Consider the following 67814-nt stretch of genomic DNA (forward strand, 5'->3'; position numbering starts at 1 on the left):
GTAAACACACAGTTTATGTGAATCAAAGAGCATGAAAATCTGACTAAATCTTCTATGATAAATTGCAGTGTTATCATTCGAGGCTGAGGAAAAGAACGCAATGTTGCAGACAACAGGTAAATGCCATTTTCGCTGTCATGTATGTTAGAGAAAACCACGACAGCTAGATAATCCCCAGAGACATTGTCAGCCATTGGCACAAATCCTAAGCTAAGACTATGAGAATCAGTCCTTCTGTGGAGCCTTGTGTTGCAGCCTGGAATTAAACCACACCATGTTGTTTCTTTTTTTTAAAGTTATATATATGGGCTTTTTATATTGCCTTTATTTCCTGAGAGGACAGTGGAGAGCTGACAGGAAAGCATTGGGTGGAGAGAAAGGAACAGGATCGGCAAAAGACCTCAAGGTGGGATTCAATACTTGGGCCGCTGTGAGCACAGATGACTATATGTCAACACACTAACCACAAAGCTATGGGTGCTGACCACACCATATTGTTTTATCTGGCCAGAGGAAAACTGTCCCCCAACTGAGCCTGGTTTCTTCCAGGGTTTTTGTTACCCATTTCTGTCACCAGTGGAGTTTGGGTTCCTTGCCAATTGAATTTTGTTTGCGTAACTGACACACTGTTTTCCTGTTCAACACAGCAAAGCTGCTTTGACACATTCTGTATTGTTTAAAGTACTACAATTGTGGTCAGAATTTTTGGTACTCTTGGTAAATATGATCAAAAAGGATGTGAAGGTTACGAAGAGGGCATGACAACAGAGTTGGGGATCCAAATGCAGGCTTTATTCAATTTGTAGTCAGGACAGGTGTGGTCAAAAACAGGCAAACAACGATAGAAAGAGTAGATAGAATAGCATAGAAAGAGTGCAAAGAGCACTCCCTTTATAATCATTTTAGAGAGGTCACTCATCTTAGTTCATCTCACAAAGTTCTGTAATAAACAATTAATCTCTTATTTTTATTGTGTCTCTAAAACTTTGCTATAATGAGAGTATTCATGTACATGTAGAATTCATTAAAGTCCGAACATGTACAGAAATCACACGGCTGCTGTATCTCCTGTAAATTAAGCAATCCAGGACCAAACACAATTTTTCGATGATCTGAGCAGATTAAATTTCATTTGTTGTAATGCGATGGCAGCAGCAGAAATCTTTTGTTGTAATGACCAAATACAGAACCTCAGCAAACAAAATCTGAATGAGTAGAAAAAGTAAGTTTTAAAATCTGTTTTTGTTGTGGGTGGAATGAGCCCTCAAGTCCAAGGTGGTGTTGCAGCTTCTTAAAACTCACATCGTCATAACACAATGTGGACAGACCATGTGGATAGGGTGTGGTGATTAGAGTACAGTGCATCTAATGTGACTGTAATTTGTATTGTCTGTGACTGATTTATGTATTGTAACTCAGTTTGAGTGGAAGAACTTGGATTAGGTGAGACATTAGGGGAGAATGGGGGACCGTTGCAAACGTGTGGCAGTTGCAACATTGCTGATTTATCCAATCAGGAATGAGCTGGAGTTATGACACTTCTATGCACAATGCTCAGTATGCCCATCCTTCTTTCTGGAAGTTAACAGCCACATGTGAAACTACCTTATGGGAGAACTGAAATTCAAGGTAAAAAAATAACTTTTTTTACAACCTAGATTTTTTTGTATAATGTTCTAAAAACTGTTTAAGCATTGATCTATATAATTTTTTTAGTTTGAATGTGCAGTTTCTTAGCTCTTAACAGACTTAGGTACAATGTGTTCAAGCTAATTTGTTAGGCTCGCATCACTAGTTTTTAAGAGGCTGCCAGGGGGTGGGACAGTTGCAAACGCATTGTTTGCAACTGTCCCCACATGGGTCGCAACTCGTCCCTCATGACAAATAATAATGGACAATTGAGATATTTTTTTTATAAAGGCAAATCAGTGGTTTGATAAAGAACATATTTCAATAGCCAGGATGTCTTTTTGTGAAAAGTCAAACTAGGCTGCCAGCAGCGATGTATCATACATTTTCTGTTTCCGTTTTTTCAGTATGCACGAAACAGGAAAAGGATAACAGATAAGGGGGTCCCCTCTACCTATTCTGTGCCTTAGCGGCTGCTGTAGGGAGCAATGACAGCAGGACAGTGAATGGTCTGTGGCAAAAGAGTATTCAATTGCAACCAACCCCTCTATGCTTATTAAAAAGAGAGAGAGGTGAGAAGTCCAGGAGAGGAGATGAGGCAGATGATATGGGACCCCGAGGCAGGGTTTCTTCTCAGGTCCGACAGGGAGATAGCTGGCAGAATACCTAAAAAGAGCAGCGGATCTTTATCTATGGTACTCAGCACTAAAGCAGAGGTAAGCATGAGGAAGGTATTAACGCAGAGTGTAGGCTTAAAGGGGAGGGCTGGTAGGGAGAATTATATTAGAATATTGAGACTGTGAAATAATAAGGATAAGGAGAAATACCCCATTCCACCCTCCATTTTCATTTACCATCCATTTCGCATGTTGGTTGATTGGCCTTCCAACTGGCTGGTCTATTACAAGTGCTCCTACCTAAAACACTGGAATGAGTGCTCCCTGGCTGGTGTTAGGGGGGGGGGTTTTGGTTTTTGTTTTTGTATGGGGTTCATGAAAAGACAGCCCAAGTATGTCTATATGGTGCCCCTCAAGCTACCAGTCTCAACACGGAACACAAGCTTCAACGTCACAATGTATCCTTGTTTTACGGAACAATCTTGCAAATGTGCTGACAAAAACAAATTTGAAGGAGGAGGACATCTGGAATATGGATGGGACTGGGGTCACAAACTGTCCAAGAACCAGAAAATGTTGTTGTGCACGGGAGCGGCGTCAGACAGGTGGTGGCGTAGTAACCTCGGGAGAGAGAGCAAACACTGGTAACCAGTTGCCTGTTCAGGCAATGCATTAGGGAACATGATTCCACCCATGTTTTCATATTCTCTCCCCCCAGCGGGTTATCTTCAAGGACCATTTCATCTGCGATGGCCCGCCTGGATGCATTGGAGCCACCAAATAATCAGGGTGGATGATGGAGGACAATTTCCTTCAGTTCCTTTAAACATTTCCACCACCACAAGAGGGCCTCATTGGATGCCAAAGTCCTCTTGATCCCTGATAATCCTTCCTCCATCTTCTGTAAGATGAATAGATTCGGCAGAAGAAAAATGGCATTGTCATGCTATCGTTTCCACCCCAACTGCCTCCCACAAATTACAGCCACTCGATCGTACCATTTATGGCCCCCTAAAACGGTCCTGTCAACACATTTCGCGAGACCTGGATGAGAGTCACCCAGGCTGACGATGTCCATCTACGACATTCCTGGAATTGTTAGGGGGCCTCCCATTGGCTGGAACACCAGGCAATGTGCTGAATGGCTTTAGCCGCACTGGAATTGGCCTTATAACTGAGATAAATTCAAAGACAGTGACTTGCAACATCTTTGATGACAGATTCCGGCCGCCACCACCAGTTCTTGCCAGAGCAAGCTGTGACATCTGCTTCTTTGGACGTTTCTCCAGTGCACGCAGGGACTTCTGCCTCTTCTGCAGTTCCTCCAGTGCCCGAGCTGGGAGTCCTACTTCTTCTGCAGTTCCCTCCAGTGCAAGCTGGGAGTTCTGCTTCTTTTGCAGTTCCTCCAGTGCATGCTGGGACTTCTGCTTCTACAGTTCCTGCAGTGCAAAGCTGAGTCTCACCTGAGACTGTTAGACCTCACCCCAGAGCAGGACCATGGAAGATAGGCTACCGAAAGCAAACGGTATGAAAAAAATGCAAATCAGCCATCTGACAGACAACCCCGAAAAAAGAGGCTTTGGAGAGGGAGAAAAGCAAAAAGTTATGAGAAAGCCACAAAACAAGTTAAGAGAAAACTGACAAAAAATAAAACATGGAAAACAAGCCAACAAACCAAAAACAACCGAGAAGAAACAAATCATACAGAGAAGAACAGTGACTCTGAGAAAGAAGAAAGATCTTGCATTGTCTGTTTGGGAGAGCTACTCCAGACCGAGCGAGCGAGGTGTGGCTTCAATGTTGGCAGTGAAACGGCATGGGCTCATGAAGCCTGCACTGATGGTGGTTCCATTTACGTTTGCCACAAATGTGAGTCAGATGGGGAATTGTGAATATTGATGCTATGAAATAATCAGTTTGTGTTATTTTGGTGGTGTTATTGAAATTGTTAGGGCCTACATAAATCTGTTTGGCACATTGACAATGGTGTGTACATGGTTGTGTACTTGTTTTTTTTTTCTACTTTAACAAGTTAACTCAGTGAACTCTGGTCTCAAATAAACTAAAAAAAGGTTTGAAAAATGATGTGCCGAAGAGTATGAGTTTATTTTACATCCATATATGGGGACAGTTTTGCATACATTTTCAAGGTCCATTTAAGTACAAATTACTTTCATATCTATCACATGTTACACATGTTGCAACAGTATGGGCAGGTAGGTGATATAAATTGGTTAATATATATATATATTATATATTTGTCTTTCTAATACAAACATATATATATATATATATATATATTTGTCTTTCTAATACAAACAGTCGCTGAGAAACTGAAGGAAATGTAAAAAGTGTTCCAACCGCCCCACTCTCCCATACTCAATAAGATATGTACAACATACACACAGTTTCCAGTTTATTGGGAATAACCTAAACTAACACATAGTGTGAGTGTAGCCGGTGATCAAATTGAAGATGTAGTTTGTGCTGCTACAATATTGATGACTACTACTCTGCTTATATCAAGTGGCGGGGCTGGTAGGCCATTTTAAGTGTTAGAGAGGTAGGATTTTTTACAATAATATATATTTATTATATGCGATCAGTGTGCAGATGGCAGAGTTGTTTAAAGCCCATGTTGCAGGTTGACTTTACCACTGTCGACTTGAATGGGTACATAAATCACTCAACGCTATGTATCTCATTTTTAAAAGTTCAAAAAAATGGTCTTAAAGGACCAGTTTTTTACGGTTTTTTTATTAACGGGTTTGTTTTACGCAATTCGGTGCTGACGTTTCCACATTTGTAGGAGAAGTGGAGGAAAGGTAGCAATTAAAAGCACACCAAAGACAAAACACACCGCATGAAGGGGAAAACCACCCAGCCAGAGTATGAAACAGACACGGAAGGAATAAAAATAATACAACACTAAAAACAACAAAAAATAAATACTTACAACTACATGATTTGCGAGCCTGCTCTGGGAAGGAAAAAAAAAAAATGTTAATTAGATTTGTTTGTAGCGTTGACTGCTGGGCTAGATAGAGGCGGACGGCTTCATCCTTAGGCATTGGTTCGAAAGGGAGTTTGCGAGGGTGGGCGCGTGCAAAGGCTGACCGGGAATGGCAGCTAACCTCTTGGAAGAGGCATTTTCTGGTGATTGTGTTGTAGCTCTCCCGAACGGGGCCTCGAATTAATGATGTTGCATAACCTGCACGACTAACTAAAAATATAAATAAAATACTGTATAAAGGGACTGGGCCCTGGCACTGATCAGCATGTCTCCATTTGCCATATCAAAATATGATACAACCTGCCTGATATGGCTTCCCGTATGCGGACCTTCTCTTTGATGGGCCGGCACTCAATAGGCACCTTTTCTAAACCGGGGGTATCGCAACGCAACAACGTCTCCATGTCATCGAGTTTTCTCGTGCTGTCTCTCTGTTTGCCTTGACGTTATATAATGTAGGCGCCTAAGGAGAAGCCTACAGGGAATAAACGACATTTGAAAACACCTTTGAAAACAAAAAATCTTGTGGTGTGTATGATAAATACTAACATGTACATTATCTATTCCACTGCACAGCACTGCACCTGCTATACATGCCCAGGTATGAAAATCCAGTGGTTGCGCGGGGAATGTCGCCCCTTTTTAGGGGATGGAGGGGAGTGGAGGGCTTTCAAGGGAGAATGAACGTTGGTGCTGTGGAGACAGCTGTCTCACATCCGTCAGTACATGACGTGTTGGTGGACGCTGCTTTCCCGTTTTATTGTCTCCCATGGAGGCTGCCAAGACCAAAGGATATGTAGGGCAGACAGAAACACAGACAGAAAGACAGACAAATAGACAGATAGAGAGACAGACATATTTTGGTGTTCAATGGAAACCACACATGTAGCTTATCTGCCCCATAGGAAGTTATAGGAGCATGCAACTTACTGCATACTGTGTACGGTACCCTGGTTCCAGCCACTATTTATCACGTTGATCACCCTCCAGAGGGGGGATGATGCGCAACTGGAAAAGCAGGAGGGTGTCATGGTCGTGGATGGTCCTGGATATGATTGACCAAGACCTTCTCCAATTTGGCCTCATCACAGGCTGGGTTGCCATCTGGGGTTGAGGCTGCGATCCAGTAAAGGATGGTTTTACTAGAGCTGGGCCTCCACAATAGCAGCTGGTGCACATGCCCTATCTTTTGAGGCTTTTGTATCCAAGGCCTTCTCCCAGACTGGCGCTTTAGACAAATGGTATTAATTGAAATGCAATAACTAAAAACTGCTTCAAGGTTCCAACAAATGGAGACAGACTGTTTCCCAACGTGCCACACAATTCAAAATAATGCTGTGTGTTCCCTTCAGGGCACACAGCTCTTTCTTCTCACCCATTGGCAAACCTAAAGAGTAGAAAGCAAACCTTTGTGGCTGCTTGCACTGTCTGGCGATCAGTTTGCATCAGCAAAAGTACCATAAACATCAACCTCAGTGCCAAATAAAAAAAATCTACATTCTACAATGCTAAATGTATTCCCTGGCGGTGATGTGCTGCTGTGGATAAGGGGTTGACAAATGCAGGTCCTGCCTCGGGTTTCAGTAAGCTTGATGATGTGCTTTGAGCCCCCTCAAGTCCACACCAAGAGCTGTTGGCGGACCCTCTGAGCTCTGCAACATGCCTAATAACACTGTGACTAAGTGTAGCATGTTTGTTTTTTTTTTGGGTGAAGGAGGCGTGAAGTAAACCAGAGGGTTGCTGGTCACAAGGCATTATAATGATAAAAAGAAATTGATAATAGCCCAATGCATGGGGGGAGTAGTGGAAAAGTGCTATATAAGGTGCAGTCCCGAGTAATTCTTTGTGTCTTGTTGTTATAACCATCAGGCTTACCTGAAACAAAGTGAACATCCACCACCTTGTTCACTCTCTCTCTATTATACAACGCGTTAGAGCCGTAATTTGCAGGAGGTGCCCTGGAGGAATCTGACCGGGGGATAATTACAAATGGAGCTTATGTTTTCACGTTTTTATTAAACCAGTGTCCTGTAAAGGACAATCCACCATGCCCCCTGCAATTATAGGAATCCAGGTTGTATGTAACAATTTAAGGTAGTAATGACATAAGAATAAAACCAATTCTGCTTTACATGCAGGTAGTCACCAGCAACCACTAGGCCTAAATCCATTGCTCCTGAGGTCACTCAGATTCTTGGCGCTGATCATTCTGCCAGGCCTGAATGATGACAGGGAATCGTTGTAATTGGCGCTGATGACGAAAGTAGGTGCTCCGATGATGCACTGCACGGCCAAACCGGGTCATTCATTCGCAATGTTCTGGGAGGCCACACATCCAGGAAATGAATGGCCCCACTTAAAAGGAGGTTGCAGATGGCCAGATTCCTGTGTAGGATTGGCTGGTTTTGCCAGAAAACCTGTTCGGGTAAACACCGTTGATGCACATGGACCCTATGATATGTCACAAAAATAAAAAATAAAAAAAATAAATCAAACCCGTACATCAGGCTTCAAATTGAGGCGTAATTACTGTACACTAGGGAGTCAAACGTTTCTTGTTGTGTCACTGGAAACACAAAATGAGATTACCTTCATAGGAACTATAGCAAGCCGGACATGATGGCCATGGTCAGAGTAAGAAATACTGATTTTTAATCTAAATTGTGAAAACAAAACCTTTACCTGCTCTATTTTAATTGAGGTTTCATCCCCGTATTGCACTATGTTGGTTGTTTAAATTAGCTCACTTTTGGTGGGGGGTGACAAGGTTTGAGGATGGCTCCTCCTCACACAATTTCTCCTCCTCCTCGTCAGGACCATCCTGGTCTTTCTGGCCACCCATGATGAATCACGGGAGGATGACAGAGGGATCCTCGTCTTCATCAGTTTGTTCAGGACGATTGCGGGGGTGTGGAAATTTGATCCTGAAAGTCGTTGGAGTCCCAAAACTGACCATCCTTGGGCTTTAGGTTCACCTGCCACATGCTGTGGCAGAGGCCGTAAACCATACCACACCTATGCCATCATGGCAAATCTAAGAGGTTTTTGTTTGGTTGTTAGGGCTATATGTTTCCAATTTCATCAACATTGTATGGAAAGTCTCCCTGCCATGCATAGAATTTCGGCAAGTCTGTTTTTAGACAGCCATAGCAAACAACTCAAACATCTAAATCATCCCAGAAATCACCCAAAGATTTACAGGGAAGGACATTACAGGGGGCTTCAAATACCATTGCGTCATGTTTCACAAAGTGGGGAGCGAGGCGCAAGGGGTCATCCATCGTAGCACCGACACTGTTCCGCAGTCTCCTGCGTCGAGGTACTTCACTTCAGTTTGCTGTTGGCATCTGTCAACTCCTTGCGCAAAGACATCCAAAATGGTCGAGCAAACACGATCACGTTTAAAGACCTATGAAAGAAAAACCGGTAATAGTCAATTTTTCATCCACTTTTAAAGCAAGCATCTAACTCCAAAACACCCCACTGTTTGGGAAAGTCGCTTGATTATCAACAGTGATCCAAACACTAACCTTTAGGCCAAGGCGTATCTAGCTAAAATATGACGAGCTTCTGGACATTGCACTTTTATGATGGTTCATAGTCATTGAATCACGAAATGTTGCCTTTTTTGCTGTCAGGACTTTGGTGCCTTTTCCAAAACCATAGTTGCTACCCTGTAGGGCAACTTAGTTGGTGTCAATGGGAACTTGCATTGAACCCACAAAAGTTGCTCACTTAGTTAGAAAACTATGGTTTTGAGGGGGAATGCACCCCTGATCATGACTGGTAGTGGCGGAGAAACAAGGTATGTTAGGTATACACAGGGATATGCTAATGTACACTTAGCATGAGGATGACCGTAGCCAGCATGTCGCGGTTGCGGCGGCTGTAGGCAACCGATGTTGGTGCTTCTCGCTCTTGGGGCCGGGCCAGCCATAGAGGTGCATGTGCAAAGACGGCCACCGCCGGTCGGGATAAGCGTGTACCGGCCCAGCCATCTTCAGCCCAAGAGAAACCACCATCCTGATATACACTGGGCCTCGTAAATCTCTCCCCGAAATGCGCGCTGCGAGATCTTTGGCGTTTGTGGTGACGGAGGTCATTTGAAAAATTTTGCCAGCCTAACACGGACAAATTGTACCCACGTCTGAGGGTTGCCTTGTCACTTCATAGGGAAGACATGGACCCTATGTCCTGTTTGGGTGGCGTTTTTACACCCAGCACAAAACCCAGGAGTTCTCCATTTGTCAATCTAACGTTCCCTACTATACTATTTATATCTATCTAGCTGCTAGCTATCTCTGCTAACGTTGTGCTAATCTGGCTGTCTGCCTCTCTCTCTCTCTACTAGGCCTATAGATCTATCTATTCTATCTCTCTGTCTGTCGTTCTATCTATCTATCTATCTCTTCTATATCTATGTGTTTTATCTAGTTCTCTATAATCTGCGCTATCTGAATGCTCTCTGAATAATCTCGTTCTATACTACCGTCTCTCTAGTTTTTTTTTTTTTCACTCTCAATATCTAAGGCGGGCCTTTGGGAATTTTCTCACCAATGTGACGTAATGAATGCACTCGCAGTTGCTCGGTAGAGGGAGCAAAGCAGAAAATGCTAACGCGTTCCCTCTTGCAAAACCGCTGTAAGCCTAGTACCTACATGGTTTTTGAGTATTCTGATATTTCCGCGTAATGAGTAGATACCGCAAACAACACATAAAATAGCATGGATAACACACGTTTAAAATGTTTATTATCAAACAGCAAATTGCACAAATCGTTGAAAAATTAACCGCATGCAAACACAGGCCTCTTAAATAACCAAATGTGCGTGGTGGACTGCAGTGGTTCTATTGGTGCATGTCAGTTCAGAAAATGCTGAGTTGGTTTTTTTTTTATAGACTTACAATGAATTACGCTTATTGTGTTATTATTAACTTTTTTGTGGCTAACAGTTTAATTTACTGTGAATTCAGCTATTTTGTTAAACAGTGAACATTGCTGTACTAACCTGTATCACCAATATAAAACGTCACGTCAAGTGTTTAATTTCCAAATCCAGTGCAGTGAAAATACAAAGGACAAAAATAATACCACCGCATTGTAGGTTTTAACTGCGTGTGTAGTTTGTGTGGGTTCTTGGGACGTATCCAAGTTTCTATAGGCATTCCAGAAACTTTGTTTTAATACTGTTTTATACAGTATTTTAAAATGTGACTTAACCTGCCTTTCATTACTTTTGTACATTAACTTCCTGTTGCTTGTTGTCTTATTAAATTTATTTCTGAAAAACATGATTTGAATTGAATAACGTTGGAAATGTATTTGTCAGGATTTCTGTTAGTTTCGGACTTTCTATTTGCAAAACCCTTGTCACAGTTTTGTTCTTGTCATGGTTAGTCATTTGATTTCGTCATTCGGTTCATGTGTTTGTCTGTCGTGTCCCTCATTGGCTTGTGTATTTAAGTTGCTCTCTTTCGGTTTCTGATTGTGTTGTGTTCTTGTCTGTTCTTTATCCATCCCTAGACATCTGCCCACCGCCAACGGACAAGCCATCACAATTGGAGTGCGAGTACTGAGTATCGCCCGGACCAGAGCCTCATGCGATGTCCTGCCCAGTATGTGTTGAGCGGCAATGAGCCTGCTAGGCGAAGGACACAGTGGAATGTAGGGCCTGGAGGTAAAGCTCGCCACTGAACCCCACTGAGATGAGCTGAGATTGAGCTTAGTGGAATTAATATGCAGACATGCCCAGTCTCTCCTCCTGCCAGAAAACACCATCCCCATCCCAGTCTTGAACTCCAACCTCCACTCCCCTGTCACCATTTGGCTCCTCAATCCCACCTGTGCTGACTCCTGTCAGTCCCTCAGCTCATCCTCAGCTTTCCATTTGTGGGCAGATTCGCTTCTGGTCTGTCAGTCTCCCGATCTCCGTCTCTAACTGCGAGATAACGGACTCCACACCAGCTCTGCCGGGCAACGGCTCGTCCCTCTGGCTCTGCCTTAGTCAGTCGTTGACCTGCTCTCCACCTCGGACTGCTCTCCAGGCCTCCGGCTTCACCTCATACTTCCGTATATCTGGCTCAGTTGGGCTTACCTTCCTTCCACTACTCTACCCTTGGTCCCCGAGTCGGCCTCCAGCGTATAACATTCCCAGATCCCTGCCTGACCAGGCATACGGGGATTGCCTGAGCCATCTGCTCCGCCTTGGCCCTCCCGGATACTCTGTATCGCCCTGGACTCTACAACTTCGTCTCCCACCATGGGGGCTCCCTTACCACCAGCTCCGCAATCCATCAGGTGACCCACTGGAGTCATTTCAGCCCTTCCTTCCCCAGGGCGCATCCCTCCATCCTCCACAAGGGGCCCCTTCCTTGGCCTGTGGTATGGGTCCCGCCTGGTTCCTCTGCTGCTCCTGGCTACTCTTACTCCATCTGTCTGCAACATATCCCTGTCTGGTTGTTTTTTTGTGCTGCTCCGGCTCTAGCCGCCTACACTGCCAACCTCCTCCTTCAGCTCTCCACGGGCAGTTGTGCATCCACCTTAACCATCTCACACATTCACGGATGGTGGCCCAGTCGTGCGGATGGGGCGTTCTGTTCATGGTTTTCTGTTAGTTTTGGACTTTCTGTTGCACCCAGTTGCACAGTCTTCCTTATTTGTCATGGTGATTGATTTTGATTTTGTACTTCTACTCATGTTGTTTTGTTTGGTAATTGTCCCTATCTTGTGCTTGTGTATTTAACGTTTGCTTCTCTTTCTGTCTTTATTGTCCGGTCCAGTGTTGTGGATGTGTTACTTGTTCTCTCTCCCTTTGTGGATTAAATTGACACTTTGAACTTATATTAAAGATTCCGTCTACGTTCATGCTTCTTGTGCTCTTTGTGTTTCCATAGCAGCCAGCCATTATCAGTAAATTTTTCACACATTTACATTGGTAATTAAGAATTTGTGGTGTTGTAAATTAAGCATTGCGTTTGCCTAGCAAGTTACTTTAAACAGTTTTTTGGCAAATGAGTTACGGTAACAACCCTTTGAATATGTCTTACCTACCCTACAGAGAGTCGTACTTCCCCATCCGGTACACTCAAGTTAACATTTAGGATTTAGCAGAGCTTATCCTAATCAACTTAAAGTGCATGTCGAGCTATAAATTTGTGTGGTATTTGTTTCCCTTGGAATTGAACCCCCAACATGTTGCGCTTAATGCAATCGTCACCCACTGAGCCCTAGGAAAACACAGTCAAATTGTTTATGTTGAACATTGTTTAGGTTTCTGAATAGTAATTGAAATTTTTGCCTCTACAGCAATAGATATGAGTGGATTACTGTGCTATGTGATTCCAGGTGGACCAGTCTCCATTCAATTTGGGGTTTAAATTTAAGTAAAACTAAAATGTCCACAGCAAATTATTCCTTTTTCCTCAGCATTCCGAAAACATCTACAGAAAGCTGAGACACCTGTCACACTGAACGTTTGACACAGAATCTGCTCGGACACACACTACTTATGCTCGGTTTCTCGCCTGCTGTGTTCTCTCGTACGCTTCTGTCTACCCTGGCGTGGCTTCACATGGAATGTTCCTACATCTCCCGCCGTGTCTGGTATTTGATACTACCCGAGCCCCGGGGACTCCTTATGTATGCGACTTTCCCGGTGGTTCAGTCCCGAACGATGCCGCTGTCTGTGAACAAAAGACAGAAATAATGCCTGATTCGTAGTGCTAGTGATGACACACCGTCTCACTCTGCAACGACTCCTTTGAGGCGTGTTATGAAGGCAGATCACCTTTCTCGACAAAACAAATACGTGCAAACTGTAACGACGCAGAGATCCGTTAGTTTCCTCACTTTCCGCGCTTGAAGCTGAGAGCGTTGTCGCCAGCTTAAGTTAAATGTTAAACGTGCCATAGCGTTTTTGACGTCATACCGTACACCGTAACATCCTGATGTCACGTGTCTTTCCGGGACCTTAACCGGTTGTGTTGTGAACGCATGCACATATTACCGGGTAATCACTGGGCAGTGTGTAAGGGGCAAACTCTAGCAAACTGGGAACAATTGCAGTGACACACATTACCCGTGTATTTTCCGGATAGCGGCGCAGCTGTGTGTAAAAGGCGGCTATTGAAGGGGCTATAGTGTATACTTTCAAGGTTATGTGTTGAGACTGAACTGCTGTGGGCGTCACTTTGGTGACAGGGGTCAAGGCGTGTTCTGTTCTCGGATTTAACAATACCTTTCAACCATGTAGCTGTGATTTTCTGTCCATCTGGCGTCTTACCAACATGGGGTTATTTCCCTGCTCGATTGATTCTTTAGGCAACCCAGTTGGTTCGGATCCAACAGGACCAAATTTGGGGTGGCGTGTGCTGAAGGTTGTTGCCTGTTTAGGCGAGGCAAGCTTATTATATAGCACATTTCATTTACATTAATGATAATTCCAAGTGCTTTACATAAAAGGAAGTAAAATAAATCATAAAAAATCACAACAATAAAAACAGGGAACTGAAAAACTTTAAAATGGATTTAGGAAATTGATTCAAAATCAAATGAATTTACAACAGGTTAAAAAAATGTAAAATTAGTAAACAACAATACAGTGCAAGCAGTTCGGACAGGATCAGATTTTCTTCCTGTTCAGATAAGCCCACAGCTAAACAGTAATGCTTTTTGACGTCTTGTATTTAAATATGGCTTAATGTTTTTAGCACCTCTGATCTCTACTGAAGTGATTGAATGTCCAACTGCTGGCATACCTGCATAATAGCTAAAAAAGCAGAATCCCCTTGTTTTGCCTGTGTGAAACCTTGGTATTTCTAACTGACGTCAATTCATCCGTCTTATGATCTCGCCAGGGGTCTGTACTGATTTATATTCTAGTGGAGTCCGTTCCATATTCCTGGGCCAGTATTTAGGGTTCCTAAGCCATGAGATCTCTTCAGACTCACGTTTAATAGTACTTTAAAAATCAATCATAAAATGTAACTCGATAGCCAGTGTAAGGACCTTAGGAATGGTGGCATATGCTGCAATATTTTGTGTGTTCGAGTCAGAAATCTGGCAGCAGCGTTCCTGGTGAGCTGCAGCTGTTAAATGGTCTTCTTGGGAAGGCCGTTGTAGAGACCATTACACTAGTTTTATCATATCCTGCTCTGTGATAAATTCTATGAACCCTTTGTCGTTCTCCCAAGTCTTGACTGGAAACAAACATCTAATTCCTTGCAAAGCTTTTTTTGAGATGATAGTATGCTGGTTTCGTTACTTACTACTTGACTGCTTTTACATGACTACTGAAATTAAGGTCTGTCTCCAGAATTACACCAAGAGTCTTGAACCTGATGTTTTGACGGCCCTAGAGTCCGGTATCATCACCGTGAGAACTTTATCTTTTTCTCACATGGCAATGACTTTTCCTCTCCTTGTGTTAATAAACGAACAATTCTGGCATCAATGCATGGCAGAAGCGGTCAAACCTAGGGGCTGGTCGTCCATTTTGTCGATTATTTATGGGCCTCTGCCAGTATGTGTAAATTATGGGTGTGTCATCTGCATAGCTGTGCTAGCATTTGGTTCTTTCTCATTATTTGACTAGTGGTAGCATATGCAGGCATAAAAACAAGAAGCGGGTGCAAAAAATGCGCCTTGTGGTGACTCTCTGTGCCACATGTGTTGGTCTTTCCACTTTACGCGACCTTGTGCGCTCCCTATACTCACGTAATAACCTCTCCCTTCTAAGTATACCTGAACCATCCCAAAAAACTCGACCCCAGTTTTCATAGTACTCTCAAGAAGTATGTTATTATCGACAGTGGCCAAGCATCACTACAGAATCTAGTCGTAACCAGGCACTGATCTTTTGCCAGAAGAAATCATAATTAAAGTATAATTATTTGATCTCACACAAATGAAGGATGCAAACTCATTGCATTTGACTGTCGGAGACTCCATTTCACTGGCATATCCAATGACTTGCGGGGGGTTGTCAGTATCTAAACAGTAGCAAAAAAGTAGTGTGAGTGGTTGTTCAGTTTACATCGTTTATACGTTTTGAAAGAAGGTCTGTTTGGTGCTCGTGGCTAGTTCCACCATTGAAAGCATGAAGGCTGTCTTTATAAACATGCTATAGGTGAATTGCAATTTCCGTCTCTTCGCCACATTCTGCCTCAGCTTTTCTGCATTGTCCTTTTAATACTGCTGAACTGCTGTTGATTTTCCTCCAAGGTGATTTTGTGTCCAGCATCCTCGTCTTCTTGCTGACCTTCATAGGAAGCCAATTATCATCAATAATATTCTTAACTTTTGAGTTAAAGGATTCAAGTAGAAGATCAACAGATTGTCTGCAGAAAATGCTGGCTGTTAAAAGATATAGCCCTCCCTAAAATAGCACTACTAGTGTTTTTCCCCGTTAATGCCCCTCTTTCTGACAGAGTTTAACAGATTCTAAATTTCAGTGGTAAACAGAAATAAATACATTCAAAGAAAATACAGAAGTGCTACATCCTTAATACACAATGGATGAAATGTTTAGACCCCTACTGATGATTAAATGTAGAGTGTGTCCACCTTTGTGTGGGTTTCATGCACATGCTGAATTCAGGTTCAAAAGTTTGTATAAAAAATAGTTGATTTTTTTTTTTGTAGTTTTGATTTCTGCATTATCTATATAAATATTAAAAGCCCCTGCAATAGCAAAAACAGTCAAACTCTGAGGAAAATCATTTATAACAGTTCTCTGTGAACTCTCTTCAACAAAGGCTGGAGAGTATTTGTGGAGGCCTGTAAATAATGGGGCATAAAACACAGTAATGCATGGCGCACCTTTCAGCACAATCCCTAGATATTCAAAGACAAGTACTGACCAAATGGGGGTAAACTAAATGGACAGCTGCTTGCATTTAATACAGCACATACACCTCCCGCCTCTAGAAACAGTCCTTGACGCAGACACTTATAAAATTAAAAGTTAGGATGGGCTGCTTCATTGGAACCGGACTGTTGCTCCACCCCTCATGAAGCGGTGCTTCTTGCTAGCCAGTGTTTCGTTTAGAAAACACAAAAATATACAGGTTGTTTGTGGTCATTAAGTCACTGATCAGAAATATGTTTTTTAAATTTTTTTAATTTGTGAAAGCGAACGCGTTAAAATGTTTACAAATTTAGAAAAACCTTGATGCCGTTACTTTGTGTCTCAGCAATCTTAGTTTGATACATAATCAAAGGGCCGCAGATTAGATAGGGTCAGCCGTACACGCTTGAGAAGGACCTTTCTAGACTTTCTACCACGTGATAAAACAGAAATAGAGAAAGTCTACAGGCACACTGGGTTCCCGCTTGTTCTGTAAACATTTGTGCCATTCAGGTTAAGTGAGATTGGCACACATACTGAAGATGGACAGTGAGGGAAAAATACATTATTGTCTAGTTAGGCATCTCTGAACCCCGTTTGTTTGGGTGGAGGCCATCCAGTTTAAACAGCTGTCTATGGCAGGGGTTTTCAACCTGTGGGGCGCCCCCACCTGAGCATACAGTTAATTCAGAGAACTTTCCCTTGAGGATTTTATGAATATGAGTTAGCAAATCTTTAGCCATCCACTAGGGTGCAATCTGACTCCAACTGCTAGTTGACACAGTCTTGACACAGCGAGAAGAAGCTGGCTCGAGTATCAGTCAGCTTATTGCACAGTGTAGTAAGAGATAACGGTTAGCCACAGTCGGGAAATCCAAAATCACGGTTACGCAAGTGTGTTAATCTCAGAAAACACGTCAGAAGACAGCCATCGCACTGAATCATGTAAACATGGGTTATACATTTCTGTTTCGATATAATTACGAACGCTTATACCAGGGTGCGGTTTCTAAAACCCTTTTTAGGGTGGGTTTTCAGCCCCCATCTGATCTTAACGATCAGGCCAGTGCTGCTTCCTTAAGAAGAGTTTTTTAATTTCTCACTATTTAAGTCTTGTTCAGTTTTAAACACTAAGAAGTTTTAAGCCATTTAAGCCCAAGACATCTCAATGCGGTTAATTTACTCACTTGCTGTGATAAACCGTTTTCTATGCGCACCGCGCACGCACACATTTGAAGTGGCACAAACAAGATGGCTCTTCTCAGGACAGTAGGTGCCATACCATGGTTGTCTTTATTGGAAGTATTGGATGTGTTGATTTTATGGATGGTTCTCTCTTAATGAATGTTTTGTGCTTATGTTAATAAAGTAATTGAAAACTGCGCGTGAGTGAAATTAGACAAACTTGGGGGGGCGCATGTACTAAAAAGGTTGGGCACAACCCCTAGTCTATGGCCCCATAGACACAAAGATTGTCGATGAACTAGTTGAATCCTTTTATACTGCAGGTTTTTTTGTAGCCATGTATTATAAGCCCCAAGCAAACCGGTAAAAAGAAACGCCCATGTTAGTTCCCCCTGATGGGGTAAGGTCCCCTGATGTGCGACTGAACTTCAAGGACTTTTTTAAGTGTTTCAAAGAGTTCACTGAAATCCTGATTAAGGAGTTCTGACTGCTCTTACTGAATATCATTTCCTTCCCACATGGATGATGATTTGATTTGCAGTCTTATGCTTCATGCAGAAATGTTCCGGAGTTCCCTGTTCACATCAGAATCGGTTGCTTGAGGACAGGGCAGCGTGTTGTTGTAGTCCCTGCTACTCGAAGTTTGTCTTATAATGGAGTCACCACTATCAGGAGTTCTGGGCTCGGACTGTGCTCTGAGCTGGAATGCGATGTCTGCTTGAAACTTGAGCACCTGTTAGTAGCGATGCAACCCCCCCCCCCCCCCCTCGTTAGCTGAGCGGGATGGCTGAGTACGATCCATGTTTAATCACATTTGGGGATTCCTCACCCACAGAATCATTAAAGGGGCGGTCACGAGACTGCACTTTTTCGTGTCGCATTAGACTTCACATTCATACGCATGAGCGAATGCGTCAGACCGAAAACGCAAGCTTCATGTGAGGGAAGAACAAGATGCATTTCGCTGCGTTCCAAAAGTCCAGTTTGGTGAACTCTGACCTGCGAATTCGCATCACGTGAAGAACTCGTGACCAGTAGATGATCGATACGTCACTTAGCGTGACCTCTCTGTACAGAACATTCAAAAAACTGGAGGAAGCACTAATTTTATAATATATAAAATTATATAGTATATAATATTGTCAAAGTTTACTTTATTTCTATCTATACTCACTTACACAAATTAACTATAGTGTCCGGCAGCCCACTAGTAAAAATCTATATTAAAAAGGTCTGAATACTTTGTTGATTTGACTGTGTGTGTGTGTGTGTCGACTTTCCCAAACAGACTTCCAAAAGCAAAACTCTGCTGCACTGAACTGGGCAATATTCTTTATTTTTCAGTTGAAACTGAGCGGGCCAGGTCCTGTATCAGGCACCAGCAGCCAGGGCACCACTGCATGCTAAAAAGAAAAAAAGAAAATAAAGTGCCATGGATGAATTTTGAAAAGTGAAATAATGTCCATTGTAAAAGACAAAGAGAAAAAGTGGATGATGTAAGCAGCTTTCCTCAACTGCATTCACCCAGCTCTCTCGCCGTCTTCCCAGGGAAACCAGGGAGTTCACTACAAATAACCGAGTACTGCAGTTGGGTACACCGACAGCGGGAGGCTGAGTACAGTGTCAGTTCACTGAAACATGATCTTTATAGTAATAGCTCACTCAAATCAGTCGTCAGTTCATGAAAATCTACTGCAATTTAAACTCTCCCTCAGTCCATCCAAGATAAGTTTTGCTTCTTCATCGGAACAGATTTGGCAGAAATTAAGCATCACATAACTTGCTCTGCAAAGGATCCCCTCTTCAAGCAGCTAACTTGTAGATAATTGTGATGTTTTTTCATCAGCTGTTTGGACGTCCATTCTCTCCATGTTGCTGAGCAAGTGATGGTGATGCTTAATTTCTCCAAATCTGTTTCCGATGAAGAAGGAAAAACAAACTCATATACATCTTGGATGGCCTGAGAGCGAGTTTAATTTCATTATTTTTCATTTTTGGGTGAACTATTACTTGTTTTATAAGTTTCTTATAAGTTCTCGTGTGTTTTGAGTGCATTAAGTTGTTTTTGAGTGCAATTTACGGAGTTGTTGTTGCACGCCAAAATGAACATTGTCAATTAATTCTAAAAAATATATCCCTTAAAGAAGATGCTGGTTTTCCAAAACAGGTGTCTAAAGAATGTCTATAAGTTGCTATCTTTTCCTGCTGTTATGCAGGAATGTTGTTTTTGAGAAAACAATTAAAACCGTTTCCTTGATTCATTACTTTGTCTTTTTGCTCAAGTGTCAACTTGAACCTTTTTCTTTAAAAACTATCACTAAAGCTTTAGCTCCCCCGCTTGAACATACATTTAACTGAATTCCGGTGTTTGTTACATGCATTTTTGGATTTTTTTGATTTTCCCAAATGTAATACCTACCCATTGTAGTGAGAGTTTTTGCAGCTTGTTTTGATTTTTTTTGTTTTGTTGTTGGTTGTTTGGTGATGTTCTACAGCTGAATAATATCCCATCATGAGTAGTAAACACATCTGCTGTAAACACAAGGATTTTTTTTGCCTATAAACAAAACATGGCAATATGCATTTGCATCAATGTACCCAAAGGATAACTTGCATTCTATCAAAAATTTAATATGTGCATTTAAAACATGTTGCAAGTCTACATGTAACCTTAATGTACACACACACGGACAAACAATGGAAAAATTGACTGTGATATTGAAGTGGCTCTGAAAAGAGCCTTTTTATGGTGAGCCAGACTTCCTCAAATCTGGTTATACTGCCAAGGAACTGCACCACACGGGGAGTTGAAGTATTCCCTATACTTCTCCCTCACAGCTAGGGCCTCCCGCGACGCAGTGTTGCTTCCCATCCTTCCAGCTGCATTCAGTGCAGTACTTGGTCAGCAAGAACCAGTGGTGGAAGGGAGAATTAATATCCCATAACTTCACAATAATACAACAATTTTAACTCAAAATTTGACAATTAAATGGTGAAAAGCAGGTGGCCTGGTAAATGAATCTGGCCCCCAAACTAGTTTCTATCAAAATTAGTGTGTAATGTTTTTTATTTTTATTATTTTTTTTTAGCATTTGCAGACATCATAACATAAAATATATTGATGTTAAAGTACTCATCTTAAACAGATCGCCAGGCGTTCTGCTGGACCTATTTGCCTGACGCAGTGTGGTGTCCCTGCCTCTCAAATCAGTGGAGCGATCATACGCAGCAACCAATCAAAATAGGCAGGACAGAGCCGAAAAGTACTCCTTGTGGCGATCCTCATCCAGCCGAAGCTCCTGAATTAAAGAATGTAATTCACCCTGTTCATTCCGGATGTACGTAGAATAGGGTGAACCCACAGCCTTCTCCTTTCCAGACGCTTTCGACGCGTCCGCAAAAGACACAGAACAAGCACATCGGAATCCATGTTGTGATGAGGGGAAACCCTTGGCGGGCGTGTGATGTCATATCCTGCTCCCGCTCATAGTCGCAGTGGCGTCCAAAAAAAATTTTGCATGCTCAAAGTCTAGTGTGTGACCGCCCTTAATGCTTCAAATCTGTTCTCAAGATGTATAGGGGGTGGTAGAATACCAGTGTTTGCAAGCCTTGTCATAGCCCGAATCTTGGGGAAAAGAAGGAGCTACTGCATCAATATGAGATACTTTTGACAATCTGATGTCTCAAGTACCTTTGTGTCTCACTCTCTGTTTGTGTACCCATCAATTGAGTCTGTTGATCAGTTTTCAGCTGCCTCCCTCTACTACTTGGTAAAACGTGCGATTCACTAGATCATAGGACGCACCGGCTGTATGCTGAGGGGTTCCATGATGACGATCGCTGTGTTTTCCGCCTGCTTTGGAAATTAGCAAGTAAACTTTGTTCAAGAACCCGCAATCCTTGCTGACTTTATAGCAACCCATTCTTTCATAATAACGCTTGGAGTTTGTCAGAATTAGTGGGTTTTGTTTGTCCACCCGCCTCTTGGATTGACCACAAGTTCTCAATGGGATTAAGATCTGGGGAGTTTCCAGGCCATGGACCCAAAATTTCAACATTCTGGTCCCCTGACCACTTAGTTATCACTTCTTTGCTGCCCTTCTTGACTGAGGCCATCTTTAAGAATCTTAGCCTCATTGAGCGTGCAGATGCGCTCAGACCTGCCTGCTGCCATTCCTAAGCAAGCTCTGCACTGGTGGAGCTCCGATCCCACAGCTGAATCCTCTTTGGACAACTGATGAAAGCGGCTTGCTGGACTTTCTTGGTTCCCTGAAGCGCTTCCCTACCAGGAAATTTAAGAAGCCTCTTTCCTTGAAGTTCTTGATGAACCTATAAATTGTTGATTTAGGTGCAATCTTAGTAGCCTAATATCATCACGCATGAATTTTTTATGCAAGCTTGCATGCAGAGAAGAGCGTCCAAACAGTAGTGAAGCCAGAAGCGTTCCGTTTATGACTCAACTTCAAATATATCCGTTTTAACTGATGTTTTTAGTACTACAGGTGCAGCAGGACTTAATTTGATGTTTGTAACTAACGTGTAAAGGAGAAGGATGAATAAACATGAAAATACTTTGAACAGTTATAATATAATATAAAATGAAAAACTTTGAGAAGTTTATGGTGTCTGTTTTTAAGGACTGAAGTTAACTCTGTTCTTGACCCATTTCAATTTGCATACTGTATAGGCAGGGCCATTGTACAGAAGATGCTGTTAATACTGTTGCTTATTTTATTACTAAACATTATTTGTTGATTTTAGTTCTGCTTTTATTCCAGTTAAGCCCCACCTTTTAATTCAGAAACTGAAGACATTGAATGTGAATCCATTTTTAATAAGGTGGTATTTCCTTTTTGACAAATAGGACACAACAGGTAGAGTTAATAACACTTTATCGGAGCTGAAGTGTATTAGCACAGGTGTTCCACAGGGATGTGTTAGTTCTCCTATCCTTTTTACATTGTAAACCAATTAGTGTTCAAGTTGTGATTCTACTAACTTTTTAGTGAAATTCTCAGATGACACAGCGATACTTAGTCTTATGTGTGAGAATACTGATTTGTCAGTTTATTTCTCAGCAGTATCAAGGTTTGTAGAGTGGTGTGACTTAAATCATCTTATTTTTATCACAAAAAAGACAGAGGAGATGATTTTTGACCCAAGATCAACAGGTGATCACACACCAGTGTTTATACATGAAAAATCAATTAAGCAAGTATGTTCCTACAAGTACCTTGGTATCCATATGAATGATAAACTCAGTTGGGGGATTCAAGTGGATGCAATTTGTTCTTGTGTGCAGCAAAGACTGTATTTTAAGAAAGTCATGTATTTATTCCATCAGGCAGTTATAGAGAGTATAATTAGGTTATGGCATTACGGTATGGTTTGGTAACATTACAATTCAGGTCTAAGCTTAAACGCTTGTTAAAAATAGCAGTGAAGACCATTAGGAGAAAGGAGTATTTGTCCCTTGATTGGCTTTGATTTGACAGCTCACCACATGCACATTGTCAGTGTGATTGTTTCCCCACCCTCCTTTGTTTCTCTGCTCGTTAGCTTACCTTAGTTCACTCCAGGTTCTTGTTCTCTAATTAGCTTCCACTTTATAGCTCCCCATGTTTCTCTGTCTTTTGTCAGACTGTTGTGATTATTCCCATTGCTCTGTCATCGTTAGTATCGCTTACCTGCCCTGTTTTGCCTCGTTCAGACTCCAGTGCTCGTAGCTGCAAGTGTTTTTTCCTGCACCTCTCTGTGCGTTCAGATACCCGTGGGCTCCCTTCGGCATACACGATCCCTGGGTCTCTGTGGACTTGTTGGTGGATTGCTCAGCCTCTCCACTGCCACTGCTATCCTCCCATCTGTGTGGTCATCGCCTGTTCTGATTATTTTCTGTTCAATAAAGCCTCTGTTGTACCTGCATCTGAATCCAGCCTATTTCCTGACAGCCAATGCTTTAAACGGGCTGGGCGGGGCTAATAGCCTCGGACCTGTAGCACCGAGGCCAAAGTCATGATGCGTTTCCACCGTTGGGCCAGAAGCTCTGCTGCGCTTCACTAAAACCCGCCCTTTACACGCCTCTCAGGAAACGTCACGCAATCCCATCATTTCACCAACAAAGAGAAGTTATCAGAAAACTAATAAGAAATAAGTCACTGGAACTAGCGCGATCACAAAACAAACATGATAAAAGTGGTCGTTTGTTTGCATGATTTGTTAAAGATTTAAATCCAAAAGCATCAATGTTTTACAATAATAAGTGATAGGCCTACATTGATCATAATTAATTAATTTATCAGGATTGAAAATTAGTCACACATAAATAAAGCTTATGAACATAGCCTACCGGCTTATTCAGTCGAGTCATTAGTATACGTTATACACATACAGTATATACATCGAATTTAGAAAGAATGATCATTTCTATATTTTTATACAAGCTCTCGAACAAAAAACATTATTATATTTTTATGACATACGCGGAGCTAAACTATAGAGACAAGACTTATGACAGATAAAATGTGTTACTAAATAAATACCGGATTGTGATAGAGAATGAGAAGCTGACGCCTGATTTCTTCAAGTGGTCGTAATGGTAATGGCTAGTGTGCATAGTCTTTTGCATCGCTCATCAATTTTTCTGCCTTGTATGGTGATCATAATCCACATCGGACACAAAAAAAATCATACTAAGTTATTTCAAACACTTGTTGCTGACTGAAAGTGAGTTTTGAGCTCAACTTATTTTAAAAAGTCTTTAATGCTGGTGTTATAGCTGTGAACTTTAGAAATGATCTGCAGCGCCGACACTCTCCAGACGCGGCCTTTGTACATAACCACTCCTCTACAGCCAGCTGGCCCGCTTTGGCCAAAGGTTTTCATTGGGCCAAAAAACCCAGGCCGTTGGCCACCAAGAAAGCACTGACGAGGCACAATCAAGCCCCGGAAGTGACAGTGGAAACACGGCTACTGTGTGGGGAAGTCGTGGCCTAATGGTTAGAGAGTCAGACTTGCAATCCAAAGGTTGTGAGTTCGAGTCTCGGGCTGGCCGGAATTGTAGGTGGGGGTAGTGAATGTACAGCGCTCTCTCCACCTTCAATACCACGACTGAGGTGTCCTTGAGCTAGGCACTGAACCCCCAACTGCTCCCCGGGCGCCGCAGCATAAATGGCTGCCCACTGCTCCGTGTGTGTGTTCACTGCTGTGTGTGTGTGCACTTTGGATGGGTTAAAAAGCAGAGCACGTATGTCACGTCACTCTCACTTTCTTTCATATGGAACCAGTACCTTATGCTTTTTAAGAAGGACATTTTGCATCTACACACTGAAATTTTATGTTTGCAGCTTAACTTAACAGCTTAACTTCACTTATGTTAATGTGCTGTAAAAATTTAGCTACTGTAACATAAATGATCCTGATACTGGTTTGTATTTAATTAAACAAGACAAAGCAATTTGTGTATTAAGAAACATACAGGTAATGATGTGGTCTTTGCTGCTCCACTCCTTGAACAGGTATTACAATTACAAAATTCGGTAACATTTTAGAATAGGTAACACATATTCACTATTAATTAAGAGTTTTCCCTCAGTCAACTCCTAATATAACTCCGACTGGATTCGTCTGAAAGAAGAAAGTCTTATACACCTAGTAAAACACAGCCTAAACAAGGAGAACAAGGAGAAAAAGCAGTAACTCCGTACACAAACTTATACAGAGGAGCATATGAAACGCGAAAATATTGATTTTATGACAACTTAAAACACAAAAATATGGTTTGTCAATGCATACCTGCATAGAGAATGTATTTTTATATAGACAGGTCGTCACAACAGCTTCACCTCACACATCAGTAACACTTTCAACAAAAATAACATCTGTAAATAACAAAAAAATAAAATAAAACCAACTTAAACATTGTGTATTTCTGTGTGTGAATTATTTTCAACCAATGCCAACTATTAATCTGTAGCATGGAACACAGCATACCTCTTCCGTTCAGGAGAGAGAAGGAAATGACTGCTAAGAGGGGGGGGGGGGGGGGGTTTGCATGAACTATACCCCAGACCACCTTTTTTATGTAGACATACCTGAGTCTGCATAAAAAAGGTGGTCTGGGGTATAGTTCATGCAAACTCTTGTATGGTTCGGCTCTGATGTGAATGTAACAAGGTTAAAAAAGTTTGATTTCACTAGATTTTCGCGGGTGCTCACCCAAGTTCAGAAAACAGCGTTCACATTATCAAAACGAACCAAACTCTGACGTCAAAAGATCCCAGGTGCACACCAAAACTGCTAGTCTGAAAGTCCCCTTCCCCTTCGAGGAACTTCGATGCTATGACAGAATGTTGACACTATGGGAACATTCATACCCACTATGCCATACAGATTAATGCCTGCTCAAAAATAGTGAGTCATACTAGGACAAAGCTCAAGTAGCAAGTACTTGAGAACCTGGGGTAGTTCCCATATCCAAGCTATAGAAACTAATGAAGGTGTGCGGACAGGACCAGTCTGTCACATTACAAACATCCTGTAGGGAAACCCCTGACTTAGAGGGGCGAAGAAACGTCATGTGATTCATAAGCCACAGAGAGAGCATTTACTATCCCATTAAATTATTTGTTGTTTGGATGCTGAGGAACCCCATCGGGGAAACCAAAGCACACCAACTGATGATCAGTGGTCGTATTTTGTAGGAGACAAGACACTAAAGGGTTTCCCACAAGGACTCCATACATACAAGTATGTGGTAAGCATCAAAGGCCGCCACATACTCTTTCAATGTGGAGGGAGTTAACCCAGCAAAAAAGTGATCCTGAAGGAACTCCATCACTGAACCAATTGGACAGTTGCCTGGGTCTAACTAGCACTCTCTGCACCATAAAGTGAAGTGTGTCCACTTAAAGGCATACAGTTTCGGATGTTTAGGATGGTCTCAAAAACCTCACTTGATACCCCTCAGGGGGCAAACCCACAGTTTCCATATCTTTAGTGAGAGGTGACAAATTTTCTCTCACTCAAAGCAACCTAACAGTTGGAGGGGTGTGTTTAAGGATATTCTGCCCAAGCCGTCAAACTGACGTCATCAGAGAAGGAATGCCATTCCAGGGCAGAATCAAATATTCAGATTTTGATTAAAGATTACCTAGACAAACAATTTCTTCAGCAGATTAATTTGCATGGATTTATTGTTCACATCAAGACTACCAACGTGCGCTAGTAAAGTAAATAAAATCAATTCTGATTTCATGCAGACTTTCATGTTGAGCTAGTAACAACATATGTAATCTACTATTTTAATTTCTTTTAAATGTTTTGCACTTAAAACAGAAACATGGAGCTTTCAATGTGGCTATAATATGTGATAATAATTAGTCCTTTATTGTAAATTATTTATCCTTTAGTCATTCTTTTAATTTACAGTATTTTACAAATATAATGTTAATGCTGATTGGTCTGGAATTATTTTAAAAATTATTTTGACATATACACACTTTGTAAACATATTATTATTTTTCTTGACTCACTGGACACAGTGCATGTTTTCACATTTGGCATACCATTCAGTGTGAGCATGTCTTTTGTGTCATAAAAATGTGAATGGCATGTTAAGAAATCAGCTGTTCTGATCAATTGCCAATAATTTGAAGCATTGTTAGGAACTACCTATGAAAAGTTGTTTATGCATGCATATTTTCCCTCAAAGCATGTAAGTTCCCACACATGGGCCACAGGTTGGGAACCACTGATCTAGCAAGTTAAGTTACAAAAGGGAAATCTTATTTTTAAACTATTTTTTTATTAATCGCTATCTGTCATTTAAATTTGCTGAGCGGGTGGTGAGCAACACAGGGAACTGTTCTGTCTCTGTTCTCTTCACCCTCTGTACATCAGACTAAAGTTACAACTTTATGGCATGCCACCTACAGAAGTTTTCAGATGACTCTGCTGTGGTTGGTTGTGTTGAGAGTGGGCAAGAGACGGAGTAAACAGTGGCGTGGAGTAAACCACTAACAAATTAATGTAACTAATAGACTTCAGGAGGAAAAAGGATCAACCCTCACCTTTTTCTGTTCATGGCAGTGATGTGGAGATACTGGACTCTTATCAGTACCTGGGGATCCACATTGATGACAGACTTAACTGGACTGAACTGAGAATACCAAAGAAATCTACAGAAACTGTCAGATCCAAATTTACTGTCTGAGAAGAATCAGGTCTTTCAATGTGTGTGGATGCTTGACGTTCTATCAGGCTGTCATCATTAATGCCCTATGTGCTGGGCCACTGAGATTTAAGCTGGGGGCACTAACCTAATGCAATAAATTCAAGGATCAGTATTATTAATATATTCCACTCTGTAATTTTTTAATAGTTATATCATCATCAAAATGAACCCTTTCTTTGTCAGTTTGACATTAGAATATTAGTATGTTTAGCACCTACAAGCAATGTGAAAGTACATATGTTTAGATACAGAGGTCAGATGCTTTACAAATGTACAGGTATTGATCATGTGTAGATTGACAGAAGGCAATTGCAGACATTTTTGTTCATATACAATCACACAGTCGCAAGTAAATAGTGAATAGTTTTTGCTATGGTTCTTTTGAAAAATACAATCAAACATTTTTTAAGGCACGTTACTGAAAAAGTCACCAACCCTGGGTTCCCTGGTATAAATGGTTTCTGCATCCAAACATGAATGTTTCACCTTTTAGACAGAGACTCACATATTATTCTTTCATTGGTAATTATTTTCAGCACATCATTGGATAACATTCTGATTACCTCTGACATACGTTTTGTTGTTTATATGTATTTCCTTTATGTACATTTCTGTGAACTATACAGGACTTTTTTTTATTGAAAATCAAAAAAAAAAAAATTCAAACAAAACAGGCAGTGAGTGAACAAAAGTAAGAAATATAAAAATACACAGTTGCAAATACAATAAGTAGACACAGCTGTAAGTTATATACATTGTATGGCCATAGTTAAATTTGCATTAGAAATCAAGATGATATGTATTAAAAAATTAAATTAAATAAATTTCCCAGGGAACACACATACTGGTAATAAAAAAAATATATATCTTGAATAGGTCGCTTTGGATAAAAGCGTCTGCTAAATGCATAAATGTAAATGTGAATAAATATCTGAATAAGGGTACTATGAGTCAATAAACCTACTGAAAAAATTAGCTAATGTAATAGCCTTATTACTCGAAAGTGTACAGAGGGATGAAGCAATAATTCTAAGTTCATGAAATGAGGAATAGGAGGGTTGGTTTTCAAAAATCTGCACTTATGAATAAAGAATTTAGCACAAATTCGAGGGAAGCATCGAGTGAAAGAGCTGGGGTCTCATTTATAAAACTCTCCGTAGATTTCATCCTAAAATTTTACGTAGGCACGAAAGCTAGATTTTGCATACACCCAAAAGTTTTCAGATTTATAAAACCATGCGTACTCCAGAACCTGCGCAAAAATCTCTTTATAAATCCCAGTCAAGGAAAGATTGTGCGTACGTGCATTTCCATCTCATCTCCTCCCCGAAATCACCAAATATGGAGCTTACAACGCCTAGTTTTACTATGCATAACCTCATATGCATATCATTTCCATGCTAATTCCCATGCACGTGACACCATGTTTAACACAGAGACGGTAGGGAAATAGTATCCTTGCTATGTTTTAGAATAAATATACGAAAATAACCATCAAAACAAAAGGGTTTCAAATAGTTCTCAGATATTTTAGATGATTTCATTCTTTTACACTGGCCAAATAGAATTTAAATTATTTCAAATTAAATGTATGCAGTTTTGCTAAAGATAAACATATTTTAGCTTTTTACGTGGAAACCGATAATCCCATATTTATAGCAGTGTACTGTCTGATTCGGTGCGTCACTGACAAAGTATTGTAAAAAGGAAACATGCAAATCTTACCGTTTTCTCCTAGTTATGTCCTTCAAATATAGTGGAATTTTTAATAATGTTGTAGAGATGACTTTACACAACATTAACACCTCCCTGCAGCTGTGGTTGTACAGTAATCCCTCAGTGTCCGCCATAATATCGCAGTAAGTGTGCATCATTGATCATTGTTCTAGCTAAAATATTTCTCATAACATGTGATCTGTAGTTTAGTTTCAAGATTAATTACTGTGCACCTATAGCACTCCTTGCTGTCATTAAAAACTAACATGTCACAGGAAAATTGTTTATTTTTAATGAAATTATGCAATTATGTTGTTTGTAAAATTATGTAATTTCAGTGTTAATCTCCTTTAATGTGAGTGCAATATTTAAAGTAAATGTGCATATCGACATGAAAACAGAGTTTAAAATCGTTGTTTACTTCATTAATTTTCTCACTCCATAAAAAATAGTGCGTACGCACTTTTATTTCCTTCATCTCCTGACATTCCAAGGGTCTGTTCGTTTATTTTTTATAAATCCCGATATGTGCGGAAAAAATTGCGTACGCAGTTTCTATGCCTATTTTGTGCATACATTTATAAATGAGACCCTTGGAATGTCAGGAGATGAAGGAAATATTATTAGGAAGTCTGGGGGCAGTGAAGAGTTTGTTGTGTTGTTTAATGAAAGTCAGATAGGCAAGGATTTTCAGGCCAAGATATTGTATAACAATGTTAAGAGTGTGTTGCAAAAATAGGAAACAGTATGATGATGCTAGAGGTGTGGGGAAATTGGTCAAGGTGGAAGCTTTGGTTCATAAAGGAAGTCAATAGGGAGTCAAGGGAGTGGTGTATTGGGTGTTTGCAGGTTTATCTGAGAAAGAAATCCTAGAAAACGTTAAAGGGGCCCAGGTAATTGAAGTGGTGTGATTTAAGCAAAGAGATGGAGCCAGTTCTCTTAACGTTTAAAAATGGTATACTGCCACAGAAAGTGTTTCTAAGGAGTATGGCATATAATGTGAGGGAGCATGTTAAATCACCGTTGTGGTGCTATAATTGTCAGAGGTTTGGACACATTGCTGGATCTTGTCGGGGGAAAAGAAAGTGTGCAGAGTGTGGTGGAGATCATTCAATACAAAACTGTAAGGCAGAGGCTCCAAAGTGCCCTAATTGTGATGGGAATCATGCAGCAGGGTTATGCGGTTGTGAACGCTTTGTTCACCCTTACCAAAAAGTAGTATACTTCAAGTTTATTTTATTAAGTGTACTTAAGTAAAGTTCAAGTATATTTTTAATTATACTTTATGTAGCAAGTATACAAATATCAGTGTTCTAATAGTATACTTGTAAGTGTACTGTTTAAATACTCCTTGGGACTAAATTGGCCCACTTTTTTAGTATATAAAAGTATACTTTTAAGTATACTTTAAGTATAACAGTAGCAAACTTTGAGTACTCAACTAGTTTACCTCTATGTTTGTAGTTTGTACTGCAATTATACTAAAAGTTAACTTATAGGTATACTGATAGTTTACTAATTAAATACTTTGCACACTTTGAAGTACAGGTGCTGGTCATATAATTAGAATATCAAAAAGTTGATTTCACTAATTCGATTCAAAAAGTGAAACTTGTATATTATATTCATTCATTACACACAGACTGATATATTTCAAATGTTTATTTCTTTTAATTTTGATGACTATAACTGACAACTAAGGAAAATCCCAAATTCAGTATTTCAGAAAATTTGAATATTGTGAAAAGGTTCAGTATTGAAGACACCTGGTGCTACACTCTAATCAGCTAATTAACTCAAAACACCTGCAAAGGCCTTTAAATGGTCTCTCAGTCTAGTTCTGTAGGCTACACAATCATGGGGAAGACTGCTGACTTGACAGTTGTCCGAAAGACAACCATTGACACCTGGCACAAGGAGGGCAAGACACAAAAGGTCATTGCAAAAGAGGCTGGCTGTTCACAGAGCTCTGTGTCCAAGCACATTAATAGAGAGGCGAAGGGAAGGAAAAGATGTGGTAGAAAAAAGTGTACAAGCAATAGGGATAACCGCACCCTGGAGAGGATTGTGAAACAAAACCCATTCAAAAATGTGGGGGAGATTCACAAAGAGTGGACTGCAGCTGGAGACAGTGCTTCAAGAACCACTACGAACAGACGTATGCAAGACATGGATTTCAGCTGTCGCATTCCTTGTGTCAAGCCACTTTTGAACAACAGACAGCGTCAGAAGCGTCTCACTTCCAAAAGGACTGGACTGCTGCTGAGTGGTCCAAAGTTATGTTCTCTGATGAAAGTAAATTTTGCTTTTCCTTTGGAAATCAGGGTCCTAGAGTCTGGGTGAAGAGAGGAGAGGCACACAATCCACGTTGCTTGAGGTCCAGTGTAAAGTTTCCACAGTCAGTGACGGTTTGGGTACCATGTCATCTGCTGGTGTTGGTCCACTGTGTTTTCTGAGGTCCAAGGTCAACGCAGCCGTATACCAGGAAGGTTTAGAGCACTTCATGCTTCCTGCTGCTGACCAACTTTATGGAGATGCAGATTTCATTTTCCAACAGGACTTGTCACCTGCACACAGTGCCAAAGCTACCAGTACCTGGTCTAAGGACTATGGTATCCCTGTTCTTAATTGGCCAGCAAACTCGCCTGACCTTAACCCCATAGAAAATCTGTGGGGTATTGTGAAGAGGAAGATGCGATTATGCCAGACCAAACAATGCAGAAGAGCTGAAGGCCACTATCAGAGCAACCTGGGCTCTCATAACACCTGAGCAGTGACACAGACTGATTGACTCCATGCCACGCCGCATTGCTGCAGTAATTCAGGCAAAAGGAGCCCCAACTAAGTACTGAGTGCTGTACATGCTCATACTTTTCATGTTCATACTTTTCAGTTGGCCAAGATTTCTAAAAATCCTTTTTTTGTATTGGTCTTAAGTAATATTCTAATTTTCTGAGATACTGAATTTGGGATTTTCCTTAGTTGTCAGTTATAATCATCATTATTAAAAGAAATAAAAATTTGAAATATCTCAGTATGTGTGTAATGAATGAATATAATATACAAGTTTCACTTTTTGAATGGAATTAGTGAAATAAATCAACTTTTTGATGATATTCTAATTATATGACCAGCACCTGTATACTCTCAGTAAACTAGTAGTTTAGTAGTTTTATACTGCAAGTATAGTGAACTTTACATCATACTTTAAGTATACTACTATGTCCCTATTTAGGTTTTAATTTGTATATATTTTGTTATATGAATATCTGAACATACAAAACTTCCAAAGAAAGAACAGGTATCTGCTTGTTAAGAAAAACATTTTATTCTAGCTTCATGCATTCTTTTTTTTAAACACTTTAATGTGGGTAAGTTTAATAAAAGAAATAAATAAATAACATTTTGAACAAAATACTGAAAAAAGACTATGAATTAGATTCAGAATGATAATCAAAACTTAGATGGAGTCAATCAACACCCCAAAGCTCGACTGTAATTATTACCTCTTTATCGGTCAACATTTTATTACATAACTTTACAGTTTTAATGCTGTTTCATGTCAGATGACCGTGTTAGATTACATGTGTTAGTAGCTGTGTCCCAAAGTTGAGTGTGCACACTTCGAAGGCCACGGACTTCGAAGACCAGACCTCCGAAGTGCACGAAGGGTCCTCCGAAGTGCGTGAGATGCTCCGCCTTCACAGGATTTCCTAATTCCGTCACCAGGTGTTTCCGATTAGCGCTATGTCGTATAGCAACGGTGCGAGAAGAGCGCTGACGAGAGGACAGTCCTGCCAGGACAGGTGGAGCCAGAACTGCTCGTTTTTGTTTTTATGATTTACTCATAATGAAGGAGACAGTGATGAACCTCAGGCTTAGCCAAGACCGAGGCCAGGTAAACTACACTGGTTTGCTGCGATCTTCGTCGGATTACAACTTTAAATGCAGGTACTGGCTTGAGCTTACTTGAATAATGTAATGATACATACGAAAAACTACAAAATACACACATAGCAGTTCAAATGCTGACTGATATCTTACAAAGGTGTGATTTTATGTAGTTTATTGTCTTGACCATATATAGACAGGTTTGCAACCCGTATTTTTTTAGGCATGCAGTTAACCATAAAAATAAAACTGTAATTAAAAAAAATAGAGCATAGTACAGCTTAATGTCCAGCAACTTTAAATTTAATAACCTTGAACATATTTAGAAGTAAACTGCAACATACACAGAAGTGCAGCAGTATTAATAATGTAAAACCATCCTGACAAATTATTTTATTCAAGACCATACTGCACATACCTTTACTTTTACTCTCAATACCTTAAGTATATTAGAGTATGCAAGATAATACTTTTACTTATCTTGCATACAGGGGGAGTCGTGGCCTAATGGTTAGAGAGTCGGACTCCCAATCGAAGGGTTGTGAGTTCGAGTCTCGGGCCGGCAGGAATTGTGGATGGGGGGAGTGCATGTACAGTTCTCTCTCCACCTTCAATACCACGACTTAGGTGCCCTTGAGCAAGGCATCGAACCCCCAACTGCTCCCCGGGCGCCGCAGCATAAAATGGCTGCCCACTGCTCCGGGTGTGTGTGTCACAGTGTGTGTGTGTGTTCACTGCTCTGTGTGTGTGCACTTCGGATGGGTTAAATGCAGAGCACTAATTCTGAGTATGGGTCACCATACTTGGCTGAATGTCACGTCACTTTCACTTTCACTTTCACTTTACTTAAAGGATAGTTCAGCCAAAAATGAAAATTGTGTAATCATTTACTCACCCTTCAGTTGCTCAAGGTTTGTAATTTATATTTTTGGGTGAACTATCCCTTCAGCTAAAGTTGTAAATATGAGTAGTAGTTTTTCCCCAATATGGTAGTTACTAAAAGTAGTTTACTAAAGTATGTCAATATTTCTTCTACTAATTACGTTGTCATAGCTCTAAACAATTTCTCTTTTCCTTCTTTCCCTAAATCAGACCAGACCCCTGTACTGCAGGATAAAGCTGAATGTGCCAGCGCTGGACAGGTGTTTAATGGTTTTGTTCTGAGCAGGGAGACCCTGACTGTGCTGCTGGATCTACTGGGAAGTGAACGGCAACAGTGATTGTGTGCCACGATCCAGACCCTGGTGTTTCTCTTCTGTCTGCCAGCGGTACATCATACAGATGGTCTCCAGTGTTTGACATGTGCCTCGTTCCACTGTCACTGCACTGTCCTCCGAGTCTCTGAGGATGTGCTGGCCATTCACCAAGAGATTGACCTCCTGAAGACCCCAGAACACATGGAGGCAGGGCCGGGCTCAAACTGATGCTGTTTTTCTGATGTTAAATCTAAGCTGTTGTAAATGGTTGTAAAATGTATTTTTATTATGTATAGAACAATTTGTTTTACTGTGTAAAAAAAAGTATTTACAGAACAAACAAATAAACATATAAAAGAATGTTTTGTGTAAAAAATTATAAGCTACATTAAAAAAAAAATAATGTACATAAGCACTTTTCTTTTATTTACACGTGAATATGCAAAACAAAAATACAAAATGTACAGAAAGTACTCAGGCTTATTTACGAATAAATTACACAAAAAAAATTAATAATGTATACAATTTATGCATTTCATTTTTAACTTGCATCACAAAAATAAACTACAGATATTAGGTTGTTTCATTGACAATATGACATTTAAAAAATATGTAGGAAAATATAATATATACTCATTTTTTCCCACTGTTTTCTCTTGGCTAATGAAGAATGTATTTGTGTGAGTTTGATGTCCTCCCTGTCCACTCGCTCCCTCACCTGTCTCAGGACACTTCACAAATAAACCATGCCTGTTAACAACAAAAAACACATGCTCACTTTCTCCAGAATAGTATTAAAACAAAAGAAAATGGAAACACTTATGAAAAAAGACAGGTTTGCAATCTTAACATTAGAAAATATAACACAGCAGGACATGCATACAAAATACTGAAGTGCTAAAGTTTGGTTAAAACATTTGTAGACATCTCTTGCATGACAGCACTTCAAAAACACAACAAAGGGAAATGCCATTGTCTTATATAGTGGTTGTCTTATTGTTTGTGGGCTTTATGTTAACAAAAACCTGGCTTTAAACACTTTCGCTAGGTATTTGAGTAAATGAAAACACAATACTTGCATTTCAATGTGAAGTCCTCCACAGAACTCTCACCTGCCTCTGAATATAAACACCTTCGTCATATGCACGCAAGTGATTCTGGGATATGGTAGGGTGCGAAGTGTCCATTAGATGTACACTTAATTTTCCTGGGAAATGAAGGGCGCATTTGAAGTCGCTTTTGAAATTCGTCAGCCTTCGTCGCGCCGCGGTGACGCATTCGCACTTCAAATGCGGTCTTCGAAGTGCGCATTCTGACTTTGGGACAGCTTACGTTGTGACGCTGTGACGCAATCGCACTTCACATCCGCACTTCGGAGTCCACAGACTTCAGTTTGGGACACCCTTCGTCGCGCCACTGTGACGCATTCGCACTTCAAATGCGCACTTCTGAGTCCATGCACTTAAGTTTGGGACACAGCTAGTATCTGTTGTTTCTTTTTCTTCTTCACTTGTGTTTTTTTGGAAATTCAGTGCAGAAGATGTGTACTAGCGCCCTCTACCATATAACAGTGAAAACACGGATTCTAGGAGCACAAGTATAGCTCAAATATATTTAGACTTTTTGTAAGTATAAGTATACTTAAATGTCATTTTAAGTATATTTCTGAGTACATAAAGCCCATTTCTGAGAAGTACATAAAAAGTAAACTAACAGCATACTTTCCTATTTTTAGTTTTAAAGAAGTATACTAATAGCACACTTGAATACACTTCTTTTTCGTAAGGGCAGGCTAAGCTTGTACAATTTGTGAAGGATCAGAGGAAAGTGTAGTATGCAGAGGCGGTTAAAAGAGTGGCAAGAGAGTGTGGAAATGGAAGATCTGGAGATGAAATGGTGTCAGGAAGCCAGAGTATTGAGCCAAATTTGCCGTCTGTGCTTCCATCTTACATGTTGTTTTTTTAAAAAGGAGTCTTTTCTGTATTTTGTTTCAGATGTGTTGGTGGGAGCTAATAAAGCAGCTAATCGGTCAGATACTATCAGATTAGTGCTAGAGGCAGCGGAAAGAAACTTCAATATAAAGCAGTTGCCAGACAAATTACATCACTATATGATGGAAAGTCAGCATAAGGAAAGGTCACAGTTGTTGAGGGCTAGTAGTATGGAGGATGTTGATGGGGAAGAGGATTTGTACCCTCATTAAAATCTTAATGTGGTATATAATTCAGTGGAATGCTCGGAGTTTGATTGGTAATGGTCAAGAATTAAAGCGTTTTGTTGATGAATTTAAAGAAGTACCAGAATTGATTTATATACAAGAAACATGGTTAAAACCATGGTTAGATTTTGTAATTCCAGGATATGAATGTATTAGATTAGATAGGTCTGATAGATCAGTTGGGGGATGTGCAACTTTTGTTAGAAATGGGTTGCAGTATAGGAAAGTTGATACTAATTCTGGAGCTGGAGTGTTTGGTTGTGGAGATTTGGACTAGTTACAATCCTATTTCTGTGATAAATTATTATAACCCCTGTCAATGTTTGGTAATTTCAGTTTTTCATGAGATAATGGAGAAGGTAAGGTGTCCTGTTATATGTGTTGGAGATTTTAATGCGCATAATCCAATATGGGTCAGTGATCACAGGGACAAAAATGGTGTTATAATAGAAGAATTTCTAGATAAGTATGAGTTGGTAGTGTTAAATGATAGAAGGCAAACTATGTATCAGATAGTGAGAAATACTTTTAGTCATACAGATTTATCAGTTGCTTTCTCAAATTTAGCTTGATTAGGTGAACGGATGTTTAAGATTCATATACAGTGGGCAGTGATCATTACCCAATTTTCTGTAAATTTGGTAGGGAATTGAGAAGTAAAGTAGAAGGGATAGTCCCTAGATATAATGTCTCTCAGGCTAAATGGGATAAATTTCAGGAGAAAGCTTAAAGCTTAGTATGAGAGGTTTATAGTAAGGGTTCTGTAGATACTTTGAATACTTCCATTAGTCATATGATACATGAGGCTGCTTGTTATGCCATAACAATGAAGCAGAAACCTAAGTCCTGTGTGCTGGTTCCTTGGTGGAATAAAGAATGAGAATATAGCATATAGACGATTAAGAAAATACCCAATATTGATTAATGCAATGGAGTATAAGCGTTTAAGCCCAGTAGCAAGAAGAGTTATAAAGGATGCAAAAAGAAATAGTTGGAGGAAGTTTTGTAATACGCTAGGCCCTGAAATTACAGTAAGGCAATTGTGGCCAGCTGTACGAAGAATGTCAGGGATATATAAAAGAAGGATATATAAAATCAACACCAGTGTTACAGAAGGGTGATGTGAAGGCAGTTTCCAATGAGGAAAAAGCAGATATGTGTGTGGACAGCTTTCAAGTAGTGCATATATCAGAGACTTTGGGGGTTGAGAGGTGTAGGATGAGAGATGAGTTAATGGTAGTTGATCAGTGGAAGTTGGAGAGGAGTTTAGAAAATGTTAATCCTATTAATTTGTTTTTCACTACAAAAGAATTGAAGGATGCAGTCATGTCTGGGGCAAACACTACACCGGGGAGAGATAGGGTGTCTTATGGGTTAATTAAACATCTGGGTGATATTGTACTTGGTGAAATCTTAGATTTGTTTAATACGGTGTGGGGAGAGGGTAATTTGCCCAAGGAATGGAAACATGCTGTTGTGATCCCAATTTTAAAGCCAAGTAAAGAAGCATCTGATCCGGGCTTGTATCGTCCAATAGCGCTCACGGCAGTGCTTTGTAAGATTATAGAGAGGATTGTAACAAATAGGTTAGTATATTTTTTAGAAACTAAATGACTCTTTGTTGATATTCAGAATGGTTTTAGGAATGGAAGGTCTACAATGGAATCAGTTGCAGTGTTGGATCAGGATATTAAAAGGGCATTTAGCAATAAGGGAGTAGTAGTTAGTGTTTTCCTGGATATTCAGAAAGCATATTATTCTCTGTGGAAGGAGAGATTAATGGTTACAATTTTTGATTTAGGAGTTAGGGGAAGAATGTGTAATTGGATAAAGGATTTTTTTAATTAAAAGAACAATTCAAGTAAAGGTTGGTAGTGTTAGTTCAAAGATTGTGAAATTAGAGAATGGAACCCCACAGGGAAGTGTTATCAGTCCAGTGTTATTTAATATAATGATTGACGATATCTTTGGTAAAATAGAGAGAGGATTTGGGCTTTCTTTATTTGCAGATGATGGGGCCATTTGGAAAAGAGGGCGTAATCTAGGGTTTGTTTTAAAACAGATTCAAAGAATGTTAGTGTTGGTGGAGGAATGGGGGAATACATGAGGATTTAAAATTTTAGTATCTAAGACAAAATATATAATATTAGCTTTTAAAAGAAAGTTACCTAATATAGGGTTGTATTTGTATGGGTCTCCACTGGAGAAGGTAAAGGCTTTAAAATTGTGTGTGTTTGGTTTGAATAACGTATGACTTGGGCTGTACATGTAGGTAAGATTGTGGAGAGGTGTGAAAGAGTTTTGAATGTTATGAAAGTCTAGCTGCATGTGAATGGGGGGGCCAATAGGGAGACGTTATTACTAATTTATCAGGCCATGATCAGGTCCATTATTGATTATGGGTCCTTTGTGTATGGGTCTGCTTCTAAAACTGTTTTGGATAGGTTAGATGTAGTGCAAACAAGGGCAATTAACCTAGTCTCCGTAATAATTTTCTGATACATACAAGTAAAAAAATCAACGCACGGAATAAATTATAAATTAATTATTATTAATTATTCAGCACAATACTAGCGATAGTGGTTTTCTCCGTTATCTCATACATGACGTAACCGTGCTCCGGCCCGAAAAGTTTAGTGCAAGTGTGAGTGCAGGCCAGCGGGGGTTAAATTACTTTTTGTATATTGTTGGAAAGCATATTTCTGGATTATGTGAATGTGGGAATATGGAAACAGTAGGGCATGTTTTCTTGGAATGTAGGAAGTATAATGCAGAAAGAAAAGCACTTTTTGATAAATTGCCAGAACTGTTTTCTGTTACTTCTTTGTTTGGCCACAGTGATAAACAAACTGATCTCTGAGGTAGTTCTAAGTTCTTGCATAATACAGGACTGTATATAAGAGTTTAGTTCACCTGTGGAGGGCAGTAATACGCCCGGTAGCGTCTACACTGCAGGAAAGAAATAATAAGAAGAAGAAGAGTATACAGAACTTTTATTTTGATCTGACGATGTGACGTTTTAAGGCTGCGCCGCGCTGGGATTCGGCTGAAGAAAGGTTGGTGTTTTTGAGCTTTTAAAGTTTTTACAAGCAATGTAAAATGAATGCATGATTATTGAATGTAACATTGCAATGATTCACCTAACATTTAGGAACGTTATGTTGTGAGTAAACCACATCAGCACATGACTAACAGAAAAGGTGCGTTTTATCTTCTCATTATATCTCGTTATTGTAAATACGAATTTGGTCACACTGTCAAGCGGTGATGAGAGAAACGCTGCTGGAAACCCCGAGCTCAGCTGCTTCGCAAAATGATTCACAGTTTCGAGGTTTCAAATACTATTGTATTGAATGAACCAAACCGGAAAATGCTGTTACCGATTGCAACCGCCCTGAAATTAGATTTTTTTTTTTTAATAAAAATAATAATAACAATAATAATAATTAATTATAATAAATGAAATGCATAAATAATACTAATTCTAAAACAATTGAATATTTAAATATATAACTTAATTTGTGTCCTCTTATTAACCTGCAGTCCTAGTTTTGCATGTGTTTGGCTAATCAGACATTTTAATATCAATAACTATCAATCTGGGCTGTGTTTCACAAAAGCATTTTTGCTTAGTTTTTAACTATGATCACAAGATCCATTGAACTCTATTGGTAATGACAGAACTTGAGACCATACTTGCTTTTGGGAAATGCACCCCTGACTGACATTCTTGTCAGAGCACTTAGTACTGAACTAGTGTGCAGACTGAACACACACATAGATTTAGTTTGCATTTATTAGCTATTCTTTCTGCCAATTGTTCTCATCTTAAACACACAGAAAAAAACTCCAGATGAAGCAACTGGGATCCATGTGACATACCATTATCAAGATGGCATTTATTAAAGAGGAGAGTAAAGACATGAGAATTGAAGAAACATTCAGAGTGAAACAAGAAGATACTGAGGAACAAACAGGTTGGTTTTTCATTCTCAAAGCTCCACATTTAAAATATCAACCTTTGCAGAAATTAATGATATTTTTGAAGAAATTACATGTGTCTTAATTGAAGCGGTTTATTTGACATGATATGGGTTACCTCACGTGAACAGACATGGCTTGCATATTCTTTCTTCTTGATAACTACAACACCATGATCAACAATACCATAATTGATACTCCCCCCCCCCTCTTTTTTCCAGTGTTAGTTTAAATTGTTATTGTATTTTTAATAAATTTTTTATTTTTTTAAGTAGTGTTCTCAAAAGTATTACTTTGATACCGGTCAGTACTGCAATTTTAAAAATGTCCGTTTCCCGCTAACATTTCAGTGCTTTTGAGCGGATGCTTAAAGGGTTAGTTCACCCAAAAATGAAAATTAGACTGTGTTTTACTTACCCTCGAAGCATCCTAGGTGTATATGACTTTCTTCTTTCAGTCAGAGTTATATAAAAAAATTGTCCTGGCTGTTCCAAGCTCTATCACTGCAGTCAGCAGGTGTTGCAGTTGAACAGTCCACAAATCGTCAAACAAAACGCACACATCCATAATAAAACGTGCCTCACACGGCTCCGGGGGGTGAATAAAGGCCTCCTGTATTGAATGCATGAGTTTTTGTAAGAAAAATATCCATATTTCAAACGTGATAATCACTTTTCTCTCACTTCCGTTATCCATCATAAGTGGAATATATATATATGTTTGCATTTATTTAGCGATCACAATCGCAAACAGTAGTCGAGATCTCATGACAGAACACAGACCAGCTGAATGACGCTTTCATTAGATCGCTAAACTCCAGCATGTTAGTGTTTTCAGATCATCATCGGCGGTGCTTCTGCAATGAGGAGTGAGCATGTGCGCATGGTTGCCAGATTGCTTAAAATAAGCAAACACCGGGCAGAAAATGTATCCTTGGAACAGCGAAGCTCTGATTTAGGGATTTAAACTCTTGTTATTTGCCAACCGCTCTCGTAGTAGAGGCTTGTAGAGCAGTCCGCAGTTACATGTTCCTTTTCCAAATTTTACATCGTCTTCAAAATTATTCAGATATTATCGCTGATATTCGATATATCGCACAGCCCTATCTGAAAGTATTAAGTCATATTCGCTGTACATTCACTCCCCCCACCTACTATCCCTGCCGGACCTGAGACTCGAACCCACAACCTTTGGGTTGCAAGTCCGACTCTATCCATTATATATATATATATATATATTATATATATATATATATATATATATATATATATAAAATATATAGCTGCTCAAAAGTTTGTGAACCCCTTGAGCTGTTCAGAGTTTTCTGTTGTTTTACCATGTTTTTATTTTATCTTCACCTGCTTTTTATATATTAAATGTCAAAGATGTATGTTGATCAATTGCATATGTTTGTTTTGAGGGAATTTTGTGAGTAGCCAAATACACTACATGAAAGATTAAACTATTGTATGTGCAAAAGTAAGTGAAGCCCCTGCTGCATTGGTGAAGTCAAGTGGGTAACAGATTCAGGTGAAACACATAAGGGTGCTTAACTAATAAGTTAAGCAGACCAATCAAATTAGACATCGTTAGGAAAGTTGTTTGGCAACAGATTGTGTGCCATCTTGAGGCCACGACATCAGGATGTCATTACCTCGACAAAATGATCTCATGGCCACAACATATTATCAAGTTCCCACGAGTTAATATCTCGTGGCAATGACAAAACTAAGTCAATAGAACATGTCAGCTTCCTGGCACTGTAGATAATAACAATTTTTTTTTTTAATTATTCAATGTATTTTTTGATCTTGCACCTGAACAAGACAATTTGGGTGTGCGTACTTTTTCTATGTCCAAAAATGTCAACACAATTTTAAAGCTAATAAAGAGAATGTAGTTCTCTTTATTAGCTTTAAAATTGACAAAAGCACTAATAGCAATAGAAGAGAGATACTACTTTAATAAGGTTTTAATCTTAACTGTTCATAAATGGCATATGACATCAGTCTATAATATACAATTGCCCTCCAAGAACTGAGTTTCACACCCCTTCTTTACACGTATAAATGCCTGTCACTTTAAAGCAATTAAATGATTTAACTTTTTTGGTGTTAACAGTTTCTCTTTTTACTCTAGACCCAATGCAGCTGAAAGAGGAGAGTGAAGTACTGAGTGAAATGGAAGTGAAAGAACAGAATGAGAAACATCATGATTTCATAACTGGAGAAAAATTGTTTAGTTGCCCACAGACGGAAAAGATTTCCTCACAACAAAGAACTCAAAATACAGGAATTCGAAATGATTTCTCCTGCTTTCAGTGTGGAAAGATTTTCAGTCAACATGGAAACCTTAAGACCCACATGAGAACTCACACTGGAGAGAAGCCTTACACCTGCCAACAGTGTGGAAAGAATTTCACTCAAAAAGGAAACCTGAAGACTCACATGAGAACTCACACTGAAGCCAGCTCGTTCATATGTCATCAGTGTGGAAAACATTTTAACAAAAAAGCAAACCTTCAAGTCCACATGAGAGTTCACTCTGAAAAGACCTTTTTCATTTGCCCTCAGTGTGGAAAACATTTTAACAGAATGGGAAACCTTAATTCCCACATGAGAATTCATACTGGAGAAAAGCCTTACTCATGTCCTCAATGTGGAATAAGCTTCACTCAAATAGGAAACCTTAACAGGCATATGAGTATTCACACTGGAGAGAACCCTTTCAACTGTAAACTATGTGGAAAATATTTTGTTCGAAAAGGAAGCCTTAAAAGCCACATGAGAATTCATACTGGAGAGAAGCCTTACACCTGCAAACAATGTGGAAAGAGTTTTACACATAAACCAGCTCTTAATGCCCACGTGAGAATTCACACCGGAGAGAAGCCTTACTCCTGCAAAGAATGTGGAAAGAGTTTCAATCAAAAACAAAACCTTAGAGTTCACATGAGAATTCACAATGGAGAAGTCCCTTTTCCCTGCCAACAGTGTGGACAGTGTTTCACTCAAAAAGGAAACCTTAAAAGACACATGAAAATTCACACTGTAGAGAAGCCTTTCACATGTGAACTGTGTGGAAAGAGCTTCACCGTAGAAATAAACCTTAGGTATCACATGAACATTCACACTGGAGAGAAGCCATTCACATGTGATCTTTGTGGAAAGTGTTTCAGATATAATGTAACCCTTAATTCTCACATGAGGATTCACTCAAGAGAGGACTGTTTTATATGTAATCAGTGTGGAATGACTTTCCCAGACATGACACACTTCAATAAGCACACAGTAATTCACTCTGGAGGGAAACTTTTCAAATCTCACCAGTGTGGAAAGAATTTTCGAATAAATAAAAACTTTAAGACTCACATGAGAGTTCACACTGGACAGAGCCTTTACAGCGGCAAACTGTGTGGAAAGAGCTTCTCACAAAAAAGAAAACTTCAGTCTTACATAAGTGTCCACTCTGGAGGAGGGCCATTTAATTGTTATCAGTGTAATAAAAACTTTATTTTGGCATCACACTTACAGATACACCTGAAAAGTCATGCAGATGTGAGACCCTATTCTTGTTCTTTGTGTAGAAAGCGTTTCAAATGGCTCGGCAATTTAAAATGGCACCAGAAAATACGAATCTGTGTAAAATTAAGACTGCGTTCATATCGCAGCTGAATGTGGGTGTGGGCCAAATCTGAACATTTCATTTATGCGCACAGATTATTTTATTAAGTTCTGAGCTATAAATGATTAAAGTGAGAATTAATTTGCACTCATTAAAGTCCCCCTGTAGACAAAATTTTTTATCCTCTAAAACTCATCTTTTATCATAAAAATTACATATTTAAATTATTTCAATGGCACCTAGAAATATTGTTTTATCTAAGCCATGTTTGAACCAGGAACTGAATTAGAAGAAGAAGAGGAAAAGAGAATTATACAGGGTCGTTTACAAGTCAATGTATCAGAATGGTAATTCATTTTATCACTCTGTCAGACACCTAATGTAGTTTTTATAATTAGCCCTTGGCTTCACTATGTTATCAAACAGCTAATAATTACTTACTTGACATTGTTGTGTCATCAATATGTCACTAAGACTGGAATGCAGTCAAGTTTGTGATTCCAATTTGAGCCTACGAGCATATGCGTGTGAAGTGTGGACGCCAATGCGGGAGAGGTGGGCCTAACTCCGGGCTACTGCAACCGAAAAATGCAAATTTAGAGAATTCAATGATGCCAAGGCTATGTCCAATCAAAACAAGAACCAAACATAACATACAAAATGCATTAAATGACAGAAAATGCCTTATTTGCTATTTTCTTTTCTTTTTTTGATAATATTTCTGTGCTGTTACATGTTTCCTTTCCAAAAAAGGAACAACTGTCACCCAATTTCCCCTCAGGGATTAATAAAGTGTTGATAAATTCACATTAAATTGAATTAATTAAATATGAATTAAATATTAACATTAAATTAATATTTCTGTGGAAGTATTATTTTTTTTGTACTATATTACAATAGACAAATAATGTTGTCTCTTTATTTTAACTGGACCGCAATATATGGAGTCATGTCTGACAACTTGACAAATGTTTTCTGAATTTAGGATATAGAAATATGAAGGTATTTTTGACACACAGGTTTCTTTGTAAAATGATTAGACTTAGATTGTTCTGGCCTTTATAAAACTATATGAAACAAAATAACTTTGTGTATAGTAAATCTGTTGATCCATTTACATAGATTTTAATCCATTTTAGATTTTAAAACTCATCTCTCAATTCTACTGATATAAATGGCTGACATTTTACAAATTGCTGTTAGCACCCAGGGCATCAAACATTCCTGAAGGCTGGCATGAGTAAGTTTCAGGTTACTTTTCATTTTAACTGGACAGCAGTAAATAATGTCATGTCATGCAGCTTTACAAATGTTTTATATAATTTATTAACAATAACATTTAATGGTCTACAAGTGTTTTGGAGATCACATAATTTCTTTGCAAAACATTTTATCATCCGTATGTAACTATAATGAATACGTTTGATTCTTCTTTACTACATCTTGTTTGCTTCATTATTCTGAACAATTTTCATAGATTTTAATTTATGAGCATTCATGTGTCATTCACATTGATGTTAACAGCTGATCCCTAAAAAATTGTTGAAACTTCTATACTTTCACAATTATCAATTATCTGATACCTTCTGTGAGTATTGTCACATCAGGTCACCTTTATGTATATAGTGCTTTTAACAATACAGATTGTGTCAAAGCACTTTACAGTATTGAAGAAAATTAGTGTCAATAATGCAAAATGACAATAGTAAACACTAAATTTTCAGTTACAGGCAGTTCATCATTGAATTTAGTGATGTCACCATGCAGCTCAGTTTAGTTTAAATAGTATCTGTGCAATCAAGTTGACAATATCGTTGGATATTAAGTGTCCCCAGCTAAGCAAGCCAGAGGCGGCAGCAGCAAGGAACCAAAACTCCATCGGTGACAGAATGGAGAAAAAACCTTGGGAGAAACCAGGCTAAGTCGGGGGGCCAGTTCTCCTCTAGCAAGACGAAACCAGCAGTTCAATTCCAGGCTGCAGCAAAGTCACATTGTGCAGAGGACTCACCCAGTTAGCAGGGAACGTTCTCAGAACTTTGGCTAACATTCCGTAAAAGATTTTTAAATGTTTGAAAGAAAACATTTTACTGTAATGTTTCAAAAATGTTCTAAGAATGTTTATAATTTAAAAAAATGTTCCTATAACGTTAAGTGTAAACAAAGATAAAACATTCTTCCTGAAACATTTTGAGGATGTTTTGAGGATGTTGTTGAGGTAACATATTATAAAATGTTCTGAAAAACACATTAGCACAATGTTTCAAGAAAACAAATGAAGAACACTCTCAGCCATATTAGTAGAACGTTCTAAGAACATCTTTGAGGCTTGAGGTGATCAAATGTTTTGTTTGAAATGTTCTTCAAATGTGACGGTCTAACAAACATAGAACATTTTATCCGCAAAATTTTGAGGATGTTGTTGAGGAAACAGATTATAAAATGTTCTCAAAAACACTTTGGTACAATGTTTCAAGACAACAAATGAAGAACATTCTCTCAGCCACATTAGAAGAATGTTATAAGAACATCATTGAGACTTGAGGTGATCAAATGTTTTATTTAAAACGTTCTTCAAATGTGACGGTCTAACAAAGATAGAACATTTTATCGGCAACATTTTGAGGATGTTTTGAGGATGTTGTTGAGGTAACAGATTACGAAATGTTGTCAAAAATATACTAGCACAATGTTTCAAGACAACAATTGAAGAACATTCTCTCAGCCACATTAGTAGAACATTATACGAACATCTTTGAGGCTTGAGGTGATCAAATGTTTTGTTTAAAACATTATTTTAATGTGACGGTCTAACAAAGATAGAACATTTTAACCACATCATTTTGAGGATGTTTTGAGGATGTTGTTGAGGTAACAGATTATAAAATGTTCTCAAAAACACACTGGCACAATGTTTCAAGACAACAATTGAAGAACATTCTCTAAGTCACATTAGTAGAACATTATAAGAATATCTTTGAGGCTAGAGGTCATGAAATGTTTTAATAAAACGTTCTTCTGATGTGACGGTCTAACAAACATAGAACATTTTAACCGCATCATTTTGAGGATGTTTTGAGGATGTTGTTGAGGTAACAGATTATAAAATGTTCTCAAAAACACATTGGCACAATGTTTCAAGACAACAATTGAAGAACATTCTCTAAGCCACATTAGTAGAACATTATAAGAATATCTTTGAGGCTTGAGGTCATGAAATGTTTTAATAAAACGTTCTTCTGATGTGACGGTCTAACAAAGATAGAACATTTTATCCGTAACACTTTGAGGATGTTTTGAGGATGTTGGTGAGGTAACAGATTATAAAATGTTCTCAAAAACACATTGACACAATGTTTCAAGACAACAAATGAAGAACATTCTCTCAGCCAAACTAGTAGAACGTTATAAGAACATCATTGAGACTTGAGGTGATCAAATGTTTTATTTAAAACGTTCTTCAAATGTGATGATTTAACAAAGATAAAACATTTTATCCACAACATTTTGAGGATGTTGTTGAGGTAACAGATTATAAAATGTTCTCAAAAACACACTGGCACAATGTTTCAAGATAACAAATGAAGAACATTCTCTCAGCCACATTAGTAGAACATTCTAAGAACATCTTTGAGGCTTTAGGTGATGAAATGTTTTGTTTAAAACATTCTTTTAATGTGACGTTCTAACAAAGATAGAAAATTTTATCCTCAACATTTTAAGGATGTTGTTGAGGAAACAGATTATAAAATGTTCTCAAAAACACTTTGGTACAATGTTTCAAGACAACAACTGAAGAACATTCTCTCAGCCACATTAGTAGAACGTTATACAAACATCTTTGAGGCTTGAGGTGATCAAATGTTTTATTTAAAACGTTCTTCAAATGAGACGGTCTAACAAAGATAGAAAATTTTATCCTCAACATTTTAAGGATGTTGTTGAGGAAACAGATTATAAAATGTTCTCAAAAACACACTGGCACAATGTTTCAAGACAACAATTGAAGAACATTCTCTAAGCCACATTAGTAGAACATTATAAGAATATCTTTGAGGCTTGAGGTCATGAAATGTTTTAATAAAACGTTCTTCTGATGTGACGGTTTAACAAAGATAGAACATTTTATCCGTAACACTTTGAGGATGTTTTGAGGATGTTGTTGAGGAAACAGATTACGAAATGTTGTCAAAAACACACTGGCACAATGTTTCAAGACAACAATTGAAGAACATTCTCTCAGCCACATTAGTAGAACGTTATACAAACATTTTTGAGGCTTGAGGTGATGAAATGTTTTGTTTAAAACATTATTTTAATGTGACGGTCTAACAAAGATAGAACATTTTATCCGCAACATTTTGAGGATGTTGCTGAGGTAACAGATTATAAAATGTTCTCAAAAACACTTTGGTACAATGTTTCAAGACAACAAATGAAGAACATTCTCTCAGCCACATTAGAAGAATGTTATAAGAACATCATTGAGACTTGAGGTGATCAAATGTTTTATTTAAAACGTTCTTCAAATGTGACAGTCTAACAAAGATAGAACATTTTATCGGCAACATTTTGAGGATGTTGTTGCGGTAACAGATTATAAAATGTTCTCAAAAACACATTGACACAATGTTTCAAGACAACAAATGAAGAACATTCTCTCAGCCACATAAGTAGAACGTAATAAGAACATCATTGAGGCTTGAGTTGATTAAATGTTTTGTTTAAAACATTCTTTTAATGTGACGGTCTAACAAAGATAAAACATTTTATACACAACATTTTGAGGATGTTGCTGAGGTAACAGATTATAAAATGTTTTCAAAAACACTTTGGTACAATGTTTCAAGATAACAAATGAAGAACATTCTCTCAGCCACATTAGTAGAACGTTATACGAACATCTTTGAGGCTTAAGGTGATCAAATGTTTTGTTAAAAATGTTCTTCAAATGTGACGGTCTAACAAAGATAAAACATTTTATCCACAACATTTTGAGGATGTTGTTGAGGTAACAGATTACGAAATGTTGTCAAAAACACACTGGCACAATGTTTCAAGACAACAATTGAAGAACATTCACTCAGCCACATTAGTAGAACGTTATACGAACATCTTTGAAGCTTGAGGTGATCAAATGTTTTGCTTAAAACATTATTTTAATGTGACGGTTTAACAAAGATAGAACATTTTATCCGCAACATTTTGAGGATGTTTTGAGGATGTTGTTGAGGTAACAGATTATAAAATGTTCTCAAAAACACACTGGCACAATGTTTCAAGACAACAATTGAAGAACATTCTCTAAGCCACATTAGTAGAACATTATAAGAACATCTTTGAGGCTTGAGGTCATGAAATGTTTTATTAAAACGTTCTTCTGATGTGACGGTTTAACAAAGATAGAACATTTTATCCGCAACATTTTGAGGATGTTTTGAGGATGTTGGTGAGGTAACAGATTATAAAATGTTCTCAAAAACACGCTGGCACAATGTTTCAAGATAACAAAAGGAAGAACATTCTCTCATCCATATTAGTAGAACGTTATAAGAACATCATTGAGGCTTGAGGTCATGACATTTTTAATAAAACGTTCTTCTAATGTGACAGTTTAACAAAGATAGACCATTTTTTCTGCAACATTTTGAGGATGTTTTGAGGTACACTGTAAAAAATGTGGAGTATGATTTACTTGAAAAAAGTTTGGAAAGTTTTTTTCACTCCAAGTAAAGCCTAAACACAATTATTAGTGGGATTAATTAGACATTTTAAGTTATGTTTACTTGGGAATTCCCAGTTAATTTTGTTGACACTTTGTTTGTAAATTTTACATTATGTAATGCTTATCACTGTAAAAAAAGTGTGCTGTTAAATAATTTACTGCACTGAATAAAAGCAATATGTAAGGTTTACTTATTTTTTACTTAATTTACTTAAATTTTGCACTCATGCATTTTAAGTAAAATGTAAGCATTGAATTAAATTTGCTCACTCTATAAAATAAATAGCTAAATGAACACAGAGACCTCAATACATGGTAAACCATACACAATGAAGGTAACAATCAGTGAATAGTGTTTGAGTATGAATGGGTCATTTTGAGTAGAAAATAAACTTCAGATGTCACAAAAAAGTATGTTACTAAACCTATTATAAAAAGCAACCCAAAAAAAATGTAAATACAACTCGAAATCAGTGAGAAATGTAACATTTTTAATTATTCATGCCCCAGTGCAAGATGGGAAATATGGGATCATAACTTTGATATTTACTCAAAGAATCCTTGTAAATGTGACCGAGTACCGAGTGAATAAGGATTCAGGGGTGGGCCATGTATATTTTGCTCTATAAATAGCGCAAAGGTTAGTAAACGGCGTAACTTCCTGAAGCTTTGACCTTCTCCGTCTTCTTCCGGTATTGTGATCCCAAAGCACCATAGAGAGCCCAGGGAGGAAATCCTCAAAGAGCGTGAGCGTGTTTGAGATAAAATATTATAAAATCAACTCATGAATACCTTTTTAAAACTATATCAACGAAACAGATCACAAAATCTACACAAAATTCTTGGATGACGGCAGAGATCTTTCTTTGGGGAGTCCTATTCATATGGACTTCTGACGCCTAGGCCCTGCTGTTTTGTTTATGATTTATTTTTGTTATATAATGTTGTTCTCTTTTTGTAATTTATTTTATTATTTGAGTTTGGTTTAGACCAACCGCTGGGATTTATGTGATGTGTAAAAAGTTTTAATTCATATGCTCATATGTCTTAGGAGCCAGCCTGTGTGGGAGTTCTTTCCTCCGGGGTCATGGACCTTTACTTCACTGCATGTGGCGTGAGATTTCCTGCACTGCATGTGTATTGATTTGGGAGTGTGGAGTAGTTTTTATTATTCACTACACTTTTCTTTAAAAGTGGTTTTGTTAATTTTCTTGAAATCTGTGCACGTGTGGTGTGTGCTCTTAGGACCGCACATCCATGGCCTAGTGAATTTCTCTCTCTTCACACAGGCTTGGCCACTCCTACTGTAAGACTGGTGGGTTGTGATTTTTAGTAACTGACCTAACATGTATATTTATTAAATTCCTATTCCTCCTTTTATAATTCACAATTAAAGTTGATAGTTGATTCAGAGGTTAATAACTTATTGTCAATAAAGGTATTGAGCTTGAAAGTCACGTCTTCATTTTTCTATCAAGTACTGTCTAATTGAACTTGTCTTGCTATTCATTCCATGGGTATGAACCCCGGTGGTGTAGTTGGGACTAAGTGTGACTGTAGCCTCTCTGTTACATCAACATAACAAACTGTTCCAAGTAAATATACTTGAGTTCCAAATTTAATTTCTACAAGCTTAAATTGAGTACTAACATAGAATTTACACTTTATTTTTTAAATTATTGCCTTAACTTAATTATTTAATGTAGAAATTACTTTTATTTTTATGTAGTATTTACTTCACCACAAAATCATTTTTATCTCTGTATTAGATTATAAAATGTTCTCAAAAACACACTGGCACAATGTTTCAAGATAACAAATGAAGAACATTCTCTCAGCCACATTAGTAGAACGTTATTAGAACATCATTGAGGCTTGAGGTGATGACATGTTTTAATAAAACGTTCTTCTGATGTGACACTTAACTCAAACCCTCTACATTCAACAATGTAAGGCCAGTAAGCTGATCATGAGATCATGAACTTTGGGGAACATTTTTTGGTTCCTGTCCTCTAGCTCCAGAAAGATCTTCTGGAAAGCCTACATTTCAGTTTCTTTGGGTAGGTTAGTAGCTTATCAAAATAAAATTAAAATAAATTCACATTGTGCAAAATGTTTTCCATGAGTCATGCGTTTCTCACTTCTTCACAGTCATGTTTCCTTCAAATGCTCATTAACAGACTTACAAAACATGGTCCCTCTAAGAAAATGCAATAGTAGTTACTATTGAGAGTGCATTAGGAGAACCTGAGAAATTAAACTGTTGAAGTTAGAGGGTTCGAGTTAGGTCCCTCTGTTAAAGTTTTACAATGTCTGTATCGCTTTAAGGCCAGTAAGCTGATCTTGAGATCGTGGATTTTGGAGGACATGTTTTTGTTAACATCCTCCAGCTCCAGGAAGATCTTCTGAAATACCTCAAAGGTGCATTTAAGTTTCTTTGGGTAGCTTAGTTCCAAGGCATAAATAAGGCCCATAAGGTAGGAGCAAGCATGTGCTACACTGGGAATGCCAAAAAGGACCTCTGCTCCCTCAATGGCTATTCCAGCTTCCTTCTCGAGACCTCCATCCCTGGCTTTGCTGACCACAAAGATGTTGAGTACAAATGAAGTGATGGCCTCTTGGATGGCTGCAGCATCGTCGTCATCACAAACCTGTGAAATAAACCAGAGAGAACTGAACCTACTTCTTTGTTTGCTAATGTGAAGAATGCATTTAGCTCTTTGCTCTCCATCGGAACAAAAATCTGGGTGGGATTACGTGGTTGCTGCGGTGTTGTGATTTAAGCCAATTTTTTTCCCACATGGATTTGCCTACATTTATAAACAATAACAATCTTGTGTGAATTTAAAAATATTTATGTGGAGAGAGACACACACACACAGTGTGTGCAGAATTATTAGGCACGTTGATTTTCTGATCATATTTTATTCCCAACATTTTGCCAATTCCAAACCATATTAAACTTAACTACTATTAATTTTGTATTTAATCATTTATAAGTGATATATAATTGTTCATGAAGGCTGGAAATGAAAAACGCCTTATATTCAGGTGTGCAGAATTATTAGGCATGTTTTTCTTTTACAGATAAAATAAGCCAAAAAAGAGATTTAACTTAGACAAATTTATTATATAATTTAAATATAATTTATTGAAAGTTACATACCTTTATCCAGTGTAGCCTATTGTCAGGAGAATCACCTGGTTAAGGACACAGTGTAAGTTAATGGTTAGTAACTGACCAATGCAAGAAACCCAATTCATAGCAAATCATGTAACTATAACTATAATTAAAAATAGTTTCACATTTTCTTCTCTCCACAAACACTACAGGTAGTTGACCTGCCGATCAGACAGCTAATTGTCTTCAGTTTCATATGAAATGTTTGTGTTTTTTTTTTTCCTCTGAGCTCAGATGAGAAAGTATACAGGGAACCGCGTCATGCAGAAGGCAGGATTATGGTCACGTAATATGATTGACAGCTGTAAACGCTCTAACCATAGACCGTAAAAACTACCGTCCTAACAAACGCAAACCACGAAGAGAAACAGACAGAGTGTGCTAATGGGCGCTCTTTCAGCTCTTCAGATCGCATAATTCATGGAGTATGCATTCTGTATGACGAAATAGTTTGAAAACTAAATCGATATTTCTACAAATGCGTGCACGTTTGGACGAGTCCTAACGGACGCTGTCAATTGCATCTATTTGAACACAAATAAATTGATTATTTGCACTATTTGACATAAATTAAGAAATGAATGTCACTAAAACCTAGTTTTATCATAAATAGTGTCCAAATATCCAAGCTTGAGTCCGATCAAGTAAATGTTTTAAGGTGCAGTGAATATTAAACAATAATTTCTACGTAAACTAAAGAGGTTAAATAAAAAGTATTTACTCTATAACAAACGTGTCGACCTCAGTAGGAATCCTTTCCATAATGTTGTCAGACACTTAGAATAATAATCTGACCATGTCAGTGGCAAATAAGCAGGTTTTGTGGATGTAAATTAAAGATACGCAATTGCCCATTAACGTAGGCCTACCGTTAATTGTTTCGCCTCTCCGCCTCTGCAGACTGCAGCGGTCTTGTATAGCCTAATGGCCGATTTAAAAGATTGTTCCCATCAGTCACTTAATCACAAAAACATATATTTTTAAAGAATAAAATAAGACCCTGATTGAAAAAAAACCAACGTTACCCTAACATTATACATGGATCATGGATGTTCTAAAAATCCACGTGCTTCACTGATCTATATATAGATCAGTGACGTGCTTACACTACCTTACATGCCTTATTTTATTGCTGCATTCTAATGTAAGCTTCAAATTACACTACAACAAACTATTTTATCGCCACTTGCAAAGTTTCAATTAGGCCTACCATTACGTTAAAGCAACTAAGTTAGCCACCTAACGTTAACTTACCAGCGTAACCACATGGTAGGCCTAATGCTAATTAGAAAATCCACGTACAACAATCTTCAAATTACATTTAAAGCCTAGTTTTTGTACAGCAATTCGAAAACTGTTAAGAATGAACCAACCCAAGTAACATTAACTGTTAATTTGCTAGCTTTATTCTTACCTTAAGTTCAGTCCGCGTGTTCGTCTTCGTTAGGAATGCAAGGGGTTTCCAGACCAACGAAACAGGAAGGGGAGGGTTTTTTTTGTGTGTGTGTTTTTTTTGTACCGAGCGAGTAAATAAAACAAGGTATTGTTTGTTGTGCGTGTGTACCTAAAAAGCTTGGCTGGGATTACTTAGATTCATTTTGTAAAGGAATAAAATACACATTGTCTTGTGTTTTGAACAAATGCAGATTAATTCAAAACTAGATATATTAATGTAAAGACACAAACTTAACATTTTATTGTTGATATCACGCATTTTAATTACTTAACATTTACATGTTAAGTTAACAAAAGATTAATTTTTTTCAGTGTAGTGAGCCCATTTTTTACTGCCTCTTTGTCAACTACCCACTACTACTTCTACTACAGTAGGTGTTTTTCACTTTAGGACACTCATCAACAAGTACATCACCTATAAATTTTTTTTATATAATCTTAAAAGTAGGCCTAAGTATTAAAATCGATTTGGTTTGGAATGCACAGTGCTTTTTTTTTTCCTTTTTTTTTTACAATATATTACCAACACCAACAACAACGATTAGTAAAATAATTTAAATAGCTTAATAAAAACATTTAGACAAGATTATATATTATTTATTATATATTAAATTACATTAATTATACTGTTATTAGTGAATTTTAATAATATCAAAATATTATTATTAATTAATTATTATTTTTATTACTAGTACTTTTATACAATTTGCATAGAAGATGTTGAACCATAAAGTGCATTCATGTGCGCATACGCATGTGTGCTCCAATGAAAGTAGTGCATTAATTTAAATTGAACTGTCTGAAACTAACCATTTGGACGCACATATGAGCCAATCAGAATCTGTTGGGTCAACTAATATAATCGAGAGAGCTGAGCAGAGACGTCATTTACAAGGATTCCTGCAATTAAAAGCGTAAGGTAATGATAAATCAATGCAATGTAAAATAATACAGGCATTGTTTAATTAGGCCGGTCTTTCTTAGTTTAACGTTTTAATGTGAGCATTGTCCTTCAGTATTATCAATTACCTGAAGTGGACGCAAAGTTAGCCCAGGAAAATGTCATTTTAGCAGTTGTGTTTATTTACTGTAACATTACACAGTGGTGAATGGGTGATGGAGGGTGTTTTCATTTAGATCAGGGACAAGGCAAGCAGTTTTTCGGGATGTGTTTTCATTCTTGTGCATATAAAAAGAAGGCAAAACAGGCCTTATTGTTGGAAATTGCACTAAACCTTTATCTAAGACATGGTAAAGGTGACTAATTCAATATAAAGTTAAATAAAAAAATGTAAATAGAATTCCCGCTGCGTGTTTTAAGTTCACCATTCAAAGATTTTTATTCTGTTAACGTTAACGTACCTTTTTCTAATAGCCCTATGCGACTGACAGTAGGTACATAAAATACACCAAAAGCACAACATAACTTCACAAAAGTGTTTTTTTTTTTCGCCTTAGTAAAACTCTTTATAATCAACGAATATAAGGGACAGGTCCAATTCAGGCAGCGATCGTTAACGTCCTGCATGAATTATGAATTCAAAAACTGCCGCCTAAACACTAACGTTAATTGAAGCACCTTTCCCCCGCCATCACAGAGTGATAACTGCTTTCTGCTTATACTATATCACGACAAAGTAAAGCATCGTCATTTGGATTTTCAGTTTTGCAGTTAATACATTTTCATGATTACATTACTCTTCTGTACCTAATGTTATATACATTTCAAGTGGTTATGGGTATGTTCAAAAGAAGAAGTGGGATTTGTCACACACACACACACACACATATATCTATCTATCTATCTATCTATCTATCTATCTATCTATCTATCTATATATATATATATATATATATATATATATATATATAAAATTCGTTTTATGGTCTTCTTAATATTTTATACGCCTCTCCAAATGTACAAAATTTTTATATGTTATTGTTACATATTAATACCTATGTATTAATAATGAGACCAAGTTGGGAACAAATAACAATGACTCTGGTGTTTTTGTGATTTTTTTTTTTTTTTCAGAAATGTATTATAGTTCTGTCTTCCATTGTTATCATCAATGATTCACTTTGCATGAATATTTACTCATAAAGCCATTTAATTGTGTTTTTTCTTTACAGTGAAAGCAGCATGGATGCAATACTGTGCTCGGTATGATTTTTTAAATCAACTTTTAATCAACCTTTTTTTCTGTGTACTTTTATCTTTCATCAGTATATATATATAGAGAGAGAGCGAGAGAGAGAGAGAGAGAGAGAGAGGCTAGTTGCAATGTCAGATAGAAAGTACTCTTCCCTTTGGAAAAGAGCAAAAAGATTAGAAGAAAAATGTGCAAGGGCTCAAACGGGTGCATCAGAGTTATTGCCGACAGATGTCTCTCCTCCTTGTCTTTCACTCTTTTCCCAAGAACTTACAGTAGAGGATGGTTCGATCAAACAGAATAGTGCAGATAACAGAGATTTTGATGATTTTCTGTCCCAAAGCAGCAATAGGGAGCCTAACCTACCACTTAGACATTCCATTGCACAGTGGACAAATGAATTTCATATAAAACATAATGCAGTGGATGCTTTGCTAAAAATTTTGATCGAAAATGGACACCCAGACCTGCCAAGGACAGCAAAAACATTGCTTGCCACCAACGAAGATGTTGAGTTTGAGATGAAATCAGAAATGCAGTATGTCTACCTTGGCTGCAAAGACCAGGGCCCTCATTTATCAACAGTGCGTAGAAAAGGTTCTATATTTTGTCCAACGAATGAAATTTAGAATGTGCCTAAGTACAAGAAAATCCGCATTTATCAAACGTGCGCACGCAGTTCTTACGCACATGAGTAAGCAATCATTGTTGATAAATACCACATGTGCGTAAGTACCATGCTCGTTCACATTCATGGTCATTAGCATTCAGAAACGCCTCCAATTAACCATATATGGTGACAACACTTCCCTTTAAAAATTACGTGATTGTGTTTTTTCCTCACTGCAATAATGGCAAAGAGAGCAAAGAAGAGGAACTTCACAAACACAGAATTAGAGATACTCGTAAATGAAGTTGAATCCAACCAACAGATATTGTTTAGTTCATTCACTGCAGGAGGAATTACAAATAAAAGAAAATGATGCTGCATGGAAGAATGTCACCAATGCAGTTAATTCCGTTGGGTCTGAGGAGAGAACTGTCCCAGAAATAAAAAAAATGGTTTGATATTAAAGTATTGGCTAAAAAACGTGTCACAGCACACAGACGAGAAATGTCCGCAACTGGAGGAGGACAGACAACAACGGAACTTTCCCCATTGGACAACCGCATAGCCTGCATCATCGGAGACACAGCTCTGTCCGGGATTACTAAGGACGGTGACACTGATGCTCTTGCGACAGAACAAACCGGGCCATCTAACACCCAAAGTGAAGGTAAAATAAACCAACTGGAATAGGATATTGTGTTTGCATACATTTTATTTCAATTTGTAAACTTTTAATGAAATCATTCATAGGATAAACTCTCTTAAATTAATGTGAACATGTGTTTCCTTAATAGCGACACCCGTTGTGCCTGAGGAGCTTGAGGAACCGGGCCCATCCATTGCCCCTTCCATGCGCCAAGAGTGCTGAGTGAGGCGGTGCTACAAAATCAAGAGGAAACAACAAAATCCATTAATGACCTAAAGGATCAACTGAGCAACATAACGAATGTATTGATTCAAATCAACGAGTCTCTGAAACAGATTGCCTCTTGCGCAAATACAATTGCTAATAAACCATAAACCGCTGACTAATGTGATTTCAGTTATTTGTTTCCACGAAGCTGCAAAACACAAAATGAAATCGCTGTAATGTTTCTGCACTCGACCAATGGCCAGACTTACCTAAAATGTCTGTATGATCCTCTGTCTTGTCTGAATGCCAGCGGCATTAGGAGGTGGCAGGGGCACTGCATCGAGCATAGGGGCCGTCTGGTCTTGGGGGTTTCCTGCAGAGGGATGCCCTGTCTGATGGCCAAGTTGTGTAGCACACTGCAAAGCCATGATGATTTTGCATGCTTTTTTCTGGCTGATACTGCAGTGTCCCTCCCGTGCTTGACAGACACAGCCATCGTCCTTTCAGCAGGCCTATTGCGCGCTCAAACTGTGCTCCTTGAGCGCGCATGGGCACGGTTGTACGCCTGTTCCTGCTCGGTCCTCGGGTTGGTTAGGGGGGTCATTAGCCATGGCTTTAGCGGGTAACCTTGATCACCTAATGATGAAATAGTTTTAAGTAATTGTACATAGCCCTACAATAGCATTTTAAACATGTTGTAGCCTTAAATTCACCAATGAGCCAGCCATCCTCAACAGCGCCTTCTTGGAGACGCACACCCACAGAGCTATTCTGCAGAACGAACGAGTCGTGTGTTCCTCCAGGCCACCGCGCAACAACGTTTAATAACAACAAATTTGCATCACAAATGATTTGCACGTTAACAGAATGAAACCCTTTTCTATTTACATAATTAAATTCGTTGGTTGATGGTGCTTTTATGGCGATGTGGGTGCAGTCTATAGCTCCAATTATGTTTGGGAATCTAGCAATGGCATGAAAGTCCCGTTTTATTGCGGCTTGTTGAGGATTTCGATAAGGGAACTGGATGTAGGTTGGGGCCAAGGAAATAATTGCATCCAACACTGCCGGCATGATCCTACTCACTGATGGCTGGGATATACCACATATGTCTCCAACCTCACGCGAAATGTGCCAGTAGCTAAAAATCCAAGGGTGGACAGGAGTTGGATGTGCACGGGAATGGCTTTCGTGCGATTTGTTTCTCTCTCCAACACTGGTCCTAAATCACGACACATATCCAGCAGTACATTTTTGGGAAAGCGGTACCTACTTAGAAGCCACTCTGTGCTCTCGCCAAGCAGATCAGCGCGATCTTGGAAAATGCGGAGCGCATTGTTTGCCAAGTCTTCCAATAACGCAAGATCAGCCATTGCACTGAGACAAATATATTTCACATCTGTCTTTTATAGGGTTTGACACCAATTAAGCATCGTGTTTAAAACTAGACAAATTATAAATTGAGTGTTTTAAAGGAAACACAGGACATATGTGGATTGCTTAATGCTTACTGTGACACTCTTAAATGCTTTTTATGTGTAGTGTCGCTATTCTACCACTAGATTATCTGCGTAAGCATGCTCAGAGGTGTGCTTATATTTACACACATTTCTACGTATAAGTACAACTTGGTGAATCCCACACTTTGCGTGAAACTGTTCTTACGCACTCACTACGCACAAATCTGTCCGTACGCACCATTGATAAATGAGGGCCCAGTTCCTCAAACATTTGAAAATGTATCCTTCACAGGATATTTCTGAATTAGATTTTTCTATCAATATTTATGGCTTGCCCCTCTTTAAAAGTACCAAACAGACACTGTGGCCGGTATTGTGCCAATTGAATTTATGTCCTCCGTATTTCCATTGGCTTTGTGTTTTGGTTCATCGAAGCCAACTGATCTTGACTTTCTTAATGATATTGTCGGCGACCTTCGCGCTATTATAGAAAATGGACTGGAGACAGAAAGAGGTTTGATCAAGATGAAGCTGCGTTGTGTTACATGTGATGCCCCAGCCAAGGCTCTTGTGAAGTCAATAAAACTCTGTTCAGGCTACTATGGATGTGACAAGTGTACCCAAAAAGGAGTGTGGGATGGTCATCGGGTGATTTATCCTGAAATAACAAATCTAACATTGAGAACTGATAAAACATTTCAAAATCAGTCTCAGGAGGAGCACCACCTGCCTTTGGTTGGGTCGCCATTTTGCCAGCTCCAGATAAACATGATTGAACAGTTCCCTGGTGACTATATGCACCAATGCTGTCTTGGGGTTATGCGCAAATTGAACCTCATGTGGCTGAGGGGACCTCTGGGAATCAGATTATCATCAGGGCATGTTAAGCAGATCAGTTTACAGCTCCTGAACCTTAAACCATGCATTCCAAATGTATTTGCAAGAAAACCAAGAGGCTTGGAAGAAATTGACAGATGGAAGGCCACTGAAACTGAGACAATTTGCCCTCTATACAGGAAAAATTGTGCTTAAAGGCATTATTTCGAAGCAGCTCTATGAGCACTTCCTGTTTTTTAGTGTGGCATTATCCATTCTTGTTTGCCCGAGACTGGCAAAACAGTACAGTCACAATGCAGAGGAGTTGTTGGTGTACTTTGTAGCACAGGGCAGACATTTGTATGGGGATGAGTTTCTTGTTTACAATGTCCACAGTTTGGTACACCTGGCATCGGACGCAAACCTTTACGGCATTCTTGATGAGTGCAGTGCATTTTCTTTTGAGAATTACTTGCATCAGCTGAAAAGACTGGTTCGTTCTGGGCGAAATCCTCTCTCACAGATTGTGAGGCGGCTTGGAGAAAGAGACAAACTGAGAAAGATACATCGCAAACCAAAAAAGACAGTGGAAATAAAACAACCCAACAATGTCTTTACTCTTAGTGATCTAGAGTGCTGTGAAGTTGTTGCAGTGTCTGGTGAGACAGAGTATGGGGAGAAGATCTTGCTCTGTCGTGTCTATGATCGACTTGAGCCATTCTTCATGCAACCCTGTGACTCAAGGATGATTGGAGTCTACACAGCCATAGACAGTCACACTCGGATGAAAAAATTATCCGAGAGGCATTTGAGCAGGCAGGCATTTATGACCAAGGCAGACAGTGGTTTGAGAATTGTAGTTACGTTGCTTCATTCATTCTAAGGAGTTTACAGACTTCATTCCCAGTTACATAGTTGTTTATGTATTATGTCTCCTTATTTGTAATTTTTTTATATATATATATATATATATATTATATATATATATATATATATATATAACTTTTTTTTTTTAGCAATGGTTGTTCTAATTAATACTTGATACAGATGACACATTACTGTTTTTTTTTTTTTTTATTTGTTTTGTAAGCCACTCAAGAAGATTTTCATGTTATATCTCATTTCTTCAAAAATACTTGCTACTTTTCCATTTTGTGGAAATACAACACTTTCAGATTCCATACATCCAAGTGGTATGTACTTGAAACTGTATATGAATTTAAATAAGGGATTTGTTAGAAAGATCACAGTGTGAAAACATTTTTCTTTCTTTCTTTCTTTCTTTCTTTCTTTCTTTCTTTCTTTCTTTTTCAGAGCACTGTCAAAATGTTTGCTGTTGTCAAATTCCTGAAGAACAACACAGTGGATGCTGTGCCAACTAACTGGCTAGAGACGACTGAAAAGGTATTTCTTTACTTATTTATGCATATATAATCATGTGATCTTATACTGTCTTTAAGAAAGTGTTTAATTCTTATTAGCAATGTGCTAACAAAACTCATTCAGATATTTGTATATTATAGGCCACTTGCAAGTTTGAACAAAGAAATAAAATAAGTCCTCTGTAACATCATAACATCTCAGCACTCTAAATAGGCATAGGCTCATTGAGCCTATAAATAGGCCAACGCACCAATAAAACAATTCTTTCTTTACAAATTAAATTAAGATAAATTCTAAATTAAGATGGGTATTTGGCAATAACGAAATTAAGATAATTTTCTTCGCCACTAGCAGCTGACATTTCATAAAAGAATAATGCCAACATTAGCCTATATACTCTGTCTACATTATGCATTTAAGACTCAATGAATATTTAATTATCATTTGAAAAACCTTTACTCAAAGAGATTAGGCTAGGCCTACATGTTTTTGTGGAGGAAAATTGTTGAATCCACTGTAGATGGCTTCAGCGCGGTCCTGCGCTCACTGATGGTACGTCAAGCAATATAACTCACTGGCTCATTATTCTCATTATAAACATGGTCAAAACTTTTCCACACCTCCTACTTTGCTTTAGTTGCTGGTGCAACCAAAACATAATCGCCAGAGGCAAACCTCCGTTTCACCTACTCAGCATACATTTTTGCTTCTTTCTCTTGCTAATTGAACCACATCACATGACCACTCATTTACTGCGCAAAGCAGAGCCTAAGCCCGAGCCCGTGTAAAATGATATGAATTAAGCCGGTACCTGTCGGGTCACATCAGGTCCCGTCGGGTTTGGGCAAAGATCTTTAGCTCTAATCTGGTGTAAAATGACATACTGGTATATGAATTGGCCTGTTTTCTTGGATACATTTAATTCTTTAATAAAAATTACACCTCAGAGGTGATCACACATCTCCTATGACATACAGCTTTACAAGCAAGGAAAAGATCTGAAAAGGAACATTTCTGTGCTCGCCTGTGCATCCTAAGACAAAACAGTTAGCATGCTTTGTTCAAACTTTTGCCATGGTGTTACAGCTGGTACACTGTTGTTGCTTGAGAAAGCTAAAAGGCAGTGCCATGGGTGTAAACGTGCAGATTAAGGGACGGTAATATTATAATAAGGTTCTCTACTTACATCAGTAGGAGAGCAAAATCTGATCTACTGATTTTTCCAAGTTTTCAGAAAAACACTCACAGTTACTGGGTTGTCATTTTTTGACACTTTCTGGGTTGGTAGAAGTACCAGGGACCCGATTATAGCTCTTAAATATGGAAAAAGTAAGATTTTCATGATATGTCCCCTTTAAGGCACAGATGCAGTTTAGTACTCCGACTATAAGATCTAAAAGCCCCAGACTAAAGCCCTTTTCTGGAAAATGGCAAGTATAACTATACATTTAGAAAAATTATGGGTGATCTGTGGTGAGTTAGCCTCTTTCGCAGCAGCATTACACTGTATAATACTTCCTGCAGCACCTAGTACTGATTGGCCAAAATGTGCTGTTTGACTTTTTGTAGTTGACTTGTCACTTGTGCTTGAAGCCTTGAAACTAGGGATGCATCAAATGTTCGGCAACTGAAATGAATAAGCGAAAAGACTAAATAAATTGTACTGAACAAAACCTTGACGGCAGTGTGGAAGCATTTAAAGCTGTCTGAGAAAGACACAAAAATCATTACTATGTGTTCACACTGCCGCCGTCGAGAGCGTCAAAAATCACTCTGCCCGCCCTGCTAACAAGGCTGTAGAAAGATTCATGGATGCTCTGACATAGCTTGAATGCTTATCTTGTATTTAAAAGGGCTGCAAAGTAAACCAACTTGTTGATCTTGTGCAGACTGACCAAAAGGAGAATACCATTTTAAATTAACTTCATTAAATATTGTTGTGGACGAAGTATTAAGACCCTTTACCTAATAATGTATAAAGCACTAATACCACACTCTAAAAATACTCTGATAATACTCTGAAGTAAAAGTCCTGCATTGAAAATGTTACTTAAGTATAATCAGGTATAAATATTACTTAAATGTAAGTATAATCAGGAAAATGTATTTAAAGGTTTAAAAGTAAACTGGGACTATTGTACTATTATTTATTATATCATTAGATTATTATTCTTATAAGGTTACTACACATCAGCAACTCACTAGGAACACGAACAATCTCAGACACCTTGGTCCATGCATAATTAATTTTGTTCACATGATAGATTACTGCAAAACCGCCACAAAAATAATCAACCACTCCTCCATTTTGCTTGGGAACTTATGTGGTCGGAACCAAAGTTTAGGCTGCGATCTCTTGAATCCTCTTAAGTGGTGGACTTCTATGTTTCGATTGGTTTTTGCCAAACCGCGTCATAGCTCATTACCATAAAGTTGCCCTGTTTTCAAGTCTCTTCGGTACTCTCAATGTCCAAGTCGTGCCGCACCGCTGCTCGACGCCGGCTCACATTGAAAATGAATGACTTCTGGCCACTTTGACGCTCTCGACGGCGGCGGTGTGAGTGCACAGTTACAAGCACCGACAGCGAGAGACTGTTTAGTACTTCATCTCATGTCTCCGATGAGAAGTGTAAAAGGAAGTTGTTTCTGATTACTGTATGATGACTGAAATCATGAAATTCCCTTAAACAATTAAATACACTGCAGAATGTTGTGTTTTCTAATACATGCACAAATTGCATGTATTAAGACAGCGATGGATGAACTCATGGTGCAAGGGTTCAAAGTTCAATGCAAAAAAAAGAAGAAATACATGCCTGATTTAAGAAAGGGGGTCTCAAAAATGGCCATTCTTTTTTCTAACTTATTAATTTTAAAGTTGTCATATGATGCGATTTCAATTGTTCCTTTCTCTTTGGAGTGTTACAAGCTCTTGGTGCGTAAAGAAGATATGTAAAGTTGCACAGTCTAAAGTCTCCAATCCAAAGAGATATTTTTTATAAAAGTTAACACTCGTCCCTGCCCCCCGAAACAGCTCGTTCTAACACACCCCCACATATCTACGTCACTATGTGGGAAGATTTGCATAACACCACCCAGATGTTCACACAAAGAAAGAAGGCGTACCTTTTATTCTCGTTGTAGTATTGTTTTTGCGGCCCCCCCTATGTCATACAGACGCTGTGTGTTTCACTGTGAAAGCAAAACGATATCTGCTTCATCATGCATGGAGCTGATCCGTGCTGAGAAAATACGTCAACTTTGCACTGTGGTTCACCAAATCGGCTTTCACCGTGGACAACGTGGAGTCCAGGCCGGGGTCATCACATATGGTTGCCGCGAGCTCAACAGACGCTCCTTCGTAGAATTCTCCTGCCGTGCCATTCTCACTCTAGGCCTCCGGCCTCCGCTCACTCAAGCCAGCACACAGTGTGTGACGCTGTATCGTTGAGAAAGCAAAACTACTTTGTTTGGCCTTCCAAAAGAGGACACGACTAGAAATCATGTTTATATCATGTTTATAATGGGTTTAATGTTTATGTCTCATCGCTCCGGCCAGACAGGGCATCACGATATGTTAAGGGGCGTAACATTTCCATCACATGATTGAGGGATTTGGCCAATCACAACGCACTGAATAGCTGGCCAATCAGAGTACAGAGAGATGAGCTTTGTGAAAATTGACGCGTTTAAGAAGGAGAAATAATAATGTACAGTATGTGGCAAATAATGTTTTTTTTTAACCTTAAACCACATAAACATTTCATTACACCAAATAATGTTCTTTTTAGCCGCATCATATGTCCCCTTTAAGTTAGAATGTGTTTTCTTGATATAATGTCTGCTAGAATGTAAAAAGATCAGTTAAGTAAATATTTTTATAGCACATTTTGGCTATTTAATTTATGCAATGCTGAGAAATACTTTCAAAATGGGGACAAAAATGCGATAAACCGTATTTGGCCTTCAGTCCAGAGTTTCATTTTGTTCAGCTTCGGACAAGATTTTTCATTTTGGTGCATCCCGACTTGAAATTTACTTTGGACTCTCGTATAATTTAAATGGTCACAGCTCTGAGCTATTGTTTACTGTACAAAGATAAACATTGTTTTTATATTTTGTGTAGACTGTGTTTTGCTACTGGCCACAAGCGACAATCGAAGAATGTTACGGCCAAAGTCAAAAGGAGAGAGATACCAGATAAAACACGTTGGGTCAAATGTAAAGTCTCTGTTTTAACATACACAGGTATTTTTTTTATTTTATTTTTTACTATTTTATCCCTTTAAGTATTTCATAAAAATATGAAAATGGGACACTAGCAAATACATAACTGTTGGACACACATTTTAATATTGTCTGTCTCTCTGCTCTGATCTGTACCAACATTTTGTAGACACCTACAACAAGGCCAGAGAAAAGGTCAACCAAGCAACAGTAACCTCTAATTTGGAGAGTGACCAGGAAGAACAAACAGGCAGGAAGATTGTCACTCCTGCTCGGTACCTTGACTCAGGTAACAGACGGTTTGATACCTCTTTGTCTTTTGTGGCTTGCCCCCATTTTCAAAAAAATATCTTACGGTATGCTGTACATGCTTTACTGATACTAGATACAGATATGGATGAGACCTTAGCCAAAAGAATTAAGCAAAAAACTGCCACATCTGCCACAATGGATCAGACTCCACAGATGCCAGCAATGCCTTCATGTAAGTAAATGGTATTGAGTAACCACAAAGTGTCCGATGTCTGTGTGTAATTTTTGTTTTCGTTTCTGTTCCTCAGAAATTTGCAAATAGATTTCAGTGAACTGCACTAACTTTTCAACTTGCTATGACCTTGTGTTTTTTTAGTCACTCCATCAGTGGATTTATTTTCAGACAGACACCACCAGGACAGTCCAAGATAGTCTCCATTTTTAAGCATAATATTGTTTTCACTCCTGTCCGGCTGTACAGCCATGTAAATTTCCCACAAGTTTGGGCTGAAAAATCATTAAAAGAAATTTGGACTTGTGTTGTATAGTGTAAGACATGTAGAAAAGATTGTAGCTGATCCATGTTCCCGATAAGGGCAGACAACCTCTGTTCAGCTTGCAGTTTGCATGTTTACTTTTTGCAGTGTGTTTTGCACTGACTAGTAGTGTTTTTTATTCATGATGCTTTTCAGCAATTAGGATTGCCCTTTCCCCAAATTTTTCAAAACTAGAGCTATAGCCTTATCTGATTCAGATATTGCATATTCCTTATTTTACTGCATTTTACAAAGTGTCTTTTTTTGGAAATTTCCTGGAAATGGGGCTTGTAGTTCAGAGCAAGTAATGAATTCACGTAGTAGTGAATTAACGAATTGTATACTGAGTATTTTCATCGAAATGTTTGTATTACGGTGAATCTAATAAAGTCTGTATGCTTCATTTAATAGAGCTATAATATATAGATAGGTAGGGCTGCAACAAACACATTATTTTTGATAATTGATCAATCTTAACGATTATTAGACAGATTAGTCAACTAATTCATCGATTAATTTTTAACTGATTTCATCATCACGTAGACATTTATTAATTATTCAGCTATTGCAGTTAGTGTAAAATATACATATCTAACAAAAAATTAAGGTCCGCTTTTGGAAGTCATTATTTTGTAATGTACAATTAATTAATTTATACAAAAAATATATTTGGCACACAAAATGAGATGAGAGAGAACTCTCTTTATTCACCATTTAATTAGCTATTTGAGAGAGTAGCCTGAATGACAAATCATTCTGCCTATTAACATCTATTTTTGGCATATGTATAAGAAAAACCAAAATAAGGTACCCCAAGTGATAGGACATTTTTATTTTTGGCTAAACATTTTATTCACACAACATAACCTCTTAAAAGACCTTATATGGTTATTATGGATGATCAAAACAGCCAAAACGGAGCTAGATCCAAACCAAACTAAACTTTTACTGCAATATTTTTCCCCCCCCCAACAAACCATAAAAAGGATTTTTATCATTAGCTAGCTCCCACACTGGG

At 38.5% G+C, this 67814-nt stretch overlaps 1 protein-coding gene across 2 annotated transcripts; it reads left to right on the top strand.

Moving 5' to 3' along the window:
* Nucleotides 1-39466: 39466 nt before the first annotated feature.
* On the top strand, nucleotides 39467-44955 carry LOC109059215 (gastrula zinc finger protein XlCGF57.1-like). Of its 2 annotated transcripts, none has more exons than XM_042722436.1 (3): nucleotides 39467-39599; nucleotides 40385-40520; nucleotides 42646-44955. In XM_042722436.1, exons 2-3 carry the CDS (start codon nucleotides 40436-40438, stop codon nucleotides 44196-44198), a joined length of 1638 nt encoding a protein of 545 aa, XP_042578370.1. In that variant the 5' UTR covers nucleotides 39467-39599; nucleotides 40385-40435; the 3' UTR covers nucleotides 44199-44955. The 2 variants fall into 2 exon arrangements, with proteins under 2 accessions (XP_042578370.1, XP_042578371.1); XM_042722437.1 differs by having other exon boundaries at nucleotides 42664-44955.
* Nucleotides 44956-67814: the final 22859 nt, after the last annotated feature.

The sequence above is a fragment of the Cyprinus carpio genome, chromosome B4 (genome assembly GCF_018340385.1).
Source record: "Cyprinus carpio isolate SPL01 chromosome B4, ASM1834038v1, whole genome shotgun sequence".
NCBI lineage: Eukaryota > Metazoa > Chordata > Actinopteri > Cypriniformes > Cyprinidae > Cyprinus > Cyprinus carpio.

What these genes read in the sequence shown, in the direction of transcription:
- LOC109059215 (XM_042722436.1), top strand. Translation starts at nt 40,436, where the DNA reads ATGGCATTTATTAAAGAGGAGAGTAAAGACATGAGAATTGAAGAAACA. An exon ending in AGATACTGAGGAACAAACAG is followed by an intron (nt 40,521 to 42,645) that starts GTTGGTTTTTCA and finishes TGGTGTTAACAG; the next exon opens with TTTCTCTTTTTACTCTAGAC.